The 72,089-nt window shown below is 38.8% G+C and overlaps 4 protein-coding genes across 13 annotated transcripts in view; 2 read left to right on the forward strand and 2 right to left on the reverse strand.

The window, feature by feature from the left end:
- Positions 1-2,185: 2,185 nt before the first annotated feature.
- Noc1 (Nucleolar complex protein 1) lies at positions 2,186-23,902 on the reverse strand. Of its 3 annotated transcripts, none has more exons than XM_076209631.1 (19): positions 23,854-23,902; positions 22,949-23,247; positions 22,718-22,834; positions 22,264-22,372; positions 21,884-22,075; positions 18,089-18,285; positions 16,820-17,055; positions 15,164-15,299; positions 14,852-15,054; positions 13,167-13,314; positions 11,076-11,294; positions 10,623-10,853; positions 8,972-9,128; positions 8,107-8,239; positions 6,280-6,449; positions 5,564-5,950; positions 5,301-5,362; positions 3,502-3,643; positions 2,186-3,118 (listed from the first exon to the last, which is right to left on the reverse strand). In XM_076209631.1, the coding sequence occupies exons 2-19, from the start codon at positions 23,243-23,245 to the stop codon at positions 2,346-2,348; spliced, it is 3,909 nt and encodes a 1,302-aa protein (XP_076065746.1). In that variant the 5' UTR covers positions 23,246-23,247; positions 23,854-23,902; the 3' UTR covers positions 2,186-2,345. The 3 variants fall into 3 exon arrangements, with proteins under 3 accessions (XP_076065746.1, XP_076065747.1, XP_076065745.1); XM_076209632.1 differs by lacking the exon at positions 23,854-23,902 and adding an exon at positions 23,687-23,847; XM_076209630.1 differs by lacking the exon at positions 23,854-23,902 and adding an exon at positions 23,541-23,847.
- A 332-nt stretch (positions 23,903-24,234) lies between these two features.
- Positions 24,235-39,680, forward strand: Cog2 (conserved oligomeric Golgi complex subunit 2). The gene is made up of 13 exons (XM_076209633.1): positions 24,235-24,452; positions 24,592-24,825; positions 28,193-28,308; positions 29,446-29,629; positions 29,779-29,955; positions 30,257-30,375; positions 31,333-31,453; positions 31,605-31,744; positions 33,992-34,235; positions 34,518-34,755; positions 34,861-35,143; positions 35,242-35,422; positions 39,331-39,680. Exons 1-13 carry the CDS (start codon positions 24,375-24,377, stop codon positions 39,424-39,426), a joined length of 2,211 nt encoding a protein of 736 aa, XP_076065748.1. The 5' UTR covers positions 24,235-24,374; the 3' UTR covers positions 39,427-39,680.
- rin (ras GTPase-activating protein-binding protein 2) lies at positions 39,669-57,960 on the reverse strand. Of its 5 annotated transcripts, none has more exons than XM_076209636.1 (10): positions 57,845-57,960; positions 53,002-53,113; positions 52,074-52,248; positions 51,854-51,976; positions 51,426-51,746; positions 47,894-48,190; positions 47,544-47,730; positions 44,875-44,975; positions 42,823-42,972; positions 39,669-42,340 (listed from the first exon to the last, which is right to left on the reverse strand). In XM_076209636.1, exons 2-10 carry the CDS (start codon positions 53,094-53,096, stop codon positions 42,098-42,100), a joined length of 1,692 nt encoding a protein of 563 aa, XP_076065751.1. In that variant the 5' UTR covers positions 53,097-53,113; positions 57,845-57,960; the 3' UTR covers positions 39,669-42,097. The 5 variants fall into 5 exon arrangements, with proteins under 5 accessions (XP_076065751.1, XP_076065753.1, XP_076065752.1 ...); XM_076209638.1 differs by having other exon boundaries at positions 53,002-53,110; positions 57,845-57,947; XM_076209637.1 differs by having other exon boundaries at positions 57,849-57,941.
- A 6,004-nt stretch (positions 57,961-63,964) lies between these two features.
- LOC143039507 (bifunctional peptidase and (3S)-lysyl hydroxylase Jmjd7-like) overlaps positions 63,965-72,089 on the forward strand; it is a 14,138-nt gene continuing 6,013 nt past the window's right edge. Inside the window, exons 1-6 of one of the 4 annotated variants that reach the window (XM_076209641.1) lie at positions 63,965-64,047; positions 64,267-64,464; positions 69,252-69,352; positions 70,674-70,748; positions 70,869-71,022; positions 71,132-71,285. In XM_076209641.1, coding sequence (XP_076065756.1) covers positions 69,274-69,352; positions 70,674-70,748; positions 70,869-71,022; positions 71,132-71,285 — 462 coding nt within the window. In that variant the 5' untranslated portion in view covers positions 63,965-64,047; positions 64,267-64,464; positions 69,252-69,273. Of the gene's footprint in view, positions 64,048-64,075; positions 64,465-64,641; positions 64,714-64,999; positions 65,019-69,251; positions 69,353-70,673; positions 70,749-70,868; positions 71,023-71,131; positions 71,286-72,089 lie in introns of those variants that run through there. The other 3 variants (XM_076209639.1, XM_076209642.1, XM_076209643.1) reach the window with 3 other exon arrangements.

Consider the following 72,089-nt stretch of genomic DNA (forward strand, 5'->3'; position numbering starts at 1 on the left):
ACATGAATTGGTGAATAATACTCCTGATACTGCACCTTCCTTTATTGGTTACAGTAAAAGAAAACATTGCAATTATAATTATATTGCAATGGTTGGCACTCACTGTTTCCCTTGATTATTTATTGAACTCGGTAATTGTTTTCCTTGTTCATAATGGCAGTTCAAAGAATAATGTGATTAATGTTACTTTTCAATTTGTTTCTGATCCCTAAAAATCACATCATCCAATTGAGGTATATTCCATATATCAAAACTTTATGGATTACAAGAATCGAATGGTGCATGTTAAGGGAAACATGATGTCTGTGAGCAGCAAAAGTAGCCTGATTTATTAAATTCCTATCCTTTCTTGTCCAAGTTTTGACTTTCATCCATAATGGACATTATTCCACCTGTTGCACAATAATTAATATTCATAAAATATTCAGATAAGCGACAGGTACTTGCAACTGGTGATCCTGCAAGATGAATGTCAGGGGATCACCTCCGTGCTGCCAATTTTCAAAACCTGCCAACACCCTCAACCCTGCAGATGCAACCCCTAACAGTATATTTAATTTGGACCAGGCTCAAAATCTATCTCTACTAATTTCAACTTTACCTCCACTACCTTTTTAAATGGAGCTGACAAATGGCAACTGCTCCCCTCCTTCTACTACTATAAGCATGTGACACAGAAACAGTTCCACATTAATACAATAAAGACACAAGCATATCTTCCCAGAGATTCAAGTTGGGGGGGAGGGGGGATGTTCAAGGGCTGTTGATGTAAAATGTGGGTCTGCAGGTTTCCCATCAGTGAAACATGAATCAACAATTAATACATCATCAATATGAACACCTTAATGCAGTACATATTTAAGCTCTGACAATAAGTAGATACAAAATTATGAGCCACCTTTCCTTCAAGATATGGTAACAACTGATGCTTATTTCATTATTCAACTACCCAACAAATACAGTAATTTAACATTTGGGTCCTAAATATAAACCTGATCAACATTATGCATATACATTTCAAAACCAATTTCCCAATTTCATTGTATGCTTAACAAAAATGCAAAACAAGATAAGATGTGCATTATTCTACAAACATGAAACATATAGATGATGATACCAGTATCCTGATCCTATTATACTTATAACAACTGCCTCAAGTTTCACTCACTGGAAACCCACACTGCCAAAGTGGCTGGGAACAATCTTTGGGCCCTCACACAGATCTCTCTGGGAAGAAACATTGGACTATTTCTGTGTCGTATTTGTGGCGAACTGTTTCTGTGTATCATACTAGTAGGAAGTGAGCAGTAGCTAGTTGTCCGTTCTCCTTATGCGAAATGATGGAGGAAAGTTAATAGAGATCTTAGGGTTGATCTAGAGGATAAGTGTTAGGCCCCTTGGGGCTGCACCTCCAAATAAAGACGAGGGTGTTGGGTTTTGAAAACCGGCAGCTGGAAGAGAATTCTCTCTGGCTTGTGTCTTGTAGAGCCACTATTTTTAGGTACCAATAATTAGTCCCACTCTGATCAATGTAACCAATGATGGATATCTAGTTTTGATGGTTCTGCGAGATGGATATCAAAGAGAATCATCTCTCCATTGCTTATCAATACCTTTAATCTGGAAGTGCAGTCCCAAAGAACTGATATTTGGTCTTAAAATTGTGATAAATTCAATCTTTCTTCCACAGTATTTACATAAGGAGAGCTGGCAATTAGCATATGCTCCCCTCTATCTACAACAGGCTGGGGACATAAACACAGACCCAACACAACACAGACAGCAGCCCAACATTTCTTTCCAGAGAGATCTATGAGAAGGTCCAAGGACTGATCTCTGCTACTGTAGGGGCTGTAACCTTTCAGTCAGTGAAATCTGACAACATTTATCATTATATGCCCAGTTTTAATTATATACACACATACCATCACATGGAGTAATTTTGAGATGTGGTGTAAAGCTGACCCCGTCAATAATTTTTAAATGAAAACACTTGGATGCCTAAAATGTTGTGGTCAATTTTACACCATCAGTCAAAATTACCCTGCATGATGGTACTATGTTATCACAAATACTGGCATGAATGTCAGCTGATTCTGGCACTATGAAAAGATACAATTTAATTATGGAAAATGTATACATGTACATTGAAAACATTTCAGTGTTCTTTCAGCAAAACAAGTAATTTATAACAATTGTTTATTCCAAATAACATAATTCATTCCTCTGTATTTTACAATCCAACACATTTCTTTAACCATGTTTCCCTATACCTGTTACAGTTACACCACTTCTAATGTTGTTATTACAAATTCACTTCCACCACAACCCTCACTTCTGCCACCTCATCCTTTTCCACCACTATCCCCACTTCCATAAACCCCTGATCCACCCCTAACTCTGCTACCCCTTCTTCCACCTCTAAATCCACCTCCCCTTCTTCCACCTCTAAATCCATTTCCTCTCTTATCCCAAGATCCTTCATTCTTTCTTCTGTCCTTAAACCTATCTTCTTGAGCATCCCTAAAAGAACCTCTGCCTCTTCCATCACCTCTTCTAAATTTACCTCCCTTTCTAAATCCTTCATCAAAATTTCCTATGTGGCTACTATTATCTTGCCTTTTGAGTCCTCTATCATTTTTACCATTTCTGAAACCAGCACCAACTTTGCTACCTCTACTAGAATGGAATCCAGGGTTATCAGTTGCCTGCGACAGATGAGTCTTAGGGTCTAGCAATTTATGAGGTCTAGGGCCCTCGTGATTTACTTTCAAACCCAGAGGAGAACCGTTTGAACCACTAACTTGAGGATTTGTACCTCTACCTCTACTTCTATTGAAGCTTCCTCCTCTATCCCTCTTTTTACCAAAGCCTCCTCCACCACTTTTATCTCTGCCAAAATTATGGCCCCCACTACCACCTCTGCCAAAACCTGTTCCTACACTTCCTTCCCTGCCAAAGCCTTTTCCCCTCCCAAATCTTTGCCCCCTACTTCTGTCACTGCTAAATCCACCACCTCGACCTCTTCCTCGACCACCTTGCCGAACATTTTTGTTCTTCCAATCTTCTCCACAAACAAATTTGTTCCTTTCAGTCTCCCACTTTATCTGCTTCTTATCTGAAATGGAAAATGGAGATGGAAATTTTTAAGTAGAACAATGCATTAAAATTATTTTATAAAGAATGCAGAAGTGAAAAGGCTATTCCACTTTAATATGGCCACCTTTATATTGACCCACTTTTGGAGAAGAATAGGCATAAGTAAAAAGATCCATATATTTCTATCACTATCTGTGATCCTCTTCACATCTGCTGAAGAGGATCACAGGTAGTGATCGAAATATACGAATCTTTTACTTTCGCCTATTCTTATCTGAAAGTGGGTCATTAGTATAATTTTACCAATGTGCTACAACATTACTTTGTTATGATTACCTTTCCTATTCCTTTATGAAATAAATATTCTGTGTTTATATATCTCATTCCTGATTTGCAACTTACCAGCTTTATCTTTGTTTGACAGAGCTTGAATGGAAGTGGTGTCCATCATACCCTCATTCTCCTCCAAAATGTTGGTAAAATCATCAGCACTGGCAAACATAGACTCTATGGAATTCTTCTTTTTTGATTTCTGACCAAAACCCTGCAATAACATCAAGATGAGTATTTTAGAGTTTGAGAATGATATTCTTCCATCAATCAATCTGTTGACTCAGACTTATGTTGCTTGAGGCCTATGGCTCTAAAGAATCCCTACAAAGCCACAGGGCACTCAGTGAAGAAATTTTATGGAACTGTCTGGGGCAAGTAAGTGTAGCACAATATAAAACAATGTGTTCTGTGCCTTCTGCATGGTGACTGTAATAAATTGTTGCCTCAAGTTTTATTAAATGAAAAACCTAAAGTCTCACAGCAGCTAGCAGCAGTCCACAGGCCCTCCCATAGATCTCTCAGGAATAAAACTTTGGTATTTTTGTCTGTGTTGAATTGATATGGGACTGTTTCTATGTCTACCTATCTATATACCAAGGGCTTGTTCCTTCTTATAAGGGAGGCTGTCGAGCCACTCCCACCCATTCCACTCCCATCCACCACCCTTTCCTCCCTCTCATCTTATCTCCTCATGGATGAAGGGTCATCCGTCTCCTATCCACTGCCTGGGTCAGAAGCAATGCATCAAGACACAGCACATCCACATCAGGGCCACTGTGTGACTGGTTGAAAATAGTGGAAGAAGGGGAGCCATTGCCAGTTACTTAATCTCCATGTGTGTAAAGGTATATGAAATAAAGTTGAAGCTGATAGAGATTTTGGGCCTAGTCCAGAGACTGACTAAGATCAGTACCAAGCTCAAGATTTTGGTAAACAAAACTAAGTACTCCAACCTTTAACCTCTTCCGTATGATGACGCCTATGTATGTGTCATGAGGCACGAGTGGGTAAGCAAGGATGCCAGCATTGGCATTCTGATTATATTTATTTTGTAGTTGTAGCTGAGTTACCCCCAAATTCTGTGAACTGGCTTGATCACGTTTTTTGTATTTATTATTACTCAGATTGAAAGAGAATGAGTGAATCAGCAATGACTTTATATTTTGTAACATGAGTATTGTGATGCATCATTGTATATTAAGCATCCAATGCTGTTGGCCAGAATTTGACTCGTACCGAAGAGGTTAATAGACATTTCACATGACATCCATCTAATAGCACCTTTCCAGTTTTCATCCTTTTCAATGGAGTGGTGTGGGAGGTATATAGAAAAGTACTAAGCACTGGTTTGGAACTAGTGGGTGAAAATGTAACTTCACGAACCAGTTGTCATTTGTGGATGATATTGCATTGGTGGCTGATTCCGAGAAGACTGAAGCAGTAGGTGACTGGGTTTGGAAAGGTATGCGAATGAAGAACATTGTAAAGGTGGGCAAAAGTAATGTGATGAGCACTCCTCAGGCCTTAACCACTTTGGTAGGATGACGCCTATGTAGCCATCATGAGGCGCGAGTGGATATGCGAGGATGACAGCATCGGCATCTTGATTATATATACCTTTTTGTAGTTGTACATGAGTTACCACTAGATTCTGTGAACTGGTTTGATCATGTTTTCTGTGTTTATTATTACTCAGAGTAAAAGAGAATGAGTAACACAGCAGTGACTTTATATTTTATGATACAAGTAGTGTGATGAATCATACATATGGCAGCCGATGCTGTGCGCGAGAATTTGACTCACACCAAAGTGGTTAAAGGAGTCAAGAGTAGTGAAAGTCTACCTCTATAATTGTTTCAACATCTTACCTTATCTTTCTTTCTGCCTGTGCCTATACCTGGCCTTGTTTGGGTATCTATGCTGTCATCATCTGTTACAAAAAGTATAATATATATTCAGATTATACCAAAAGTTGAACTTAATAATGTCTACAACAATATATTACAAATAAATTTGAGACAAGTATCCCCCAATTAAAATCAAAATGAAACAAAATGTAATATATAAGAAAAACAATTGGTCTGATCACACTAACTGAAGAAGATCAAAAGATGAATTAAGACAGACTTGCCTGAAAACTTAACATCTTCTTCATCAAAGTCTAATTCATCATCACTGCCATCACCATCATCATCGCCGTCATCTTTTTCCATACTGAACTTGTCCTTCCGTATCTTTTTTTTAGGGGGTCTCTCTACATCATCTTCACTGTCAACACTTGGTGGGGCACTGAGATCTTGCCAATATTCTTCATCATCATCTTCACTACCTTCAAAGTTAGGTTCCTCCTCATTTTCTGAAAAATCACTTTCTTCCCCTTCAACTTCGTCATAATCATCTTCAAAGTTTTTGTTTTCTGTGGTATGAGCAACTTTCTTTACTTTTTTCCTTGGAGGTTCCTCATCAGAGCCTTCAGCATCCATTTCATCTTCAGAGTTGGAGTCATTATGCTGCTTTCCTGTAAATAATAATAATAATAATACAATAATTATTGCTTCAAATTTTATTGACTACTCACACCCTCAGTGGGTTGCCTAGGTTCTCTCATGCAGGAGACTCAACCCTGGAATAACTGGCCATGAATTGACTCGCATTTCACTCAAGGAGGAAGTATTGTCTGGATAAGACTTGACTAGGGTAAAGTACGATGAGGTATTCAGTGTCTTCTGTGAGGTGATTGCATCCACTAAAAGATCTAGGGCAACAGACTGACTGATTTTATTTGGATGACAGAACGTCACCACATTTTTACCTTTTTTAAAACAAGTACTATACAAAAACCCTAACCTGAATGTGCACTGGCATCTGCTGCAAAATCAAGATCAATATCTGAATCCAGCTCCTCTTTGAAACCACTCATTTTCTTGAGGTAATCATCAAAATCATTGTCATCAACACTACTAGCATCATCTTCCTCTGGATCTTTCTTCACTGCCAACTTGAATTCATTGAAATACCTGTAAGTAGAAAATTCTCATTTATGTACATACCTATTCTCTCTGTCGCTCTTTCATGTACATACAGACACACACACACACACATATAAATTGACAACAAACAAAGATTGTCCAAACTGGAACTACCAACCCTAGAACAAAGAAGAGAAAGAGGTGATCTACTGAATATTTACAGAAATATGAAAGGGATGGAAGTCCTAGACAGAGATGATTTATTAAAGTGAGACAAGAGAAAAACAATAGGACATGAAAAGAAACTCTAAAAGGATAGTTATAGAAGAGACCTGAAAAAGAATAGTTTCCCACACAGAGGGGTGGATATCTGGAATAAATTGGATGAGGCAAAAGTGTGTGCAAATACTATTACTATAAAAGAATTTAAGAACAAACTTGATGCTGAAAGATACAAAAGCGGGTCACTACGAGCATAGCTCCTTTCCCATATAATACAACTGGGTAAATACACACGCTTTCACAGGGATGATATATGGGGCCAATGGCACAATCAACACTTTAAAACCTCAGCCTTGTCAAATGATGCCTCTAATGGAAAATAACTACCAAATGGGTACACAAGTGGTAGCAACAATATTCAGGGTCTTTGTTGAAACATAAAATTGGTGATTCCAACTTTGGCGAAAGAGAGAGAAATACACACACACACACACACATATATATATATACACACACACACACCAAGGGCTTTTTCCCCCTTACAATGGAGGTAGCCAAAATCAAAGGCATAAATCCACTCCCATTCACCAACCCTCCCTCTCTCTTTCCTTGGCTCCTCCTGGATGACAGGTCATCCCTGCATATCGCCCACTGGCCTGGGTCAGAAGCAAAGTAGCAAGACACAGCAAGGCTGCTTCATTTGATTGGCAACCCCCTCTCCGCCCCCTCATGCAGAAAAAAAGAGAATATGGGGAGAAATCCCATTGGGTTTCATCAAAATATCATTCACACATACTCCTCACATCATTTCTCACTCTATCCAGCCTAGTAACCCCTACCATGCTTCTCAAATATTTAATCTCAAACACATTTAAACTCTTCCTTTCTTATGTTCCATGTTTCTGCCCCATACAGGGCTGTCAGCACAATCACCCCTTCATACAATCTCCTCTTAGCATCCACTCCCAAATGTCTATTTCTCATTACATTTTTTAATCCAACAAGGCATATATTTGCTTCTCTCAATCTATATTCTACCTCCACCTCTACTCCTCCCTTTCCCGTCACTGAGTAAATGATGTGGCCTTGCTGTGGATGTGCTGTCTTGCTACATTGTTTTTGACCCAGGCAGTGGGCAAGATGCAAGAATGACTCCTCATTCAGGAGGAGCCAAGAGAAGAAGGAAGGAGGGAGGGAAGGAGGGATGGTGAATGGGAGTGGAGTGGATTTATGCCTTTTGACTTTGACTACCTGCATTGTAAGGGGGAAAAAGCCCTTGGTATATGTATGTACTATACAACACAGAAAACTAGCCTGTATCTTCCCAAAAATTTATGGGAGGACCCAAGGACTGTTGTCAGCTAATATGGGACTACAGTCTTCCAGTCAGTCAAACTTGTGATGACAATTATTATTAATTTTTTACAACAGGACTGAAACCAAATGAATTTAGGGAGACTTGATATCTTGCAACACCTCTTACCTATGGAAAAACTGATCTTCCTCTGGAACCTTATTTGCATCTAGGTTCTTGAATTCATCACTGTTTACTTGAATACCTCTTGCTCCCTTTGGAACATACTGGGACTTCCTTCCAAGCACATTTCCTCCAGCACCTAATCAAGAGAACATTCCTATCATTATAATCTGGAAGACAACTTATTCATTATTTGTTTTGTTATCATTTGAATAGGTGGGGGGTGAGGTAGTATGTGTGAGCAAAATTTGATACAGCCTGAAGGGATTTCTCCCTGTCTTTTCCTTTTATGCAGGGGGGACAGAGAGGGGGGGTTTGCCGATTTAAAGAAGTGGCCTTGTTGTGGATGTGCTGTGCCTTGCAACACTGCCTCTGACCCAGGGCAGTGGACAGGGTGCAGGGATGACCCGTCATCCAGGAGGTGCTAAGATGAGAGGGAGGGTGGAGGGGAGTGGAGTGTATTTAGGGATGGAATGGGTGGGAATGATTTTATGTCTTTTTCTTTTTGGCTACCTCCCTTGTAAGGGAGAAAAAGCCTTTGGTATATGTATGTATGTATGTATCATTTGTCTGTTTTTTTATTACTATTTGCTTGATTCTCATTTACTATTAGTTATATGTGAATTTTTTATTATTTACTATTTACCTGTTTGCTTATTACTTAACTATATCTATGCATTAGTTTTATTTATTATTATTTGCTTCATTATAGTTTTTATTTATTTATTTATCATTCTTAATTCTTTTTTTGCATCCAACCTTGATATGGACCAAAAGTTCTCCTGTCGGCATGCTCTGCCTTTGTAATCCTTTGTAAACTTTTGACTGTATATTAAATCAAGTCAATACTGTCTTTACAAGTAACACTTACTGTCATTGCGACCTGACATTTTCTTGGGGTTCCTATAAACAAATCGATCTAGAAAGCGTGTCAAGGTGAAATCTTGCAAAGGATCTCCAGAATATTCAACATCCTCCCCTGTCAAAAGTTTGTTTGCAAACAATGCAACTGATGGGTGGTAATGGTTCTGGAATAGCAAGAAATTGATTTTTAAATGGGTATAACAAAATATATAATGCTCCTGTAAAAACAATTGTGAAACCATAATACATAGTCAAATATTCAAATAAGCTACACAACTGAATCATCAGTTTCTATAAAAAAATATGTACACACACACACACATATACATATATAAATATATATATATGTATATATAACATAGAAACTACAGACACTCAAGCAATGGACTTTGGTAATTATGCACAAACTTCTTGCACAGGTAGTGCAATGTAGTTCAGTTTGAAGCTTTAAGAATCATTTAGATAAATACCTAAGTAAGATGCTGTAATGGTGCTCAGATGAGAGGGAGGGGTGTGGAGTGTATTTAGGGATGAAATGGGTGGGAGTGTTTTTATGCCTTTCCCTTTTTGGCTACCTCCCTTGGAAGGGGGAAAAAGCCTTGGTATATGTATGTATGTATGTTATATTATTTGTTTTTGTTTTGTTATTGTTTGTCTGTCTGATTTTCAATTATTATTAGTTATATGTCAATTTATTATTTACTATTTACCTGTTTGTTTATTATTTTAACTATACCTATGCATTTATTTATGTATTTTATTTGTTATTTACATTATTATAGTTTTTATTTATTATTTTATTATTATGATTTTTTTTTCTTTTTTTTTTTTGCATCCGACCTAGATATGGATCAAAAGGTCTCCTGTCGGCATGCTCCGCCTTTGTAATCCTTTGTAAAACTCTGAAGAATAAAGATTTTAATTGAAATATGAAAATTCCCATGGAAATGTGGCAACACCAAACCCTTTTAGTGCTTCAGTTGTTTTAGTCTGTCTCACATGCTCATATATGCACTTAGGGCTACATAACTGAATGTTCTTTTAAATAATATCAATATTATATTAATACTGTACCAAGATTTTGGAAGGAATGAACATGAGGGGGCGACCAAGGATGAGATGGATGGATGGGGTAAAAGGAGTATTGGGAAAGGGGGAATGTCTGTTGAGGAAGGAAGGGAGAAGACAGAAGATAGGGATGAGTGGAGAATGGTTGTGTATGGATGATGCTGTGATGCATGGGACTTGGTGGGGGTTGGGGGGTGAGGGAGTGTATGTGAATGATATTTTGATGCAGCCCGAAGGAAATACTCCGACTTCTCTTTTTCTGCATGAGGGGAAGGAGGGGGAGGACACCGATTAAATGAAGTGGCCTTGCTGTGAATTTGCTGTGTTTTGCTACATTATTTCTGACCCATGGCAGTGGGTGAGATGCAGGGATGACCCGCCATCCAGGAGGTGCAGGGATGACCCGTCATCCAGGAGGTGCTCAGATGATAGGGAGGGTGGGAGGGGTGTGGAGTGTATGTAGGGATGAAATGGGTGGGAGTGTTTTTATGCCTTCCCCTTTTTGGCTACCTCCCTTGTAAGGGGGAAAAAGCCTTTGGTATATGTATGTATACATAAAATGTCCTTTAAACTATAGTAACCATTCTTACCTGGAGCTGTTCCAGTTCCCAGAGTGGACTGTAATCTGCACCACAATAAAGTGGGTTTCTGTGATAAGGATCATAGGTACCCTGGTGTACTCCAACTTGACTGACACTCCCAACATTGAAGTTTGCTCGGTGGACCCAAGAAGTACTTGGCTTTTCTTCCTTTAATAATTCATCAAATTCACTCACAGTCTGTGATTCCTCCTCAGTATTTTCTGTTTCTGTTTTTTCCAACTGAAGTGGAAAAGTGGAAGGCACAGTTAGATTTGTTAATATGAAGTAAATATGAAAAATTAGATTTGTTAATATTAAGTAAATATGTTAATATGAAGTAAATATGAAAAGTTAATATGAAGTAAATTTGTTAATATGAAGTAAAAAGGAATTATAAGAAAAAAAAAGTAAATAAAGTTACTAGTACTGAATTACAACTAACCATGTTTTTTTGTCACTCACTTTATCTGTTTGAATGGATACTTCCTCTTTCTCATCAATATCATCTTCATCTGCATCCAGGTCAGGGTAACATTCCACATCATCGTTGTCATCGTCATTTTGCAAATTTGCTTGAAGTAATGCCTCCTTCACACTCTTTAAGCTGGGTTTTTCTTTCACAACCTCAGAGATGAGATAGAGTACTCCACAAATTACATTAGGACTCAGATACTGACTTATCTGGAAAAGAAAGTTTAGAAAGATATTACCAAATATTGCTCTTAAATTCGGGTATGGTTTTTGCAAACATTGTTTTGTCCAATTTGTTCCATACATTCACCACTCTGGCTCCAGGAGGAGCCAAGACAAAAGGGAGGGAGGGGTGTGGATGGGAGTGGAGTGTATGGGGATGGAATGGGTGGGAATGGTTTTTATGCCTTTGTTTTTTGGCTACCTCCCTTATAAAGGGGGGAAAACCTTTGGTATATGTATGTAAGTATTGCTCTAATAATTTTGGACTATATCTCTGTACAAGGCCCATGAATCAATGTACAAAATACATATATACATATACCAAGGGTTCTTTTTACCTTACAAGGGAGGTAACCAAAGTCAAAGGCATAAATCCACTCCCACCCATTTCATCCCCACATACTCCACTCCCATTCCCCACCCCTCCCTCTTTCCTTCCGAAGTCAAGATAATTCAAGGCTATGTAGATGCAGGTGAGTTCGTAGGATTGGGATGGTGCCACCTTACATAGTTTTTTTTTCTAAGCTGGGAATTTAATGCTGAATGCCCTTACTATAAACTGACTTGCTGCCAAACATGCTCAATCCACCACTACTATGACCTTGCACTCAAGTAGTGATGCTCTAGACCCCTCAAATAGCATTTACACATGTATACATTTACCTAAAGGCTTTTATCCCTAATATACCCTCACCTCACACATCCCACACCCATTTGTTCTACCTTCTCTTTAAGTTCCATGTGGATGAAGGATCAAAGAAAGTGCTTAATGGTGGAGTGCGTGGAAGATGACCACTTGGACGACCTTGAAAAGCATGGAGGAGAAGCGTTGAAGAAGATGTGCAGATATGCAGAATAGAACCAAGAGAATGGAAGGAGGAGGTGGCACAGGACAGAAAGACATGGCGAGACGTTTCAAAAGCGGTTATGGACCACCAAGTGGCCGAAAGATCAGCGGAGTAAGAGTGGATGAAAGACCCTGTGCCCTGCCTATAGGACAGGTCAGAGGCAATGCAACTCCACAGACAGACCCAACACCTGAAGCTTGTTTACCCCCTGCCACTTCATTACACAGTAACCCTCCCTCATTCATCCACACAAGAACTGACTGAGTAAACAGGAAATCTCGTCCATTCACAATCATTCTCCACTCACACCTATCTCTTGCCCTCTCGCTTCCCTCTTCAACACACATTCTTGTTACACCCAAAGCTCCTTTCACCTTATCCATCCACCTTTGCCTTCCACACTCTTTTTACTAGTCTGGACAGGATGCAGGAATGACCCATCATCCAGGAGGTGCCAAGATAAGAGGGAGGGAGGAGGGTGGAGGGGAGTGGAATATATAGGAAATGGAATGGGTGGGAGTGGTTTCTATGCCTTTTTCTTTTTGGCTACCCCCCATGTAGGGGGAAAAAGCCTTTGGTATATGTATGTATGTCTTCATTCATTCTTTCCATATGTTCAAACTATCCTACTATCCTTTGATCTACTTTCTACCAGTTCTTTTTCTAATCTCACTCTGTCTCACTTAATTTCTCATTCCATCCATCATCGTGTCCACCACTGTATTTCTTAAAACACTTCATCTCAAATATGTTTAGCCTTTTCTTTTCTACATATATAAAGAAGAATGGGCCTTTGGTGATGATGAAGATATGGTTTAATGTCACAAACTACCCCCCTATCAGAAGGCTAGGATGGTGCCCATCACAGAGGACTTTGTAGCGTGGAATTTAATGAGCCATGCCCTTGGTTCAACTTTGCCGGTGGCAGGATTCGAACCGCCATCCCCTTGACCTTCACCACAATGAACGACGCCCTAATATGCACATATCAAAAACATAATGTTCCACTAACCTGAAGTAATCTCTTGATAAAAGCACGAATCCTCTGGAGAGATTCATCTTTCCTCATGGCTTTGAACACAAGGTTAAGAAATGCTGATTTAGATGCAGAAATACCAAAATCTTTATCTTGTAGCTGTCTGTAAAGTATCTGGTAGAATCTGAAAGAATAAAGTTGCTGTAGAAATGTCTAAATAATCTTCTAATGGCTGTTTGTAAAGTACAACTGGACAAAGAAAGTACTGGTACATGAAGTCTGTTGTATTGTTTGCCATTCCTAGATAATGATACAAGATTAATACCATTCTGCCCCTCTCATTTTGTTCCTGTGCCAGCTTCAGTGACTCATTTCTGTTTACCCCATTGGATTTCAGGTCTTTGTTGATTACCTGTCTCCAATGTGTCCTTGGTCTACCTTTTGGTCTCACTCAGTACAAGAGGCACACCAAAGCAAATACACAAATCTTTCTAAATTTAGATGAGCTAAGGTAAAAGGGAAATGGACGACAGGAGCATGCCTTGGCTGGCTACCTCCCTTAGAAGAGGGAAGAAAGCCTATTGGTTTATAGATAGACATATGTACATACATATACCATACAAGGGAGGTAGCCAAAAAACAATTCCCACCCATTCCATCTCTAACATACTCCCTCCCCTCCATCTTATCTTGGCACCTCCTGGATGATGGATCATCCTTGTATCTAACCCCCTGCCCTGGGTCAGAAGCAGTGTCGCAAAACACAGCACATGCACAGCAAAGCTACTTCATTAAATTGCCTACCCCCCTCTCCATATGTGTGAAAATACAGATACATACATACATATACCAAGGCTTTTTCTCCCTTCCAAGGGAGGTAGCCACCCTTCCTCTCATCTGAGCACCTCCTGGATGACGGGTCATCCCTGCACCCTGCCCACTGCCCTGGGTCAGAAGCAGTGTCGCAAGACACAGTACATCCACAGCAAGGCCGCTTCATTTAATCGGCGACCCCCCCTCTCCGTCCCCCTTTGCATATAAGGCGAGGACGGGGAGAAATCCCTTCGGGCTGCGTCAAAATTTACTCACACACACTACCCCACCCCCCACCCCCCCGCCCATTCCTCCTCATGCAGTCACATCATCATCCATATACAACCATTCTCCACTCACCTCTGTCTTCCGTCCTCTCCCTTCCTTCCTCAACAGACATTCCCCTCTTCCCCAAAGCCCCCTTCACCCCATTCATCCACCTCATCCTAGGACGTCCCCTCATGTTCACTCCCTCCACATCTGCCTTCCATAATAATAATGTAACCTTTACTGTAGTTATTACAGGAGAAACAAAGCAATAACTCTGTCCTGGTGTACCAATAATTCTTGTGTCCAACAGAATTGAGAGGAGGAAGAAAAAGAAGACTGCATCCCTCCTTCAAATTGACATGATGTCCATCTTTTCATATTCTGACTAATTGCAAACGATTCCATTTAGCTATGGAGGAATTTACATTTAAAGGGCTGACAGTCTCAAATGTCAGGAATTTAGAAATTTTATTCTGATTAATACTAGACAGTTTCATTCTGCAGAGGTACTGTCACTGCAGTGAAAGACTGAGATACAAATTTCCAATTTTCTTTTTCCATAAATATGCCAGACATCTTCGACATGCAGTCCAAACTCGCACAACCAACCTAAAATAATCCATTATTGATCCACTCACCTATCTGATATAATTTGTGTGTTGCCCATTACTTGATAGATGAGCTGTAATGCTTGTGTGGCAATATTGAAGCCAACGAGATGACATAACTTGTACAGAGTATTCAGCTGAACTGCTAAATCGGCATTTTCACTACGTGCATAGGGGAAGGCTCGGTTTAAGCCTCGCAGCAGTGCCCCCATCATCCTTGTATCCACTTCACCCTGTAACAAATAACATTGATGTAATAGGACTTTTCATCATTTCCCTGAAGCACTCATTAAAAATAAATAAATAAAAATTGATAAAATAGTCATTTAAAAAACACGTCACCTTCTTAGTGCAAGCCTTGAAGAATCCAAAGTATAGCTTGATAAGTTTTTCTGCCAGTTTATGATCATTGTCACTGAAAATCATATCCTTGAGGAAGCAAAGGCAGTAGTACTTGGCTTTATCTTTCATGTTGGGTCTGTCAAAAGAAAAATCATTTGTGAAATATAATATTAGGAATGGTAAAAGGGGATATGACTGAAGAGATCAAATACAATCAGAATATCCAAGTACCTCAGACCTGGCCTGTAATTTGTTTCCTGCATAAAGCCTAGGCAATGAATCAATTTGCAAGCAGTGGAAAAGGGTAGAAACAGAGATGATAAAGAACTTCACAGGGTAAAGAAGTATTAGGAAACAGGTTCCTAACCAATAATCTTTGTTATATGCAACAGCACTGAGGTTAAAAATACTAATAGAGAGATGGAAGGTGAGTAATATGATTGCACTGCATAAACACATTTTTATCAATCAATCCATTGCCCTTGGTCTCTATTGCAGGAGATCCATCTAAAACACCTCTGGCCAAATGAATAAAATGGGCTTGAATGATACTTTCAATAACCCCTGAATTATAACAAAGTTTTAACAATCTGGAAAAGAGCTTATAAAATATTCAATCAATCAATCCATTGTTCCTGGTCCTTCTTGCAGGAGACCATGACCTCCAGGAAACCAGCTACAGCCATCTGGCAGGACCATCAGTCACTTAGAGAAGAGATATTGTGTTGTCTGAGGGTCATTGCAGCATGAGGTATTCTGTGTTTTCTGTGTAGTGGTGGTTGCATCTGGGTAGTCTGAATCTGTGGCCAGGCCTATTCTGTGTAGGTGCTTTCTTAATGCCGGATGGCACCTGTGTGCCACTGTGGTTTTTGTCAGGTATGGGAGAGTCTTCTCTGAGTGGTTTATGTGTGGGGGTTGTTGTTTAAGTATTGAGTTTGGTTGTCTTTCTTGAACAGTTTGTTTAGTTATCTGGGTGTGTATTGATAACAATATGAACTGATGCAAGAGGTCTGGGGCAATGGATTGATTTATTTGCTTCAATCACTATAATTCCCATCCACTCTAACTCCCTGCTGTGCATAACTCCAAATACTTGAAACTCAGGGATATTTCATTGCTCTAGTGACAGTAATTTCTTGTGTTACTCCAACTACTCCATAAGTGTGCATCCCTTAATTAAACTTCCCTTTTCATTTTCTGGAGCTAAGATGAGAGAGGGAAAGGTTGGTGGATGCAAGTGGAATGGGTGAGAGTAGGTATGTATCTTTGACTTGGTTACCTCCCTTATAAAAGAGAAAAAGCTTCTGGTATTGTAAGACCAGGAATTTTGAAGGAATATCATTTTCGTTCTTATGTGGGTATATCTGATCTTTCTCATTGGAGGTGCTCTTGGTTAAACACTAATCTGTTGAAGCATCACAGACATCTTGGCCTTCCATTCCTCAGTTGTAAGACCTTAATTAATATCGTTGGAGACACTGCATTCCCTGATGGCACCATAGTATATAGCCAGATATAGATTTTCATTACACTCTACCTCCAAACATGGAAACTCAACAGTAAAAGTATGTGAAATTCATATGACCAAAAGGTTTCCTGTTATTATACTCTACTACTATAACCCATTTTAAGTACAAAACAATTTTGTAATCTAACCTGAAGAGAACAATTTCCACCCATGTGACAACAAGAGGTTTAAGGTGAGGTCGACGAATCAAGAGTGAACGAAGGCCGTGCATGGTCTGACCAGCAATCTTTCGAGATGGGTCACCAAATTTGTTGACTACAGCCTCTATTACATCCTCAGCCTCTTGGTTTGGGTGGTTGGAAAGTAGACTCAGCAATGCATGGATGGCTTTACTCTTGTTCTTTTCAATCTGATCATGTGTAGCCTACAAAAGAATTGACATATAAAGCAACAAACATACATAAAACCTTAATATTACACAAAAAATCAGTTTGAGAATTGTAGAATATAAAGATACACTTGCTGGTTTCAGATGTTATATCTACTCCTCACACAATACATGGAAGAAATTTTTAGAAAAATGTAGCCCTAATTTCAGGAAAAACTAATTTTGATTTCATCTTTATATCAGTACACGTAGGACCAACTACAGGTACTTCCAAGTGGTAGTCCAGCAATATGGGTATCAGAGAGAAGGATTACAAAGGAGGAGCATGCCAACATGAGACCTTTTGGTCCATAACTAGGTCAGGAGAACAAAAAAATAAATAAATAAATAAATAAATAAATAAAAAATAAATACAACTAGAGGTGTCCCAGAGTTGACACTCAACTTATGAATAAAGCCTTAGACCTCTATCAACTTCAACTGGACTTCCTCCACCTTTTCATCAATTTTACCACAGGAAATGAATCCCAAGTGTCTCATAATACTAGAATCTCTCATAATAAATGTATCCTGCTTTGAAATTACAAGTAACAAAATTTAATGTTCTCTCAAGTACCAAACCAATGCAGCACCTGGGGCACCCTCGGGCTTTCCACGGTGTGCCAAGGCAGTAAGGAGTTTCAACTGTCCATTATTTCATGACTTCTTTGTTATAGTGTGACCGTACCTAAATACCTGTAACCCCACTTAAATTCTATTAGCCAACCCTATTGCTCATTACTCTAAAATGCTCTTTGATAGAGAGAAACATTGTCAATAAAGAACAAAACTAAAACTAAGTTGTTTATAATGCCTTTCACCCAGCTCTTGTTTTTGCTTTCTCATGACGAGAATTGAAATGTCTGAATAAAAAGATGTACTCATAATTAATGTTCATCTTTGAACTTGTAGTTATATTTGGATGTAACTTAAAAACTTTTGGAAAAAAAAAAAAAAAATCAGGAATGACAAAAATACTTGATATTCTAAAACACAAAGGAAGACAATGGAATTAATATGCTTTACGCACCTGAGCCAACTGACGAACAAGCTTCTTATATAGTCCCTTCAACTTATCCTCAAAATACCATAAAGCCAACTGTTTCTCAGCCTGCTCACGACCAGCAACCATTAGTCCCATCAAGCACGAAAAATTGTGAGAATCAAAATCCCGTGCCACATGCCCTTTGGGTAGAAGCGTTGAGTGCAGCAACTCTTTCAGAGAACCTGAAAAGATCAATAAATAAATCCAATGCACCAGGTCTCTCTTGCAGAAGACCCATGGCCTCCTGAAAAGACATACACACATACATACGTATACCAAAGGCTTTTTCCCCCTTATAGGGGAAGTAGCCAAAAAACAAAAGCATAAAAAACAAAAGACATACAAATACATAAATACAATGATCCCCTAGTATTCAAGAGGGTTAGGTTGCAAGACCCCTTACAAATAGCAAAAACTTGTGGACAGTGGACCTGCCCTTTAAAAATGAATTAGAATACCCTTTTTAATGGTACAAACCTTCTTTTAATGATTTTAATTTGTTTTATGATGTAAGTAAATGTTGATACCCCCATTTTTAAAGTTATGTAAATATAATAATGAATTTTACATACATACACATACCAAAGGCTTTCTTCCCCCTTACATGGGAGGTAGCCAAAAACAAAGGCATAGAAACCACTCCCACCCATTCCATCCCCTACATACTCCACTCCCCTCTTCCCTCCCTTTTATCTTGGCACCTTAATTTTATTACATTTATAGAAAAATAGACCTACACACACCAATAACAAAAGATTCTTTATATTTAAATTTAATATTAATATATATATACTGTATTTGGCTCTTTTGCTTATTTTTAATTAATAAATGTATTTATAAATTAATAATAATTTTTAAGGTTTAAATTTGGGAAAAAAAAAGGCTTAAATACTATCATGTGTAGGTCTTGCAGATGGGCAGGAGAATCACGAGTGTACATTAGTTAGGTTCCATGGGAAGTCGCGGATATGCGGGGTCACAAATGGCAAGTCGTGGTTAGGTGAGGGTTCACTAGACACAAAAAAGACCATTTCCCTTTACCAGGTGGGATGGCGTTGTCAAAACATACACCTACCCTTCTCCCATACCACACCCATCAGTTCTTCCTTCCATCTTAGTTCCTTGGATCAGAAGTAATGCAGTAATACACAGTACCTCCACAGCAGGACCCAACAGCTAAAGCTGGTTGTTGTTGTCGTTCCCTAGACTGTCTGTCCGAGCAGTCCCGTCTCCCCAAGGAATGCCACAGCCAAAACTGGGTTTTCCCACAAATCCTTTATAGAGTGTATGTTGTGTTGTTTGCGTGCAAGATTGTGTATAATGCAGTCTTCCGCTAAAGCTGGTTAACCCTACTGCTTCATTACATGGTGACACTTCCCACTTCATTCACTTGAGAAACTATAGAGCAGACAAGAATAAATTTCTTGAGGCCACATCAGTTTCTCATATACAGTGAGACCTCTCATTAACGGTGTTTTCGGTGCTGTTGTTTAGTGCGTGCAATCACTATGCCACCCAAAAACCACTCCAAACCAACGGATTATTCGCATCAACGGACACCGTTAGCCCCCTTTTAGTCCGTTAATGAGAGGTAGTACTGTATTCACAATCACTCTCTACTCACACCTACCTCTTGCCCTCTCCCTTTCCTGCTCAACAAACATTTCCTTTTTACCCAAGGTTCCCTTTACTCCATCCCATTACCAGTTGTCCCCTCAAGTTCACTTCTGCCACCTGTCTTCCATGCTCTTTTTGCTGGTCTTTCTTCATTCATTCTTTCTATATACCCAAACCATCCAGGTATCCTTTCATCAACCTTATCTGCAAACTCTTTTCACCTCCTCATTTCTCACTATGCATCTTCATTATCCACACCATACTTCTTAAACTTAAAACACGTCATCTCAAACCCATTTACACGCCTTTATATTCAAACTATCCTTCCCATACAGTGCCATGGGCAAACTCACCCTTTGTACAGTCTTCTCTTTATGTTCATCCCCATTTACTTTTTTCACACGATATTTGCCATCTCCCCAGACTTTCACTTGTTTCACTTACTCTACAATTGACCTCAAGCCCTACACCTCCCTTCCCTGCTTCATGTAACCCTAAATCAGTGGTAGGATTAAAAAAATTTAACAACAGGTTCTCTCACTAGCCCATTATCATGCAGATATCATTTAGGCCATTGGTTCTTAACCTTTTTTACTACTGTTCTTTTCCTCCATGCCCCCCTTGCATCTATAGACCAAAAAAAGCAACATATCTGTTCACAATTCACCAACAAACTTAATTAAGAAGTCTCACCATATTTCTACTGTTCTCCTGAGGCTTGTGCCCCCCCCCCATGAAAATCACTTATGCACCCCCTAGAGGGGCATGCTGTATACCTTATATAAGCCATTTTTTGCAGTGGACAGGAGGTGCCAAGATAAGAGGGAGGGAGGAGGGTGGAAGGGAGTGGAATATATAGGAAATGGAATGGGTGGGAGTGGTTTCTATGCCTTTTTCTTTTTGGCTACCCCCTGTGTAAGGGGGAAAAAGCCTTTGGTACATGTATGTATAAGCCATTTTTTTATAACCATTATCACAGCTCATGAAATTCCAAGAAGAACTGGCTGAATTATACCTTATATAAGCCATTTTTTTATAACCAGTTATCACACCTCACAAAATTCTAAGAAGAACTGGCTGAATCCCACCATTGCCCTACATACTTAAAGCTCTTCACTTCCTCCAGCTTTTTTGGTGTTTGCTTGGTCTTCTCATTACACTAAACAATACAGTATATCTGTGTTGAGTTATTGTGAATAGAAGAATGGATTTCAGGTGAATCTGAGAGTGCAAAAGATTGTGAATGGATGAAGGAATGAGTTGGTCTGAAGGATTGTTCTTGTCTGCTCATTAAGTTTTTGGAATGGATTAGGAGGGGGGTCACCATATAATGAAGCAATGAGGTTAATTCAACTACTGTTACTAGGTCTTGCTGTGGAGATGCTCTTGTGATGCATTACCTTTGACCTTAACATTGTGGCAGGGGACAGGGATGACCCTTCATTCATGAGGTAGGCAGAGGATATACATGGGTTTAAATGGGTATGGGATGTGTGTGCTGTTTGTTCAGTCACACACACACACACCTCTTGTAAAAAGGAATAGGCCTCTTTGTCTATATGTATACTAAACTGAGCAAATAACCTTACACCATAAACAAGACAACAGCCCAGCATTTCTTCTAGGGGAGATCTATAGAAGACTTCAAGGACTGGTGCCAGTTGCTGTAGGGTTAAGGATTTCTGATTTGAAACTAAATGATCACAACTGCTCAACTGACCATTACTTAACCTCTTCACTCCGGGGCACATCGCACGTCTGGCAGCATTAGCTGCCCGACGTGCGATGTTGCATCATAATAATCACATTATAAAAAATAAAGTCAGTGCTCAATCGTTCGTTCTCTTTCACCCGTGAATTTTGATAACCATAGAAAATATGATGTAGCCAGTTTAGAGAGAATGGAGGTTACGTAGGTACGACTACAATGAATATAATCAAGATGCCGACGTCGGCATCATCGAGTACACACTTGCTCCTCATGCCGCCTACGTAGGCATCACCGTATGGAAGTGGTTAAAGCAGCAATAAATAATTGCATCTCATAGCCATCACTGTTTATGCAGAGACAGCTTTTTATATGTATGGCCTTTGCAATATATGTGTGCAAATTCATATGTAGCAAAATATGAAATATCAAATGAAATAAAGAAAAACTCTTACCAAAGGTTTCAATGAAGTCCCTTTTTCCTTTGGGTACAATTGATGCAATAATTAGTTCTAGATGTGAAAGTGAGTGAACCGGGGATTCCATGCACTCCAAAATATGAGCAGCCATCTTGTCCTTCTGAGTGCCATGTGAAAAAACAGTTTTTCTAAACTGGATGTCACCCTTTTTTCCACCACTCTCGTCTCCTGTTAAAAATAACCAGGTACATTAGCTCAAATTTGACTGCATCATCATTTCCATACATTTCAAGTTATCTAAAATGTATTGAAAACAATTCGAATCATATTCACAATTTATGAAAATATCAAATACTACAATACTTGTATCAATCTACTAAAATTAAAATCAGGAAATAAAAAATATGTATATATACTTTTTCTGTAGTTGGAAACATCATTTTCAATAATCTGAGCTGCAACTTCTTTTAACTTTCGTATGGTGGTGACTTCTATGGCATTCCCTTTTTCTTCTTCATCAATAAGCTATAAATAAGAACCACAGTATAGGCATTCCTATTTTGTACATTATAACTGCATATAATTATTATGTCTCAGAAATGCAACCCCCCCTTCCTTAATTTCATCACACCAAAATTGCATTTTGCAACATCTACATGAATGCATTTATGATGCAAACTGAGAACTATGTACAGTATATTAAAATTTACATAACTGACACTATTTACTTCAAACCAATACAGCAGAAGTATTCACTGTACTGTGATATTACAAGGAATGTTTGTAGTGAGATGGAAACAAATATTGTTGAGCAAGAATAGTATTTTTCCATATTTCCGCTTAGTGCCATTAACAATAAAATAGAGTTACCTGTGCACACCAATCAGGACCAGCCTTAACCAATAATGTTGTTCTAGGTTTGAAGGTCCACAAACCACTTAATCCAGTAACTTTTGATTCTGAATTTGTTCCTTCCTTTTCCACCTCCTTATCATGGAGAAAAAAATATATAATTTACTTTATGAGATAGAACACATAAAATACCAAATCTACTGCCATAATATGTAAACCAATTAAAGATGCAAAACCAATCACACCTACCCTCTCCTTTCCAATATATGTTGCTTCAGTAGTAGTACTAGTCACTTCACTGTCCTGAAGTTTTGCGTACTTGTTTTTATTTTTCTTAGTATTCTGAATTGTATTTTTCTTCTTGTTTAACATCTGAGGCTTCTTTATATTTGTTTTGATGTCATGCGAATTAGATTTATCAGTATTACTTTTAACCTTATCTCCAATGTGAGGAAGTCCTTTCTTGTTTTTCTTTTTAAATTTTCCATTTTTGAGCTTTAAGGAATCAGTAGATTCCTGAGAACTTGTTTTTTTAAACTTTCCCATTTCTGAAATATATGAAAAAATATAGAACAAAAGCTTGCATGAGAAGAAAAACTACAGTTACAGTAGACTGAAATTCTAATTTCACAATTCTAATGATACAATGAAAATATTCAGAGACAGGTCATGAAAACCTTCAATGTGTGGTCATTGGATAAATATTACCTACTGATGTTACCCAAATTTTATATTAATAATTATAATGATTCACCCATTTTTTTTATTCTTAATTACATATGCCTCTATATCCAATCACTGGTTTCAACCCGATTATTATGCTATAGAAAGGATTACTTACTTTGAATAGAAACCGCTGGCATTCGTAGTTATAATATCTGTAATCTGGTATAATACCTTATATTTTTGGCCTGACATAAACGAATTTTGTGCAGTAATCGAAGCAGACATTTAAAAAACTACCAGAGAAATGTATAACATAATTACCAAGTTATCTACGGGATTTATGTTTGTTGTCTTCATAAGAACTACTTATCATGCCTTTATTTAATTTCTAATTGCACATACACAAAATATCAAACCATCTTGGACGCAGTAAATCAATATTAAATGTGAATATTTACTTTACTTGTCCTTAAGTTTCTAACACTCACCTCAGGCCTGCGCAATACATGCGGCCCTCTCCTCGTGTTTGTTTACATGGAGAGCGATAGGTATATAGCATATACATTATAATTTCTTACTAGATATAGATTCTCTAATAGAATAAAATATAATTAAATTTTATTTATAATAATACAATGTGCTTTAATGTAATATATCATTCATTTTAAGATACACATGATACAAACCATCGTACTATATATATCAGATGGATCTTTGATATGATAATGTTTTTATGTGACTCTTAATTTATAGTAGCCATATATGTTTGAATTGAGCTTCTATTTTTTTCAAATCAATTGTTGCCCTAATCTGCATATACATAGTACTAATAGGATGCAAACTTTTAAAACATAAGTTTACTATTGGTAAGTCACCGTTTTCATAGTACTGCACGAAGTGCCATGTCAACAAATTTCAGTGGAGTTAGTGATTCTGTGCGTCATTAACCTGTCATCTGACAGGATGAGATCTATCTTTAAACAACTGACGTAGCAGAACAGGAAACAAGATGTCTTTTGACTGCACATTACCCATGCAATTGCATGGAACCTCTTCATTGTGCTTTGACAAAGAGGAATTTATGAAGGTATGATGGATAATCATAATGATAAATAAGTTTAGTTTTCCAAGAATAATTTATAATAAGTCTAAGATGTGCAGAACGAATTTATCTGTACATACCGTATTAACTATTATTTACCGTTGGTTTTGTTTTTTATTTGTAGAATGGATTCTCAGTGGATACATTTGTTGGTATACACCAAGCTGCGGGAAGTGGTGGCCTGGAAACACTACGGGATGACTTAGGCGTATACTTGAAAATATTGCGATCTGCAATGATAGAACTAATTAACAGAGATTATGCAGATTTTGTAAATTTGTCAACAAACTTAACTGGACTTGATAGATTGATTGAAGCTTTGAAGACTCCATTGGGACAACTTAGAGAAGAAGTTTTGGTAAGTTAATAAAATCAACTGTGTTTACTTACTTAGTTTACTTAGTGAAGTTCTGAGGTTGATCCTCACAGCCGTAGTGGACTACCGCTGCTGCCAGTCCTGTTGTCCTTCCTCGCGAGGGTCAGTTGGTCTGGTAGTGTTTTGAGAGAGCCTACTTATGGCAGTGTAGCCTGGCACTGGAGGCTCGTCTGGCACCTTCCGCAGGAACCTGTCCAGTGCATGTTTGAAGCTGTCCACCGAGCATTTAGTTTTCTCTCTCACCTCTTTTGGGAGGGCGTTGAAGATTTTTGGACCCTCATGGCCTAGGCTGGTTGCCAGTAGGGTCTTAATCCTTTCCGGGGCTCTTGATGGGAGAGTTTGTCTCTCACATTTGCGCCCATGCCTTATACTGTGGTATGGCTTGATTGTAGAGGGCGTGGGGTCCGGAACAAGTCCCTCAAGGATTTTCCATGTGTAAATGGCCCTGTATCTTTCTCTCCTCCTCTGTTGAGAGTATAGGCCTAGTGCCCCCAGGCGATCCCAATAGTTGAGATCTTGCATCCCTTTGATGTGCCTGGTGTAGTTCCGTTGGACAGCTTCAAGCATCTGGATGTCTCCGCATTTGTGTGGTGACCAGAGTTGGCTACAATAGTCCAGTATCGGTTGGATAAGCGACTTCCAGAGGGTAAGCATCACTTGAACCTCTCTTGAGGAGAAGGTCCTTAGGACCCAGCTGGCCATCCCTCTTGCTCTATTTACTAACTGCATGATGTGGTGATGGAAAGTAGCATCATCACTTAAGTGAATGCCCAGGCTTTTCACATGGGCTTTGGGTGTGATTTTCATACCTCTCTCCGTGTGCAGCTCAGTGTCGTCTTTAATGCCTTGATTTGTGCCATATCTCAAGACCTCGAACTTCTCTTCGTTGAATTGCATGTTGCTGTTGTTGGCCCATGCATAAACTGAGTTGAGATCGTCTTGTAGATGTTGCACATCCCCACTTTCCCGCATAGCATGGCTGATGTGGGCATCATCGGCAAAAGACAGGAGGGTTGAGTCCACCCTACTATTTATGTCATTCATATGGACAAGGAATAGGAGGGGGCCAAGCACAGATCCTTGTGGTACTCCGCTTATTACCTTGGATTCGGTTGACTTCACACCATCAACTGCGACTGTTTGTGTACGGTCTGTCAGAAAGTTGTAGAGCCAGACTCCTAGCTTCCCTGAGATTCCTAGATCCCTTGCCTTATGGAGGAGGACACTGTGGTCCACCTTGTCGTAGGCTTTAGCAAAATCTAGGAATACTACGTCAACATTTCTCCCCTCCGACAGGTTCCGTAGTAGCCAGTCATAGTGTGCCAGTAGGTTTGAAAGGCATGATCGACCTTTCCTGAAGCCATGTTGATTGTCTTTGATGAGGTTATTCACCTCAAGGTAAGTGAACAGCTTGTCCCTTACACATTTCTCAATTACTTTGACAATATGTGATGTGAGGGCGACAGGTCGATAGTTTTTTGGCATGGTCCGGTCTCCTCCTTTATATATTGGGCTTATGATGGCTTGTTTGAGCAGTGCCGGGATATAATATTCATATAATTGTATTTACTTAATTATAGTATATAGGAAAGGAGCAATGCTTACTCTCCAGTTTATGATACCAGTGTGTCTATTTGTATGTTTGTGTATTTACCTGATTATAGTGTACAAGAATAGAACAATGCCCATGGTGTCCTATTCAATAATCTCTGATTTATATTACCTAGCCTTAAATTCATGTACAGTTCCAACTCAGTCATGCCCTTAATTTCCAATTATCATGGTTAGATTTTAATTAACTTGGGTTTTATATATATATCACCTAATCAAACCAAGTATTACTGTATATGGAAAACTATTTCTTCATATTCTTTGGACATATAATCTTTCCTGTGTTTGTGTGTGTGTGTATATATATATATATATATATATATATATAATATATATATATATATATATATATATATATACACACATATATATATATATATATATATATATATATATATATATATATATATATATATATATACAGTGGCCACGAAAAGTTTGGGCGCAAAATTATAGGCGCCCCAACTTTCCCCTAAACTCAAAACATGCGAAAAATACAACTTTCCACCCAAACATTTCGCTATTTTTCAATGCTAGCGTTTGTACCCATATTTAGCCGAGACAATACACACTATTTGGCAACTCTGTTTAGGCGCACTCGATGTCACATGGAGTCAGTTTCTAAACATCTCTCACGGAGAGTAGTCTTTTTTTTGCGGTGGTCTCTGTTTTTGTGCATTGATATCTCCGTAATGGGAAGTGGTAAAGAGCTGGAAAGAGACACAGTTGTTACAATCATAACCCTCTATAAGGAGGGTTATAAGTGTAAAGATGTTGCTACTCGTGTGGGAATTAGAGTGCGTCAAGTGCAAAAGTGGACCAAGAAATTTTGAGACGAAGGAAGTGACATCATTCGTACTCCAAAGCATCACTCTGGTCGGCCAAGGAAGATATCAAATCGTACTTCTACGGTTCTAACTGCCTCCTAATAACCGTAGGAGGCAGTTAGAACCGTAGAAGTAAGATTTGATATCTTCCTTGGCCGACCAGAGTGATGCTTTGGAGTACGAATGATGTCACTTCCTTCGTCTCAAAATTTCTTGGTCCACTTTTGCACTTGACGCACTCCAATTCCCACATGAGTAGCAATATCTTTACACTTATAACCCTCCTTATAGAGGGTTATGATTGTAACAACTGTGTCTCTTTCCAGCTCTTTACCACTTCCCATTACGGAGATATCAATGCACAAAAACAGAGACCACCGCAAAAAAAAGACTACTCTTCGTGAGAGATGTTTAGAAACTGACTCCATGTGACATCGAGTGCGCCTAAACAGAGTTGCCAAATAGTGTGTATTGTCTCGGCTAAATACGGGTACAAACGCTAGCATTGAAAAATAGCGAAAAGTTTGGGTGGAAAGTTGTATTTTTTGCATGTTTTGAGTTTAGGGGAAAGTTGGGGCGCCTATAATTTTGCGCCCAAACTTTTCGCGGCAACTGTATATATATATATATATTATATATATACATATATATCTATATATATATATCTATATATACATATATATATATACACATATATATATATATGTATGTATATGAACATTAGGAATGAGTATGTATAATATTCAGGACAGATTCATTGCTCTCCTTTGCAAGAACAGTATTTAAAAGTAAACTGCCCATATATTATCATACTAAATGGGTTAAAATAATTAAATTAAAAAGAAATTGTGTCTACAAAATTGTAATGCATAGATGCCCCTACTCTTTACATCTTATGAAATTATGGACAGAGTGTTGAGAAACTGTTGGATGAAGCCATAGAATCAACTTCAGCTGACTTGGAGAGAAGGCAGGCAATCACAAGGGAGAAGGCAATGCTCCACAGGCTTACTCAGATCTCAAACAGGTAAATATTTGTGTGTTTGCAGTGGACAAGATGCATGGATGACCCATCATCCAGAAGGTGCCAAGATAAGAGGGAGGGTAGAGGGGAGTGGAGTATGTAAGGGATGGAATGGGTGGGAGTGGTTTCTATGGCTACCTCCCATGTAAGGAGGAGAAAAGCCTTTGGTATATGTACATACATACATACATATGTATGTAAAGAATTTCAAGAGAAAATGTATATTTAGAAAGAAGTTATTGAATTATCTTATACTATCATATTACTCTGCATAGGCATATCTTATTACTGCATGTAGCCCCTCCAAATTAAAAATTTTAGAGGTTAGGGTGTAGTCTCCCCACACCCACTTTATTAAATTAGAATTTCTAAAAATACCGATTGCTGAGGTATATGGATTATAACCATTGCTTTTGACCTAGAATAATTTAAATGTATGATAAATGATTGAAACTAATTAGAGTTGTAACCCTGTTTAGATCTCTAAAATTATGGATGATACCAAATTTATAGGCCTTGGTTGAACCCCTACCTAACCAAGTAGATACATATATAAGTTTGTCACACTAACTCATTTTACAGCACTACTTTTTATACATTGTTAGCCTAGATATTATCAGGATTGATCTCAAATTATTATATAAACAACCCACAACACCTAATCATTGAATATAGTCCACATTATACATTTAATTTAATTGATATACATGTAAAACCAGTATAACCCATTGAGTACCAACATAGAATTGGCTTGACAACAGAATTGGAATATCTCTGATGCAGCCACTGCATAAAAGACACTGAACACCTCACCCAATCCACACAGAAAGAGAAAATTTCCTCTCCAAGTGACTTGAGGACCAAGCCCGTGAGCAGGGTTGGTTACTTGAGAGTGACGAGTCTCCTGCAAGAGACCTGGGGCAACAGACTGACTGAAGTAAAGTGGCTAAGGATGAGAGATGAAATATCCTCATCACCTACACTCTCATCACATACATTCCAGTCACCCCAATCACATAATGAATGCCCTTCATCTTCTCAAATTTTTTATATCTCAATTTCAACAGTTTTTCCTTCATTTTCCATTAAAGTTGTCTGCCATAAGTTATATTTTAAACTTTGTTTACACTTTTTGTATAGGCTGGAAAGAATGGAAGTACTCCTGAAGTCTGGTGGAAAGGGTGTAACATCAATAGATGGAGAAGAACTTATTGAGACTGAAGGGGAGGGAAATCTAGTGGATAGACTGGCTGCAGAAGTGAATCATTTGAACTTCCTCGTTAATCACTGTGAAGGAGCAGAACTCCTAGAAGTTTTTAAGCCAGTAAGTAATTGTCATGAAAAAAATGTAAACAAAGTGCTCTTGCGAGTAGTTGTATATGAATTGTTTTTATTGGGTGAGTTTTGGGAATTTATCTCCATTTATGTTTTATTTCGTTTGTCATCTGAAAAAATCTCTTTTTAACACTCCAGAGAGTGGATCACGTGTGTAGGTTTGTTGAAAGAGGTTTGGAGAGAGGTCTCAGAGAGGGAGTGATTAACAAGGATCTCAAGATATTACGTCAAACTCTTCAGACCTATGCAAGCCTTGGAAGCATGGATCATGCCCACATTCTTGTCCGTCAACTGATAGGGCAGGAGCTAGAAGAGGTTTGTTGTCATAATATAATCACAAGAGAAGAGGTAATTTCATGGAAATAGTTGAAATATCACTTAATCATTTCACTATAGTGCGTAGTGGTATCTGTAGATATCATTCTGGTAAATGATGGACAATTTAATTTAGTAGAGAGGGCAGACTTGAGATAAATTGGGATTGTAATCAAGTAAACTTGCCCTTTTTTTTTTTTTTTCTTTTTTTTTTTCAAAATAAAATCAGTAGATCACATCACAGTAGCAAAGGGGTTGAAATACATTAATAAACCCTGTCAAATATTCATCTCTTCACAAGGTGATTAGTGATGGAGCATTGAGGTCAAATCCGAGGGGTTTACCAGGAATGTACAGTGCTGTCATGATGACTGTGACCAAAATTTGCCAGCCACTTCTCAAAGTCACTACTGGAAAAGGGTATGTTATGATTTATTTTGGAATACTGTATATATGATTCTGTGGTAAATTGATTAGCTATTGTGATTACTAAAAACAAGATAAATGAAGTTATATAATAAATTTTGTCATTTTGGAAAAGGGTATGTTATGATTTATTTTGGAATATATATGATTCTGTGGTAAATTGATTAGCTATTGTGATTACTAAAAACAAGATAAATGAAGTTATATAATGAATTTTGTCATTTTGGAAAAGAGTATGTTATGATTTATTTTGGAATATATATGATTCTGTGGTAAATTGATTAGTTATTGTGATTACTAAAAACAAGATAAATGAAGTTATATCATGAATTTTGTCATTTTGGAAAAGGGTATATTATGATTTATTTTGGAATATATATGATTCTGTGGTAAATTGATTAGCTATTGTTATTACTAAAAACAAGATAAGTGAAGTTCTATCATAAATTGTGTCATTTTGGAAAAGGGTATGTTATGATTTATTTTGGAATATATATGATTCTGTGGTAAATTGATTACCTATTGTGATTATTAAAAACAAGATAAGTGAAGTTATATCATGAATTTTGTCAATTTGGAAAAGGGTATGTTATGATTTATTTTAGAATGTATATGATTCTGTGGTAAATTGATTAGCTATTGTGATTACTAAAAACAAGATAAGTGAAGTTATATCATAAATTGTCATTTTGGAAAAGGGTATGTTATGATTTATTTTGGAATATATATGATTCTGTGGTAAATTGATTAGCTATTGTGATTACTAAAAACAAGATAAGTGAAGTTATATCATGAATTTTGTCAATTTGGAAAAGGGTATGTTATGATTTATTTTGGAATGTATATGATTCTGTGGTAAATTGATTAGCTATTGTGATTACTAAAAACAAAATAAGTGAAGTTATATAATGAATTTTGTCATTTTTTAAATTTCTTATGTTCTTGTTACAGTCCTGATATTGTTCATGGGTATTGCTTCTTAGAAAAATCTGCATGGCCTGAAATTGTATCAGCATTGGAGTTGAGAACACCACATATTTTCAATCCCGGAAATCCTGCAGTCTTTCATCAAGTGAGTACACAACTTTCCTGACTAAGAATAAGTTTCTACAGTGTGTGTATGTGCATACACATGCTCTAAGAGGCTGGCAGAAATTTATGTTTGGTTATTATATCAGAAATTTTATTTGTTGATATTATGAAATATAATCTGCATCTTTCAGAGGTTCTATGAGAGTATGGAGTTCCTTGATGGTTTTGAAAAGCTTTTAAAAGTTCAGCACAAGGTGAAAGAGTTTAGAAAACTACCCGATTACCAAGTATTTACAGAACGTTGGAATCTTCCTGTATACTTCCAAATCAGGTAATGCACCTACATTTGAGATTGCATAGATCTAATGTATGGATGGATGGAATTAGGTAACAACAGATATTGTAATGTTTTATTTATGTCATCCAGGAAGAGCCAAGATAAAAGTGAGGGAGGGAGGTGGATGGGACTGGAGTATGTGGGGATGGAATGGGTGTGGGTGGATTTATGCCTTTGTGTTTTGACTACCTCCCTTGTAAGGGGAAAAAGCCTTTGGTGTATGTATGTATGTACATATATTATCTATGTGAAGGACCTTTCCCCCATCCAAAACAACTTCTACCTCCAGAGCAAAGTGGTTTGCCACAGGAGAGGAAGCATACTCACCCCATGCACCTGCTACATGGGTACCTTTTACTCTGATGCAAAGATTGCACCTTACCAAGTGCAATGAAAAACACAAGAGGCTAAAATAAAGATAAAGATAAGGTCTTGTTGTAAAACAGAAATAATCACAAGTTTAGAATGTAGTTAAACCATTTTGATCTCTGATCTAATGGAATATTTTTTCTTAGAAATAAAACATACCCACTGAATTCATTAAATCACTATGGATTCAACACAGACCCCACCTAACAAGTTCTGCAAGGCTTCAACAAGGAAGTACCACCTGAGAGAATAGAAATGGTTTCAGTAGATATAAATAAAACACTTGACAGTCCCATCATAGAAATTTATATATACATTACTAAGGGACTTTTATGAGGCACCCTTACATACTAAGATCTATGGAAATAGAATCAGGAATCATTATGCAGAAACACTATGATCCACCACCATGGCAAGAACTCCTTCCCAACATACACATCCTATCAACCCCACCAAGTGAGGCTACGAACATGATGCAAGGACCTACCACACAATCTCCCATTCTTGCAAGCTCCCCTCCTCACTTCACAATCAACCCCAGCCTTTACTAGTCCATCTTGTCCTCTCACTATGAACCCATCCCCTTCCCCCCCATCCTTACACTTACAATCCTCTCCTTACCATTCAAGGAAGAGAACCAACTCCCCACTTAAAACAGTGCAACAAACAACAGAATATATAGAATATTCTTTACAAAGGATTACAAACAAAGAGCATAATGACAGGAGACCTTTTGGTCCATAACAAAATCAAATGCTAGTCATGAACAGAAAATACCTCTCTCCTGACATAAACTCTTAACCTGCTTGTTACAGAAGACCAACACACCCCTATCAAAAATACCTCTTACCTCCCAAAACATGAGCACACCCACCACTCTATGACATACACCATCAACCTATTTACAAAGGACCTATAAATGCTCCAACTTTGGAAGACAAACTTTCCTCTCCCCACATCAACACATCAATGTCTGTTCTCATGAAAAGATCCCAGTGACAGCAACCTACCCATCCTCTAACAATACTGGGGGATTGGCTGCAGAGTTATATGCAATCAGTTGATGTTTTAGGACTTGAGGGTGGAACCCCCCCTTCTTATAGGGCAGAATTGTGCAGCATCCTTCAATGTTTGGAGCTAAATCTCCATTTGTAAAGGAATGCTGAGCCATTTTCTAAACTAGGTCTCCTGCATCATTCCTAGGACACGGCCTCTTCTTTTCTTATGCTCCCATGGCAAGATAACAATCCCACCATCATATTCCTATATGTTGTAAAAAGTGACTACATGTGGCAGATTGAAGGAGGTAGCAACACCCCTTTCTGTATTTTTCTCCCATGAAGAGACAAATCATGCTTTGATTTGGTCACCTCTTTTACAAAGGGGAAAAGGTCATTGGTATATACATCATCATTATTTTTATTAAACCAAATATCAATGTATTGTATTTTTCAAACTTACTTATACCAAGGGCTTTTTCTTCATACAGTAGGGGTAGTCAAAGTCAAAAGGTATAATTCCACTCCCACCCATTTCATCCACTCTACTCCCCTTCACCACCCCTTCCTCCCTCTTTTCTTGGCTCCTCCTGGGTGATGGATTATCCCTGCATCTCACCTATCACCTTAAGTCAGAAGCAATGGAGCAAGACACAGCACATCCACAGCAAGGTTGTGTCATTTAATTAGCAGCCCCCCCTCTCCATCCCCCATGCAGAAACATTGAAGATAGGGAGAAATCCTTTCAGGCTGCATCAAAACATCTCTTACACACAATCATTCCCCCCCTCCCATCCCTCATCAATTTTTCAAACTTGCTGTCGAAAAAAATTATGAGAGTAACTTATATTGATTTGATATCATTTGTTTACAGATACCAAGAAATAGGCCAAGTGGTGGAATGCAGTTTGTGTAAAGAAAGTGGCATTTCACTTCCCCTTGCTCCCAAAGAGGCTGACTACAAGCTATTAGCTACTCAGACTGTGTGGGAAAGTCTGACCCGTTGCTATGCCGCAGAAGTCTTTTTGCCACCCTTGCTACATCGCTTCTGGAAACTCTCTCTCTTGATATTGTCACGCTATAGATCCTGGGTTGTGGGAGTAACTGAAAAATTCCAGGTATAAAATGTTGTAGTTTAACCTACATTTCTCTCTCTTTTTTTATTTAATGTTATCCATGGCAGTACTACCTTTTATACAATCATATGAATGATATGAAGGTGCCAAGATAAGAGGGAGGGAGGAGGGTGGAGGGGAGTGGAATATATAGGAAATGGAATTTGGTGGGAGTGGTTTCTATGCCTTTTTCTTTTTGGCTACCCCTCATGTAGGGGGGAAAAGCCTTTGGTATATGTATGGTATGTGTATATATATGAATGACCATCATTCTCTTGTTTGCAGAAGAATTCTAGTCTTACAGTAAAGGAAGGTGCCCCTGGAGCAAGCCCAGTCAAAGTTGGGGAACCTCAGGGAGTGCAGAATGAAAGAGGAAACAAAAGTAGCACAGAAATAACACAATCAGCAGTTCACCTTGTTCATGATGTTATCAAATTAGGAAGAAATTTAACACAACTTCATACATCACATATCTCCTCCTGGGTATTGCATCAGCCAAAGGATAAACAAGACTTGATTATTGGTATTGCATCATCTTTTTTCCACATCTATGAGTGGGCATGAAGTATAAAGAAAATTGAACTTAAAAGAAATATATACATCAAACTAATTATACATTATTTTGCAGACATACTTAAGAAGGAAGGGAAAAAACTGGAGCAGCTGGTTGGAGGCTTAAGTAAAATTATTATTTCTAGTCTAAAGACCGAAAGCTGTGCTCCACTACGACAGGTGGCTGACACTCCTCGTCTGTACCGTCGTACCAACAGGGCCCCACCCTCGGCACATCAGCCTTACATTTCATCTTCCATAAATACAATAGCAACTTTTATCAATACTAATGGCATGAATGTAGATCAAGCCATGTTACATCTTTGGCTTTCACAGATTTTCAGCTCATTGTCAGAACAGTAAGTGTACACAGTAATTGTTGTTGTGTATTCTGGCCCAATAATTATTTTTTTTTTTTTCCAGATGTCATAAGTAAACATTAATTTTTCCTATACAGGTATAGAATTGTGACATACGATGTCTTGAGTTCTGTGCAAAAGATGGAAGAAAGTTTAAAACGTCTGAAGAGGGCTCGGGACCGCAGTGGGCAGGCTGGTGCCGAAACGACAGGACAGCTCACTGATGACGACAAAATCCGAATGCAGATATGTCTGGATGTAGAATACTTGGGGCAACAGGTATGCAGGCAGTTCTGTTTTACATAATAATATTGGGGTGTTACACTTCATTGCAGCTGCAGTTATGGCTGTGACAAAGCATATATTCACCAGAAAGCCCTTTCCACCATGTAAGGGTGTTGCTGAGTCAAAGCATGCACCTGCCCTTCACCAATCCAAAAACCCATTCTTAATCCCTCCCATCTTAGTATCTCATGGGTGAAGGGTGTTCCCTGCCCTCTGCCACACTGTTGGGTCAGTGACAATAAAGCAAGACACAGCAGAACCCAATAGATGAAGCTGGTTTATTCATACCTCCTTACACGGCTCTACCCTACACACACACACACCTCATCTACTTGAGAAATATAAAGTAAACAAGAAGAAACCCCATTTGGCCTTATAATTTCTTCATCCATTTACAACCACTCTCTAGTCACATTTATTTATTGCCCTCTCCCTTCCTTGGCAGACATTCCTTGTGCATCTAATTCCTCCTCCACTGTTCACCCACCTCACTCTTGGTCTTCCCATTCTTCCTTCTCCTTGCATTCAACCCCATTCACTTCTGCTTTTTGTACTCCATTTGCCAGCCTTACTCTACTTGTCTTTTTCCATATGGCCAAACCATCCCAGCACTTTTTGATCCATCCATACCAACAGCAGTCATCCTCACCTCTGTAATTCTTACTTTATCCTTGTAACCCAGCAAAGAAGTTATAGTAACAATAGACATGAGGAAGGCATTTGATGAAGTTCCCACATAAATACTATAAAAAAGATAAAAACAGAAATTCTCAAGAAGAAATGGTTAAACTTTTTAGCAGGTGGATAGTGCATGTCAGCACTACACGGTAATCAGTCTGTTGCCCTAGGTAACTCTTGCAGGAAACTGACAGCTCTCAGGTAACCAGTAACAGCCACTAGATTGGCTCTTGTTGTTTATGTTATGTTATGGGATGGATAGGGATTGAGGGCTCTTGTATAAAACTGTATGATTTTCATGTGCTGTTGTATAGAGGAGGATTTTTTTGTGTAGATGTTGTGTTAGGATAGTTTTGATGCATCTGGTTATTTTTAATGGTTTGTTTTGTGTAGTTTGTAAGTCATCATTATTTTCTTGAATGTAGGGAACCATGTGAAGGAAGTGTAATTTAGTGGTTCTTATGCACGAGGGGACGTCGCCGATTTAATGAAGTGGCCTTGCTGTGGATGTGGTGTGTCTTGTGGCACTGCTTCTGACCCAGGGCAGTGGACAAGATGCAGGGATGACCCATCATCCAGAAGGTGCCAAGATAAGAGGGAGGGAAGAGGGTAGAGGGGAGTGGAGTATGTAGGGGATGGAATGGTTGGGAGTGGTTTCTATGCCTTTGTTTTTAGGCTACCTCCCTTGTAAGGGGGAAAAGGCCTTTGGTATATGTATGTATGAACTGCTTATATAATGTGATCAGGTTCTCCATTCTAAGGTGCTTTACATGTATGTTTGGAATCTTGTGTGGGCTGCATGGGATTTTTTCAGTAGGTGGCAAAAGGTCTTGCTACCTTGATTCTAACCCAAACAGTGGGCAAGGAACAGGGAAAGCCCTTCATTCACATGGAATTAAGATATTTTTAAAAGGGAAACAAATGAGTATAGGATGTATGCCTTGGCTGGCTAGTTCTATAAGGAAGTATAAGCCTTTTGGTATATAGATAAAATAGGTGGCAGAAATGGAGGGTAAAGAATGCTTCCCAGGTGCTTTGCGAGTCAGAAGTTATCGTATAGTGTCAAGGAGGGGGGGGTTGTGAATAAGGTGTAAGGTGATAAAGATGGGGGCAAAGGGAGTAGAGATCGAATTTGTGTTTCGAAGATTGGCCTTCCCTTTAGAGTTTGTATGTGGAAGATAATGCAGTGCAGCAGGACAGCAGGGCCTGACAGCTGGTGCTAGTTTACCCAAACTACTTCATTACATGGCAACCTCCCTTCTCAGAATACAAAGCAGAGAACATTTGGGCTATCATCCTTTCATTCAAGCACTCCTATCTTTGTACCTTACCCTGCTCCACATTCCTCATGCATCAAAGGCTTCCCTTTACCCCAATTCACCTCATTCTTGGGTTTCCTATGAAGTTTCCTCCATCCACATTTGCTCTCCACTTTTTGATAGTCTTTCCTCTTTTCATTCTTGCCACATGCCCATACCACCTCAATACTTGGTCTACCATGTTCTCTGCCACTCATTCTTGCTAAACCTACCATGTTTCTCAAACATTTCACCTCATATATTCAAACTACCCTTCTGCACTACTTAGATTCCAAGTCTGCTCCATATAGTGCTGTAGTTACAATCAACCCTTCATACAACCTTCTCTTGTATTCAACCCCAAATACCTATTTTCCATAACACTTTTCATTCTATTCATTTACTTACCTTCTTTGCTTGTATCTTGCTCCATTGCCTGACCTGAGCAGTGTTATGAAGGACAGAGATGACTTTGTCAATGTGCTGATATGGTAGGGGCATTAAGCAAGTTTTAATGTGTCCACTTGTGTGGGTACATGCACTTTTGACACAGCCAACCCCCTTGTAAGTATGAAAGTGTGAAAAGGTCTTTGGTTTAGATGCGTGTTGGAAGTTATACTGCATAAGCTACTCCATGGACAGAATGGGAGCCATCTATATAAATGGCAGATGAAATGGTGTCTTGTGACCATTGAGCCCAAGTGGGTGTTTTGGTTGGATATTGTTAGTTATTTCTATTGTGGAAACACACCTATGATTCTCAAGTCATATGGACGGGCTCATTGTGGGTATCTCAAATCCTTGAAGGGTTAGCAAATGTAAGATTTGGGTAGAAGGGTAACTTAATGCAGTAGACAGAGGTCATAGTGCAATGGATGTCTATCCACTTTCTGCGTGTATACATATTTTTCCCTGGGTATGCTGTGGAAGGCACCTGTGTGAGTGCATAGAGTTCAGATGGGTGGATTATAGATGAAGTAGGGTGGGCTTGGTATTCTTAATCAGTTATGTACAAGGGTTTCGTAGAGATTCCAGAGGTATCTCATCTTTTTTACAGAAGCATCATGCTTTTAGATGCTTGAAAGTGCAGTTCATATAATCAATATTTTGGCATCAGGTTCCAGTTTTCTCAGCATCTTTTTTCAGCTTTGTGTGAGCCACACTTTACATGAGTAAAGCACGAAAAAGCTGCCAAGAAAACGGGAACTTTGCACCGAAACGCTCCTCATGTGAACTACACTTAAGGTTGGGATTTCAAGGGAAGCAAGTGTTCAGGATGAAACTCTGAATTGGGGTCTTGTTTGACAACTGGAAGGGGAAGTGTTACCTAGTTGCTTCAGTGGAGTGTTCTTACAGCAATGTCATGTAAAAAGTAGTGTATAGGAACATATTTTGAGGTGGGAGAACATGATCTTCAGCCTGTTCGTTCACATTTACAACTTCTAAGAGCCTGGCCTGTTAAACACAATGGCATCTATATCACTCGTACTTAATCTGGTTGCCACCAGATTTTGTTCAGCTGTAGGAGAAAATTGGTTATCAAAAGGTTTAATCTTTGATACATGGGGTGGAGAAGGGGGGGGGGGGGTTGTTGATCTTTCTTGACACATACATTTTCACAAATCTGACATTTACCCAAGGATTTGCTATTTCGATTGGTTATTACTCAGGGGTAAGGCAACACCAGCAACTTTGGAAGGAAAAAGGGGCAACTCGTTATAAATGGAATATAGCAAACCTTTCAAGGTAGCTGCTGATACACAAAGTAAAAGGCAACGGCATTAGAATTTTAGGTCAATTGAAATGAATTGTATTTGTGTTAGAGCAGTATCTATGAAGTCAAGTATACTGGGAAAGTCATCAAATTTTGTTAAATTTATTGAAATGGATCACTTTCCGCTCACTAACTGACCCCGTCTTTTCCAGATGAAAGAAATGAATGTGGATACAAGCAAAATCGATTCTTATACTGCCCTGCTCAGCATGGCACAGAATGCAAAAGCAGGCAACTTTACTCTGTAGATGGTTGCCATTGTTAGGAATAATAAAATTAAGAATTTTACAAAATTATCTTCAAACTGATTTGCCTTTAATTTACCCATCACACACTACAACCACCCTTGGATCGAAAATTTATTTTAAGTCCTACATGGTCCTATAATTTATTATTGTTATTTTAGTGTATAGTTTTTGGTTACTGGACACAATTGTTAATAAAACACCACATGCAAGTTGCTTTGCAAAGGTGATTCAATAAAACATGGTTTGCAAAAGAAGCCTTTCACTTTTAATTTCCTTTTTAGCAATGATGTCACAGTTATTGATAAATGAAGGAGCAGAAGAGTTGAAAGCCAATGTGTACTTTTAGGATCACTGCATTCATAACAAGTAATGACAACAAAATACGCCTTGCATACTATGTATCTTAATTAACACCAAGGCTAAGAAGTGTAAAAATTCACAATAATAACAGCTCCAATTCCCTTCCAAAACCACTCATTACAGCACGAGATGCCAAACAATGTAACTAAATTCAGCCTAATTACAGAACATTACCTAGTGCTCTTCAATAAATATCTTGGAACAATTAACTTTTCACAATGTTGCACTATTTAACACAGCCTCCTTATATGTAATACTCAGGTTACTGGTTCTGGAATAAAAAGTCCTCTGAAAGTAATCACATGCCTGGCAACCCTGCCCAGCTCAAATAGACCAACTTTCCCTTTTTGGAATGACCAAAAAAAATTAAAGGTTAGTACAAATTCGTACCCATGAGGCATATGTGTTCGTCTCACAATATCAATCATGTGCAATGCTTCAGTATTAAATCACTTGCAAAATGAATCTAACATCTAAGAGTTGGGAGGGGGAGGAGGAGAGGTGAGGGCCATGGGGCAATGAGATGAAACAAGGGAGATGATAAAATATGGAATATGTTTGCAAAGGAAAGCATGTGACCTTTAACCTTGCTTGAACAGCTCCTTTACAGGAAACTTAGTCATTTTGGTAAAATAATGGTAAAAATCTTCTTGTCCAGTTAGTAGCAACTTTAACCTTTACTCCCATTATAAGGGAGATGTCCATCCATACTTGGCACATTATTTCTACTTTCACAAGCTGGACCAATCCCTAACCATGCAAGACAGCAAAAGTGGAAAAATGGCAAGGGTGGGGAGGGTCGGGGTTGCTGATAAATTAACATTTAAATAACAAATCAACAGATAGTTATACCAAGGGATGAAAACGAAGACTTGCCAGCTTGAGGCACCCATGTGCTTTCATACCCCAAATTCAAATGAAAAATGAGAGGACAAGGAGAGAAATAGACTGAGAGAAGATATAGAGAAATAGACATGGAGAAAATCCACATTTTAGGCTGTGCATTTAATGGCAGCATGTTCCCCTCGATCAAATTCCCTTCAGGATGCTCAGGACAAGGCCATACTGACAGCCTTACACTGCAACAAAATTGCTGCTGGCAAAGAATAGAAACCACACTTCCAGGCCCTTCTTTTCTAGGTAAAGTAATGTGTAAGTATTGAAGGAAAATAATACATTCTGTACACAAAAACTCAACAATACATTTCGAGTAAGTCCAGGACAACCAGGAACTGGAAGCAGAAGAAATAAAAAATAACAAATATATGAAAAAAGTAATAATAAAATAGAAAAAATGTATATAAACATGAATAAAACTAGTGTAGGCCCAGTATGGATGTCATAATTATCAAAATTCCATGTTGTTTTTCTTCCTGCTGGGAGAAGTGGACTAAATATGAACTCAATGTCTAATGTAGAAACATTCTAACAAGGTGAGGGGGCTTAAATGCCATAAATTAAAATACAACAGCATAAAATTCACAAACACCATCACTGGATTTTGTACTGCACGATCTAATTGAGGAACTACTTATAAAATAGGAAATTAATCCACTAATCCCTTGTACATATTGCATCAAGCTTCTGCACATCAAAATCTTTTAAGGGCAAAACTTTGTTTCCATCTTGACTAGTAGCTGTTGAAAGGAATGATTTTGGTTCAAAAGTTTTACAGAAACTGTCTATTGCATGTGGTCTCTTCACAAAAGTGGTAAAAAAGCAACAACTTGCCCACATGGGTAAGTTTTCACACGTACATATATCACTTGGGAGGCACTAGGTCTAAGTACATTTCTAACGTAATTGGCGTTGTGGGATCCTAGACAGTCAAAAGACCAGAAACTTAAAGCAAAGAATTTGTTGGAACATGTGTCTTAAAATCATGAGACAAACTAATTCCCCTAATAGCAGGTTTGTGTGTGGAATTTTCATATCACTGTATACTTCATCACCGTAAGCACCAGAAATTGTTTCTCATTGAAATATGTATGAGGCTGGTTCATAGGGATTGGTTTTATGATTATTTTTGTATATATATATTCATATTATATATATATAATTTTTTTTTTTTCACTATGACCCCGTTGTTTCTAGTGGGGTCTGTGGTCTTTGTAGAAACCATTCCACTCAAAACCCTTGAGTAGCCACAGACACGTTTGTATTTTCTTATTTTTTTTTTTTTAAGGAGGCTACAGTAGAACTCCAAGCTCTGAAAGCTTTTAGAACTACTGTTCCCCACTATAACGTACGACAATCCGAACTTATCACCACTACACCCGAAGAAAGGCCGTGGGGCTAAAGCAAGTCCAATTTAACGTCGCTGTGCAAAAGCACCTCTGGCACCACCTGGTCCACCCCGACTGTTGTCACGGCTGAAACCTTGACCACCCATCCTTGGGCCACCACCACCACGGCCACCAGGAAGGCCACCTTGCCTCATGCCACCCATACCACCACGACCGCTATTGGGACGGCCCATGTTGCTACCATCAGGTTTCGATCGAGCCTTCTTCTCTTCCACATTCAGCCTTTGGTCACCATTAAGCATGATGGGCTAGAAAAAGAAAAACAATAAATCCTTCCAATCTAAAAATTCTAACAAATTTATAATGAACTATGCCAAGACTAATCTATGAAAAGTCAACTACTTTATCCTATTAAACATATTTTGGTTAAAATCAACCGTGCTAATAGATTTAACTATTTTAAGTTGTATTTTCTTGAGTTTAAGGAAGGACTTCCTATCAACTTTATTCAACTTATAAACAAAATCATCCATGGTGAACAGAAATGTAAAAGCACTGGAGAATGCCGATAAATTCTCCAGCGCTTTTCCTTTTCTGTTCACCATGGATGATTTCGTCCATAAGTTGAATGAAGTTGATCGGAAGTCCTTCCTTAAACTCAAGAAAATACAACTCAAAATAGTAAAAATCTATTAGCGCAGTTGATTTTAACCAAAATTTTCTCCGAGAACCTGTGCCCTAGAGTTATTAATCATATCTCAAAACTACTTCTGCTAAAGCAACAACTTACTCTGGCATTTAGACACTTAGAGACGGCACTTTCATCTTCAAATGTTATGAACCCAAAGTTTGGCACAATATGACCCATTGTTTTAGGAGCCTTTGATTTTGCTGTGTTAATCCGGATGTCAACAATCTTTCCAAATCTTGAAAATTCAGCCTGGAAACCAAAATTATGTTAAAGTTAGCCAACAATAATCAATCTATTCATCAAGAGCTTTTCCCCCATATATGAGAGGTAGCCAAGTCAAAGACACATCATACCCACTCCCACCCACAACCCATTCCCCCACTCTCCTTCTTAGTTTCCCATGGATGGTGTGTCGTCCCTGTATCTCACCCACTGCACTGGGTTAACCAATGTAGCAAGACAGTACATCCACAGCAAGGCTGCTACATTTAACTGGCAACCCCTCTGTCTGTCCCCTTATGCATAAAAAAAGAAGGAGAAATCCCTTTGGGCTGCATTAAAATATAATTCACACGTAAGCAAACCCCCCATCCCTCCTTTCCCTGCATAACAATATCATATATACAGTCACTTCCCACCCTTCCCTATCACCTTCATACTCCTCTTGCTCAATGGCCCTTTCATCTCATCCCCTCAAGTTCACGCCTTCCACAACTTACTAATCTTTAGTCACTTATTATTTCTGTGCATCTAAGCCATCCCAATACTCTTTCATCAGCCTTATCTATCATCTCCTTTTCCACTCTTGTTCTCCTCCTCACTTCTCCATTCAGCCTAGTAACCCTTACCAAACTTCTCAGGCATTTCATCTCAAATACATTTAAACTTTTACTCTCTGCCTCTCATAAACACCAAGTCTCTATCCCATACAATCCTGTCAGCACAATCACCCCTTCATACAATCCTCTTTGCATCCATTCCCAGATGCCTATTTCTCATAACATTTTTTGATCCCTCCCCTAAGGCATTTATTGGTTCTCTCAATCTACAATTTACTTCCACCTCCATCCTTTTCCTGCCATATGTGACCCCAAATACCCAAAGCTCTCCACTCCCTCCAGCGTCTTTCTTTTTATACTTACTACCAACTTGCTGCCATCATCCACCCTTGTACGTCTCATCACCTTGCTTTTATCCACATTTACCTTCAACTTTCTCCTATTGCATACCTTCCCAAACTCCCTTAATCCCTTTTCTGAACATGCCATTAGCAGTGTTGGCAGCAAACAATAACTGGCTCACCTCCCACTTTCCCCCATTTTTTTTAAACCATTTCCAGTCCCATGCCTATTACCCTCGCCTTTACCTCCCGCACCACCCTATCCACGTACAAATTGAACAGCCATGGTGACATGACACATCCCTCATGCAGTCCCATCTTTACCTCAAACCTCACCATTTCCCATTCTAACAAACTCTACTACTATTGTAAAAATTCTTGACTGCTCTTAACAGCTTTCCCTCAATCCCATACATCTGTGATACCTCCCAAAGTGTCTTCCTGTCTACCCTGTCATAAGCCTTTTCCAAATTCATAAAGGCCCAAAATACATCCTTAGCACAAAAATTTAATCCACACAACCCCTGCCTTTCCTAAACCCACTTTCTCATCAATTATTCCCTCTATTCCTCTCCTAACCCTCCCATATGCCTTTCCAACTACACTCTACAAACTCATCCCTCTGAAACTACATTCACATTTGTCCCCTTTGCTCTTGTAAAGCGGAACTATACAGGAAATCCTCCAGTCTACCTTCACACGTTATAATTTACCTTATTAGCCAGTCCACTACTACTGCACCTCCTTTAGACACTATGCATAACACTCATCTAACCCAGGTGCCTTAACTTATCATTTCTAGAGGTATTTGAACCTCACCTTTCCTTATTTCTACTCCATTTTCCTCGCACATCAGTCATTTTCTTGGTGCCTTCCACTGCTACCACCAATCCCTCCCTATCCTCCATATTCAACAGCTTTTGTAAAATATCAACAATAATGCTAATAACAGCTCTTTAAAATACTAACAATAATGCATACATCAATTTATCAGCAGTTTGCTCTATGCATTACATGTAAAATCCACTCACCCTTAATTCTTCTTCACCTATGACTAGAGGAAGATTACCAACAAAAATCTGTTGGCTGTCTGGAATTCCCCTTCGCCTGTCTTCCCACTGGCCAACATTATCTGAAAGGAAAAAATAAAAAACATACATTTTTTATAACCTGAGAAGTATGGGAGATTGTAAAGAGATAAGAGTGGATGAAGAACGGGTACACTTCAAGGAAAATATGATAAATTCTGCAAAGATGGTATGTGGAATTTCTGAGGATGGGAGGGTGCATGGTGGTATGAGGATGGGGCTTACAAGGATTAGTTGTAAAATACAATTAGGGAAGCATATGAGAGGTGCAGACAGAAAAAAGATGCAAAATGTAAGGTGAGGGAGTATAAGCGGAGAAATGTAAAATGGATAAGGAGTTTGACAGAATATTGAACAGAACAATACATCTAGAAGGAACTGAAAAGAATGAGACAGGAGTATATCGGAGGAAAAATTCAGGACAGACTAACAGAAGTTAATGGAAGTGAAAGCAGTACAAGGAAGACGGGTAACATTTAATGAATTTGTTGAATGTAAATGCGAGGCAGATTGTGGTAGTGGGAATGCCGGGAATATGACTGGGGGAGAAGAAAATGACGGCTATGGAAGAGGGGAAAAATAAATAAATAAAATAAAATAAATAAATAGATCAATAAAATACATACATACCAAGGGCTTTTTCCCCCCATACAAGGAAGGTAGTCAATGTCAAAAGGCATAATTCCACTCCCACCCATTTCATTCCCACCCACTCCACTCCCTCATTGATGAAAACTGGCAAGGTGCCTAGATGTTTAGGGGAGTGCCTGATGAGGGGAGGAACAATTAGAACTGATTGGCCAGTAAGGTTGTTTAATGTGTGCCTATGGGTGGGGAATATACCAGAGGACTGATGGAGTGCAAGTATAGCTCCACTGTGTAAAAAAAAGAACCAACATAAATGTAGGCTTTAGAGGGATCAGTCTTAATTGTTGTTGGAAAAATATGTGGACGGTTGTTAAATATTATTTAGGAGGGGAACAGTGGGAGTAACTGGGGAACAGTGTTGGTTCTGGGAAGTAAGAAAATAAAAATCTTGCAGCAAGACAGACAGAAGTTTTTGGCAAATTGTAAGGAAGTCTTTTGGGCTTAGATTTAGTGAAGACATAACTGGGTTGAAGGAATTGGATAGCTTTAGATACTTGGGGGCACATGTGGTGGGAAAGGGAGGAGTGAGATGGAGGTATATTGTTGACAGAAGCAAGGAAGTGCCTCAGGGTATTAAAAAGTGTAATGGGAAATAGACACTTAGGAATGGATGCTAAGGAGACTGTATGAAGGGGTGATTATGCCAACAGCAATGTATGGGTCAGATACATGGAGCATATGAGAGGAAGTGATGAATTTAAATGCGAGATCAAATGTCTGAGAAGGGGTTATAAGGTTGGACAGGGTGAGAAACAAGATGAGGAGAGTGGGGTGGAAAAGGTGACTGGATAAAGGGTTGACAAGAGTATTGGAGTGGTTTGGTCACATGGCAAGAATGAGTGAAGAGAGATTAGTTAAAGAAGTGTTGAAGGCAGAGGTGGATGGAGGGAAAACTAAGGATGAGATGGATGGATGGGGTACATGGGGCATTGAACAAGAAGGGAATGTCTGTTGAGGAAGGAAGGGAGAAGGCAAAAATTAGGGGTGCGTGAAGAACAGCTGCACCCCGAAGGGATCTCTCTCAAATCTTTTTTTTTTTTTTTTTTTTTCATGAGGGTAAAGAGAGGGAGGTCACCAATTAGATGAAGTGGCCTAACTGTGTCTTGCCACATTGCTTCCAACTCTGGGTGATGGGCAAGATGCAGGGATGACCCATCATCCCGAAGCCAAGATGAGATGGAGGGAGGGGTAGTGAATGGGGGTGAAATGGGTGGAGGGGAATAATGCCTTTTGACTTTGGCTACTTCCCTTGTATGGGAAAAAAGCCCTTGGTACATGTATGTATAACAGGGATGACATGAAGGTATTGTGGAACATGTTGCAGATGTAAGAAACTGGGGGAAGGCTATTGAGGACAGTAGTTTATTTATTTTTTATTTATTTCTATTTTTTTCTCACAACATTAGAGCTGTTAGGGTAGGGAATGGAATGCAACTGGTTTGATATGATGGTGGGGCTGTACCTGGGTCACCAAGGTTGTTCAACATGGTCATGGATGGGCGATACAGGAGGTAAATGCAAGGATGATGGGCAAAGGTTTGGAGCTGGTGAACAAGAACAAAAGGAAGTGGGAGGTGCTGTGGGTGTGCTGTCTCTTGCTGCATTGCTTCTGACCCAGGGCAGTGGGCGAGAATCAGGGATGACCTGTCATCCAGGAGTCAAGAGAAGAGGGAGGTAGGGAGGGGTGATTATGGGAGTGGAGTGGAATTATGCCTTTTAACTTTGGCTACCTCCCTTGTAAGGGGGAAAAAGCCCTTGATATATTATCATCATTATATATATATATATATATATATACATATATGTATACATATATATGTGTATCTATGTACATACATATATATATATATATGTGTGTGTGTGTGTGTACATGTATATATGTACATATATATATATATATATATATGTATATATACATTAATGCCTATTGTCTGTTTGTGTACATTTATACAAGTAAAACGTACCCATATCAGAAGCATCTTCAGAACCAGGCCTTGCCGATCTATCCCTTGGGCCTTGCGGTCTTCCTTGGGGATTCCTTGTTGGCCTCTGTCCCATATTGCCACCTGAAGTTTGGGTCTGGCTTGGCTGAGTGTTTCCAGTTGGAACTGCACTTCTCTGTGGTGGTGTTTCCTTTGTTTCTTGTCGAGTCTACAATGGAATACAATCTCCCAGATTAACCAGTGAAGATAAATTTACACCATTCAATGAATATTTTCCTTATATGGGGGAAAAACCCTTTGTATATAGACAGAACAAACATTATACTCTTAGGCTCTCTTGGGCATAAACTTACAAAAATCATGGTACAAACCTCGGTACTGTGCGCTGGTGGTTGAGTATGAGTTGGTGGAGCAGCAGCAGCAGCTGGTACTGCTGCTGGGGCTGGAGCCGCAGCAGAATTGTAACCAGAACTTTTAAACAAATTCGCAAAAGTCTTAGGTTCATTGGAGACTGGTTGAGGCTGGGGTTGGGTCTGTGGCTGGGGATCTGGCTGAGCAGGTTCAGGATCTGGTGTCTTTTCTTTCACAGGAACCTGTGGCTCATCCCAACTGCTGTTCTCTGTGCTTGACCATCCCTCTGGGTTGCTGCCAGTCCAGCCAAGATCCTCCTAAAATAATTATATTCAAAAAGATAGCTTGGTTACATGTCCTGAGTATCTTCATTAATATACATACATATACCAAAGGCTTTTTTTCCCTTACACAGGAGGTAGCCAAAAAGAAAAAGGCATAGAAACCACTCCCACTCATTCTATCCCCTAGATACGCCACTACCCTCCACCCTCTTCCCTCCCTCACATCTTGGCACCTCCTGGATGACGGGTCATCCCTGCATCCTGTCCACTGCCCTGGGTCAGAAGCAGTGTTGCACGATGCAGCACATCCACAGCAAGGCCACTTCATTAACAAAAGGCACTAATTGCTATATACAAATATAAAAGCATTGGACTGCCTCTGCAGCATGGAACCCAGAATTGACGAAAAATATATAAACAACATAGCACATTAAAAATAACAATTCTATCTACCTATATATATCAAGGACTTTCTTCTCCTTACAAGGGAGGTAGTCTAGTCAAAGGACATGTACCCATTCCCATTTTAGCTCCTTGTGGATGAAGGCTCCATGTCTCCCACCCACTAACCTTGGTCAGACAATGCAGCAAGATTCAGTACATCCCCAGCAAGGCCGCTTTACTTAACAACAACCCCTCTCTGTACCCTCGTGCGGAAAGTTGAGAAGACGAGGAGAAATCCCTTCAGGCTGTGCCAAAATATTCACACACAACTCCCTACTCTTTCCCATCCCCCCACCCACTCCTCCCTCCCTTGCATCACAATATCATCAATACACAGCCTTCTCCCTTGCTTAACAGACATTCCCCTCTTGCTCAATGTTCCATTCACCCCATCCATCTCATCTTCAATTGTACCCTGAAGTTCAATCTATCCACTTCTGCCTTCCACACACCTTTTACTATTTCTTCAATCATTCTTTCCATATGTTCAAACCATCCCAATACTTTTATCATCCCTATCTCCCATTTCCTTTTCCACCACCACTCTCCTCCTCACCTCATTTCTCTCTCTATCCAACCTAGTAGTCCCTACCATACTTCTAGAACATTTAATCTGAAACACGTTTAAACTACTCCTCTGTATCCTTAAATTCCAAGTCTCTGGCCCATACACTGCCAATACCACAACCACCCCCTTCGTTAGTCTCCTCTTAGCATCCATTCTTAAATGCCTATTTCTCATAACACTTTTTAATCCCCCAAGGCATTTACTTGCTTATCTCAATCTACAGTTTACTTCCACGACCATTCTTCCCTCTCCTGGCCCATGCAACCCCAAATACCTATAACTAGAGTAATAATTAGCTGTGTTAACCCAACCCTAATATAACATCCACACGAAACAAAAATTCTTCTATACAGCAGCAGCAGCAGCACACGAAAATAAAAGGTATGCAATTAAAACCATGAACCCATATATCCAACCATCCTTCACACTATCACATAAGCAACACCAATTGAATACGCAACTTCAACAATCTGTCACCTGTACATTGACTAACCCACAAATTCCATACTACCACTCTCCATTAACCATTAAACCAATCATGAAACCCATCCAAATACAACCCAAATGAGCTTAACTATATAGTCAATAACCCAGCAATGAAACAGCATAACCACAATAGGCTTGCCCCAGAGGCAACCACCATACAATCCTACATTGGGTATGGAATGGGGGTGCATACCCATGCTGGCCAACTCCTTTACTAGGGGGAAGAAGTCTTTTGGTGTAAACAAATCTATACACCAAATGGCCTCTTTCTCCTTATAAGGATGGTAGCCAGACAAGACATGTATCCAGACATGATCAATCTTAAAAATGTTGTCCCACCTTCCCACTTAAAAAATCTGTAACAAGCAAACCATATCTATCAAGGCTTTATCCTCACATGTTTATTTTGATATTCTTGGTCTTCCATCTACCTCTACCATACTCTTTGTTTATTCTTTCCAAATGCCCAAACCATCCCTGTAATCTCTAATGAACCCTATCTAACAGCTCCATTTACAACCCTGTTCTCTGCCTTGCCTCATTTCTCACTGTCCTTATAACCCTAACCATACTTCTCAGGTACATTCAAATTTCCCTTTTCTGCCTCCCTTATATTCCAAAACTGCCCTACAATAGTATAAATACAACACAAGAATAAGGATAAAAAAAAATAAAAAAAATAAAAAAAATTAATATACATATATCAATGGCTTTTTCACCCTTACAAGGGAGGTAGCCAAAAAACAATGGCATAAAATCCACTCCCACCTATTCCAACCCCACATACTCCTCTCTCATTCAACCTCCTCCCTTCCTCTTATTGTAACTCCTGGATGACTGATCTTGCCCACTGCCCTGGGTCAGTGAATGAATACAAGAAAATATGTGTTGCACGGACTTGATGGGGATGTGCTGTGTCTTGCTATGTTGCTTCTGACCCAGGGCAGTGGGCAAGATGCAGGGATGACCGATCATCCAGGAGAAGCCAAGATAAGCAGGAGGGAGGGAGGGGGGTGAATGGGCATTGAGTATGTGGGGATGGTATGGGTGGGAGTGGATTTTATGTCTTTTCTTTGGGGGTTACCTCCCTTGTACGGGGAAAAAGTCATTGGTGTATGTATATGTTGATATAACACACAAAACTTAGACCTTTCCATATGTATACTATAACATCAAGAAATGATAAGTTGTGGTTATACTCAATCTCACAAGTGATTTCAATATGGATTGAGCCATTCATTAGCAAAGTTCACGTTAAAAGCAGTCAATATACACATATCCTGTTAATTGGTGAATGCTTAGTAAAATACATGTGTACCAAAGGTATTTTCCCCTTTGTAAAGTTCGGGAGAGGGGTGGTCCTGTCAAAAGCACATACTGCTCGAGTTAAAGGCAATTCTGTGAGGAACTGCTTCCATAACCTGGCCTAACTGCCGGAGCTGGTTCCCACTGCTTCACATGGTGACCCCTCACTCTTATCTTTTGCATTCTTTCCTTCTCGAGACCTTCCACATGCATCCATCATTCCCTTCACCCCATCTGTCCATCCATCTTTCTTGGTCCTTCCCTCACAGCTAGCTTTTCTTAATTCTTTCCATAAGCCTAAACCCCATGGCTACCTGGCAGCTCTTTCCACCCCACTGGGTGCCACATTTCCTTTTCCTGTTATGTGATTTTCATCATCAGTGGCACACCCTCAGTTGAGATTGTATTAATTCTATACCATTCTGATTACCTAACAGAGGATGAAACAAAACTCGAGCAACTAACCGGTTCAGCCTTTTCTGGTGTTGTGGGTACTGGGGGTGCCGTTTCTGCTGGAGTGGGTGCTGGAGGTGTGGGTGAAGGTGCGCTAGCTGGTGTAACAGGGGCAACAACTGTGGGAGTAGATACTGGAACTGGGGCAGGTGGTGTTACAACAGGAGCTGGCTGGGCAACAGCTGGAGGAGTAGGCTCTGGTTCCGGAGGATGGGCAGTTCCGTTGATTGCAGTGGGTGCAGATGGAGTGTAGACTTCTGTGGCAGGTGGTGGTTCCACTTCCTCTTCTACTTCACTTCCACCCTCCTCTCCACCCTCTTCATCAATGAAAACCTAAATCATGATATCAAACATGTGTTAGTAAAATCTAAATGGAAAGTCTTGAAAGGAAATAAATTATTTACATTCAAGGAAAATTACTGAAAATAGCTTCTTCATACCTCATCTTGATAACGGAAGATGTCATTGTGGACATAATATTTCTTGGGTGTTTGTGGTGCTAGAACGAATGTCTGCATGAAACGCCGCATTGGCATTCCATTGTTTGACAACTCTCCAGTTACCTGAAACATAAAGTCCCGTAAAAATAACCACCTTCCACGAGTCACATTACATATATTACAATAAAAACTATAAAACTTGTCATTAACAATTACAAACCTGGACGACAACTCCTTCCGACAGTGTAGCATGGGCATCCACCATGCGTATCTTGGCATGACAATCCCTGAAGTTGAGGCTGACAATTTTCTTGTGGATGTCTGACTGGCCGATTATTGGATCACTCATGGAATTTTGACCCCCATGCATGAAGGAAGAATTGTGGCTATAGAAACTGAAAGTTACAAATATTTCATCAATACATTAGGCAACAACTTTTGAAAAATATATGTTTCACTTTCTTCAATATCTAATATTACTAATTTAGGGATGGAATGGGTGGGAATGATTTTATGCCTTTTTCTTTTTGGTTACCTCCCTTTCAAGGGGGAAAAAGCCTTGGTATATGTATGTATATACTAATCTATTACCTATTCTATTACTATTATTATTATTAATAAAATTATCTAATGTTACTGCATGAGGGGACAGAGGGGGGGGCTGCAGATTAAATGAAGCGGCCTTCCTGTGGATGTGATGCATCTTGCTACATTGCTTCTGACCCGGGGCAATGGGTGAGATGCACAGATGACCCATCATCCAGGAGGAGCCAAGATGAGATGGAAGGAGGGAGGGGTGATCAATGGGGGTGGAATGGGTGGGAGTGGAATCGAGTTTTGACTTTGGCTATCTTCCTTATATGGGGAAAAAAACCTTGAAACACGTACGTATGTGATATTACCAACTCCTGGGTTTAATTCTCATGTTTCTGGCTACTTATGAGGCAAGTTTCCAAAATGCAGATTAGAAGAAAACACAGAGCAGAAGATAGGGTCAAGGGGATGAATCTTCAGTTGTAATGAAGTTGCTGGGTTACAGAACTTTTTGTTTGAAGCTGGGTATGATAAAGTGGGAAGTAGGAGACGAACTCCCACCACATGCACACACAGAAAAATAGAGAGAATGTCTTCTGGCAAAAGGAACTCACCGGTGGAGGTGCATGGGGGCCTTGTTGAGCACCGTGTAGTACTGGCGCACAAACTCGAGGCCGACACACTGCGGGGACGGAGTTTCCATGACCATTCTCTGATACGCAGCTGCTGTAATTCATATATTTGTGCTTCAATTTGGAGTCAACACTAGGATATATTGAAGAAAATCTTAATAAAAAATAAAGCAGAATACATGACCCACAGTAAAGAAGTGCACACCTAAACAATGTTGCAATAGAAAGTTAAATTAATTTTGTAAATTATGATAAATCGTAATTATTTTATTGGTGGAAATCAATAATAATAAAGTTGCTAAAAGTGATACAATAATGACAACTCGGACATCAGCGATCTTTGAAATGCCAGGTTTGTTTTTATTTACTCTGGAAGAACTAACGTTAAGTCTAACAATTGGTCAAGTCTAACCTAACCTCCAATGGGGTATGCATTTAGCATCCTTAAGAGGTCATCAGGATCATCATAGACAGGGATTGATGGGACTGTACGAGACTGGACAGATGACATATATGGCGTCTCATAGCTTACATCACAGTTCTGTTCGATAGTGTATCACTTTTAGCCATTTTTTTGTCATTATTTTCCAACAAAACAGATTTTACATTTATATCCTTAAATTCATCAACTTGGTAATCAATTTTGCATTGATATCATGTGCACTTCCAAGTAATACCCACCCACCAATTCACTCTGAAAAGATTTTGTGCTGTTGGGAGCAAGAACAGAATAGATAGCGATTTCCTTGCTTCTGAGAATCCTGTCACAGATTTACTGATAACTAGTCAAACGTCCACTGGTCCAGTGTGTTGGGTCATAAAACACCACCGAGTAGTGAAAAGGAGCAGGCAACTGCAACCATGTTACAGCTGCTAAACCAACCACATAACTACTTTCGTTAGTATGACCTGGCCACCGGGTATAGGCATTACAATGACTAGCTTTACACAACAATGACCAAAGTATAGTCGCTTTATAAATCAACACACAGCAATGAGGCACACACAAACTGATGGGGTAAAAAATGAATAAAAGTTAACCTGCCATAATGCAAGAGGGAAAAAAAAATAAATAATGAAAAAAATAAAAAAATAAATAAATAAATAGCCATAAATAATTAAAATACTTTATATAGTAAAATAAATACCATCACTAAGAAATAATGCAGTATTTGTAAGCCTTTCCCCAAAATACCCAATTCTAGAACACAGGGACAATCTCCATGATATGCAAGATAAAACCACTTCTTCAAAACCAGTTTCACACCCCCAATTCCACAAACCAGAAAGATAACTTGAGATATGAGAGATAAAACCAGATAATGCCACCCCTCCCTTTTCCAATGAACAAGTAACAAATGCAAAAACAAAATTATAAAACCAATGAGAGGACTAACAAGACAGCAATTTTACAATGGGCAAGCAATACACAAATGCAGAATTCTATAAACATGGAAAATAGTCCCAATCCTCCAATTGAGAGAAAAAATAAAAAAAATAAAAAGACCATATCTGAATTGTTGACACGTAAAAGAAACCGAAAAAGAGGACCAAGAAAAAGTAGACGAGGAGAAAGAGGGGGCAGAAAAGGGGAGAATGGAGAGGAAGTGGAGGAGGCGGCGGCTGTGGCAGAAGATACGATGATAATAAAAAAAATATATAAAAAAACTCAACCCAACTAACCTAACATTGTAGTATAAGAAGATTGAGCGTTTGGTTATGGTGGCTCTTTTGGATTGTAAACCCACTCTTGCTTGCTACAATTTTCTAAATTTCACTTTTATATTCTAATTATTGGCTTGTGAAGTACAATCAAATTTCTACATTCACAACTCAAATTATTGGCTGGCCTTTTCCTTTTTTCTACAAATGACGATAACTGACTAGGGTTTCTCAATTTCACTGTTTTTTTCAAACAAGATAACTGGAAGCTAATTTTTTAAAGAATTCAGAAATATCCATATCTTTTTAACATTTTTTTTTATATAAAATCATATATAGATCAGTACAACTTACATCTACAAACAATTGTCACAAATTACTCCTTATAACTGAATTTGACGGCATCAAACAGCCTTCCCCCTTACCAAAATATTAACCAACCATCTTACTGCCAAACAGCAATAATGAAAATGTGGTCCTGATATTTTGAATGTTGAGGTTGGATTTGACTTTTCGATAACATATAAAGTTTTAGCGACATCAGTGATGCCTAAACAAGTGAAAAGGAAAAAGCTTATAGACCAAAATATATAAAATACAATCTCAAGTTACAAATAAAAGCTTGCTGAATAGTAACTTAGCCTAACCTAACTTAATCCAACTTAATCTCATTGTCGCATTAGCCCATTGCAAGCATATAATCATATCTTCTGATTGTGTTTATTTTGGTCTGCTTTGGCTTTTGTCACTTTCATTTCTATTTCTTATATCAATTAAGTATCGCTGCTGGCACCAGAAACTTTTGATGTCACCAAAATATCAAACCAGTCTGTCTACCGCATACACAATATTCATTCCACCCATTCATGATGCACACAATGTCCATTGCATGATATTTGCTCTATATGTGTGCCAGGGAATCTTAGATTAGTTTCTCAGTTGTGATTAAACAACAGCTGCCTCTTGTTGAACAATCCATGTGGGTCAGAACAGGATTTAACATGTTAACATCAGCCAAAATTACAAGATCCCCATCACTTTGGCAGTTTCCAGAGAAACAGAAGTTGGAAATATGGGCCATGTAATTTATTCCTGGCAGTCATTACAGATAATTATCACCATTGCGGGCTTGGGAGGGGGGGGGGGGTCAACACCTAATTAATGGCAATTGGATACAATCCATCTGTTGCCCAAGTCTCTCTTGCAGGATGCATGCCCATAGGTCACTTAAGGAAGAAATACTATTGTTGTTTGGGGGATTGTTGGTATAGGACAGTATACAATACGGTGTTCAGTGTTTTTTGTGTGGTGGTAACCTCAAGGAAAGTTTGTGTGGCCAGGCTTATTCTACGTTGATTCTGCCGATTGGCAATACACATAATTATCCACTAAACACTTGCTGGCCTTTTCCACTGCCAAAAAATATAATTCTGTGGTGAAAACAGATCTCGCTGATCACTTTAAAAATATTACTTCATAAAAACTAACATGTCTTACATTATAATGCAAACTTTCCAAAATTCCTGATTAGTTTTCACTTTCAAACACTGTAAAATACCTATTTCAACTATAAACACTGAAGTGATGGTAACCTCAAGGAAAGTTTGTATGGCCAGGCTTATTCTATGTTGATTCTGCCGATTGGCAATACACAAAGATAATTATCAACTAAATACTCGCTGGCCTTTTCCACTGCCAAAAAATATAATTCTGTAGTGAAAACAGATCATCGTGCTGATCACTTTAAAAAAATTACTTCATACAAACTAATATGTCTTACATTATATATGTCTTGCATTATAATGCAAACTTTCCAAAATTCCTGAATAGTTTTAACCTTCAAATACTATAAAATACCCATTTCAACTATAAACACTGAAGTGTATACAATTGATTTTAGCCTAATAATGTTACATATACAATAGATATGGTTTCATTAGGTTGTATGAAAATAACCATAAAGCTCAATTCAAAACTAAAATTCTATCTTAACTCTGGCCGTGAAAAATTTAGTTTCTTCTTAAACATGCAAGTATTCCAAACCAAACATCCCAAACCCAGTTTTTGTTTCATTACTACAGGCATGTAGTAAGCCTATCTAGGTTTTCACATCAGATAAGATAGTTCCAGGTCTATTGAACACCTACTTACTACTTGCTCTTTTATATTTACTCCGCTCTCAAAACCGAGATCAATCTACAAACATGCAAAAAGATTACCTCAGAAAATACTCGTACATCTTTCCTTTCAATACAAAGCCATCCGATTTCCTACTTCATCTGATAATTTGTAAATTCCAACAACTCAAAAATTGAGCAAAATCTACCCATATTGTAGAATCTAGAACCGAATTTCTTTATAATATAAAGATATAAATACTTCACACACAAAAGCCTATACATAAATCTGTAAGCTTTTAAATATATCATAGAAAGGTTTACTGAAGAATTAAAGAATTACAACCTGGAAAACTGAACCTAAACCCATCGACTTAATTATTGATTACAAGTCAATTACTCCTACCAACACTAACTACGAAATGTGCCTAGCTCCCTGATGCTGTACAGCTGGTTGTGGTGGCCCAAAAGATGGTCCTACGACGAGGTTTGGTACTCTGGCTCTTCTCCAATACCACACTGTAAACAAAGACCCACTTCCCCACCGCCATCTCAACCATAACACTTCATAGGTGTTTCGCCCACTCCTGCCTGTCCATAACTCAACCTACAACCCACAGCATAATAGATCCATTGTTAAAAATCACAAAAATGACTGAAAAGTGCCAAATAATAGCTTTACAGAGGGCCGGATTAAGGTATGGGACCAGCACTGCAGCTCGACACCACGACACCAATTTCTATTATCCTGTGGCCCACCTCCATCCCCTGTCGCATTTAACTTTTTCACCCTGTGCTAAAATGCTTATGGGTTCATTCATGCCTGTGTCCAGGTCTGGGGTTTTAAGAAGCTAACATTAACATGAAATTTGCCGAAGATGGGTTGGGTATAGTTCACTTGACACATCGTTTCAACGACATAAACACCGGTAACATGTTCCACCTTTACTGACACTCAAGGCCTACTTATTCACATATTATTTACTGGTTTTAACACGAAATCTTATCACATCCAATGGTACGTTAAAAATCCTCGATTAACTTACGTACTTTCTGGAGAAAAGATGTTAAAACTGATTGATGTGACGTACTCAGCCTCAGTAATATGGCGGTACTTAGTAGTGTTGCGCAGATGGTTTACCATGCGGTACGTACTGCGCTCGTGCATTTTGGGAACGAGATCGCATTCTTCCCACTCCCGCGAAATTTAAAATAGAACTTGGTTTTTGATTCACGCCTCTACAATTATACTGCGTACAAGGGTAGTAACTTTAATCAACGCATGATGTGAAGTAGATAAAATTTCAGATATGTAGAAACTGGGAATGTATATTTATATATGACAAAATTAGTTATAATTTAAATCCAATTATGTACACTTACTTGATAGTAACACAGGATATGAGTCTTGCTCGTGAATGATCGTCTTTTTCACTTATCAAACTTTGCTTTATCTGTCTCGACTGTTTCTTTATCTTACGAAATCCACAAATGAATGTCTTTGTGTGGAAAATATACTTCTTAAGGTCCTCTGAACAATTGTTTTTTCAAGTATCTTGCTGTCATCTCGATATCATTTCGCTTCATCCTAATAGATCTTCCCTATCATTTCACCACACTTCTCTTAGTTCTAAAAACAAATGTGGCCTTTTCTCTTATTCTTCTTCAGTATGAGGAGTTTCAATTTCTCTTGTGCGATCTTTTGTTTAGGCTCGAAATGATTTTTGTTGCCACCCTTCGTATTCTCTCCATTTTTCTTACATCTCTCCTTTATTGACGGGGTACTCCACTGTTGTATATTCCAGTGTAGAGAACATATGATTTTTCAGTCTTCGCTAATTTAATTAAAAATTGTCCTTAAGTTCACCTCTTTTTTCGGGTGACAATTTACTCAAGACTAAGACCCCTTTCTCAATTTCCTAATGTATATGCCTATCGATCTCTGTGGCATCCTCTTCTTACTTGTTCATTTCCTTTCTTTTGTATTATTTTTTTTAATTGAATCGCATTCCATTCTCCAGCTTTAAATAAACAGTCTAAAATATTCCTTTATTGTTTATTATTCAACTTCAGTAATAAAAATAATGTGGTACTGACATGGTAAGAAACATAAATGTTAAAATAGAAACAAAAATGATAGGTCAAGATTTTATTGAAGTGCAATAAACTCATACTGATATGACTGAAAAATACCTACAGTTACTGTTTTGTTGAATGGATTAAAAAAAACTGTCTGGATTAGGCATAAACTAGATATGATTTTGAGTCACAGGGGCTTAACAAAATTTAAGATATTCTGAAGGGCTTCTGTGTATCCTTTTTTCTAGTGTGCACTGTACATTTTGAAATTAATCATATAGATTGTTAAGTATAGTTTTAGAAATGGTTTCATGCACAAATAAATAATACAATACGCCTATAAGTAGAGTGTGTGTTTAGGTTTATTTTTAATACAAAAAAATAAGATCTACAAAATAACCGATACTCATCTTGTCTAAATCCGATTAAAAAAAATGAAAGTTAATGAAAGAATTATATTTTCCTACTTCTTGATCTCCTGCTAGTTTATGATTTTCCCTTTCTTTGAGTTCTGACAATAATTGTATTCTGGGTGAAGCTCACACTTTCAAAATTTATGCAAGGCTCGATTTCATGATTCCACAATCACTCTAAGCCCAAAATGTGTCAACATTGAGAAAGGTAATCCAAACACTTGCGTGTGGTTTGCTGTACGACATTTCCACGGCCGTCCTGACGAGATGCACGTAACCAGTCTCCAAACTCGTCACTTATTCTTGTCAAAAAATGAGGATTGGGCGACAATCAAGGAATCGCTTGGCTACATTGTCGTATTCGGTTGTCCCTTCTCGATGCTGGGATTTGGGTTGGGAAGGGGTACTATTCCATCACACTAGAAATTGCAGATCTTGGCACAGAATGCAAAAACACACACACTAGAGCAAAGAAGAGAAAAAGAAAATCTACTGGCCATTTACAGGATCATGAAAGGCATGGAAGTCCTTGACAGAGAAGATTTATTAAAGTTGGAAAAAGGAAAACAAGAGGGCATGAAAAGAAACTCAAAAAGGATAGTTATAGAAGAGATCTGAAAAAAAAGTTTTCCACTCAGTGGTGTGCTTTTGGAACAAATTGGACGAAACTATTATGTGCAAAAACCATATAAGAATTTTAGAACAAAGTAGATGCTAAAAGATACAAAGACTGGTCACTACGAGCATAGCTCATGGAAGCCTTGACAGAGAAGATTTTTTAAAGTGGGATAAAGGAAATAAAAGAGGACATGAAAAGAAACTCAAAAAGGATTGTTATAGAAGAGATCTGAAAAAGTTTCCTACTCAGTGGTGGCGTTTGGAATAAATTGGACGAAACAATAGTATATGGAAAAACCATACAAGAATTTAAGAACAAACTAGATGCTGAAAGATACAAAGACGGGTTCTACGAGCCCTTCCCGTATAATACAACTGGGTAAACACACACACACACACACACACACACACACATATATATATATATATATATATATATATATATATTATATGTGTGTGTGTGTATAATGTATATATATATATATATATATATGTGTGTGTGTGTGTGTGTGTGTGTGTGTGTAATACTCTCAACTTATGCATATCATAGGTGCACATGGTCTAGCCTCTGAGCTCCCGCACATCAAGGTGAACAGCCAGGAAACGAAATCCGATATAATATGTCTAAACATGGACAAAAGTCGAGGACAAAATCCAGAGTGAATCAGTGAACTAGAAACTGCCACCTGTAGAGAAGCGACAGAAGAGTAAATGGAGAAGTGGTATCGATCCTCAAAACGAGAAATATTGGTCAGACAAATGCACTCAGACAACGAGACAGTGGCCATCAAGAATATTATATACTTACGAATAAAATGGAAACAATCACATATATGAGGGATGATGTATTACAACGAAACTGAGGACAAAGGAAGACTGTGTAATGTATCTGCTTAGTCAGGTACCGAGGAAATGTGTCACGTAAGGACAGATTTTACGTCCACAAGTTTCCATTGTATAGTATAGAATCCCATTACACTCATTTTGATAATTTCTCGAGGGCTCGATAAGCATATCTGAAGTCTTACATTGTTATGATTCTTGACATCTTCAACAGTTTTCTCGACATAATTATCCTTATCCTACTCTCATAAGAACATTACTTAATATTTTTCCCATTATATAGTTCCAGGCAGCACGACTCATCTGTATATTCTCCAGTGTCTAACATAACATCGCACCATTTCTCGACATCGGATGCTCTCCAAGAAACTCCTTAGCAGCTGTCAGAGTTTTACACTGGGGTGTATCCCACAGTTCTGGGGGTCCTCATGGGCAGCAAACACTTCGAATCTATTGGAGACTGCCACCGGATACTTCTGGGCACACACATCATCCCTGAGCTCCGACAGATGAAATTCTGGTGAATTGCATCTTAATATTATCCGGGACTTGTAATGCAGCCTCATTTTTGAAAACCATAGAACTCAGCACTCTGGTAACCCCTGGAACTCCGTAAGATTCCTCAGCGTGGACTAAAAACTATGTGATAAAACTCCTTTGCCACACCCCCGACACTGCTATACCAAGTCCATCGATGTGGCTCTAATCTCTAGAACCAGGAACCAGCAATCCTCAACCTTCTGGAATTTGTAAAATTAAGAGAAAAATATTAGTGACCCTGGTTCCAGGGCTATGGGGACCATTGCTTATTTCATAACCAACCATGTCGATACCAGTAACCGCATTGGAGTCACCCAAAACAACAAGTGTGTTTTGTGGCAAGCAATTATCGATTATTCAATCAAATTTGGCATATCTCCTCTTTAAGTTCACAATTGTCTTTAAGAACATATATTCCAATAAGAGAGGTGAAACCTAAGGTGTGTTTCATCCTCACAAATATCATACATTTCATCGTTCGAGGTAACCCCCATAGTGGCAGGCAGCTGCTCCCGCGAGGTGAGCCCCATTAATGTGGCCTGACCAGTAAAAGGTGGTGCAATTGTCGCTACTGATTTCACCACTGCACGGTTTTCTCACCTCAGAGAGAGTCGCTGTATTTAGTCCAAGCCTCATTCACTCTTCCGATAAATAAAGTAATCTATCATTCCAGAGAGGGACTGTTCCAGATGTCCACACGATAAACTTGCCGAAAGTTCACCCCGGGTCCGCATAGTGAATTTAATGTATTTGACGGAAATGTGATACATCACAATCCTACCAGAACAAAACAACTAACTTATCTCACACAATCCATAACATTAGCAGTTCTCCTTTCACTTAAAAAAATAATCATCCACATCTCAACGTTCGGTTCCCTGATGGTATCGGGCGTTTAAGTCTTCTAGTGGAAAATGGAGGTTAACTGGGGAAATGTTGGTGGGGATTACGCCGGGGTGGTGGGTCGCAGTATTTACCTATTAACCTAGTTGTATTTTGCGGGAAGGGGAGCTATGCTCGTGGTGTCCCGCCTTTGTATCTCGCAGTGTCTAGTTTGCTTTTAAACTCATGAATGGTTTTTGCGCATACTATTTCATTATCCAGTTTGTTCCAAGTGTCCAATACTCTATGTGGAAAACTGTTTTTCTTCAGTTCTCTTCTATAGCTATGTTTTTTATTTTCTTTCCATGTCCTCTCGTGTTTTTCTTGTCCCAGTTTAGTAAGTCCTCTCTATCAAGTATATCTGTGCCTTTCATGATTCTGTAGATGGTCAGTAGGTCACCTCTCTCTCTACTTTGCTCCAGCGTCGGTAACTCCAATTTAGCCAATCTCTCCTCATATGATAGGTTTGCAAGTGCAGGTGCCATTTTTGTTGCTGCTCTCTGGATTCTTTCTATTTTCTTTATATTCTTTTTGGTGTTTCTGCATATGTGACTTCAGGTTCACCAATCATGAATCTCGCTCGGAATCGGGTCTCTCATGAGCTAAATTGTACTGAATCTTGAAAGCTGAGGGTTTCGTGCTCATAGCGATATGATGTGCAACGTGAAGAAGACCCTATGTTTTCTTAACCACAGTTTGCGCATAAGGCAGGATATGGACCTGGGGAATCTTGCGCGGGAACGGTGCATTGTACATATTTGCCTATAGTTCCTTTTAGATTGTTGTTTTGCAATTGTAAGGAGATGTGTTGTTTTATAAATGGTCAATTATAGTTTTGTAAGGAGACGTAAATTCTAGTGGTGGTTGTGATTTAAGGGTGGCCTGGGTCTAAGGTTTTCATAACCAGAGGTACCCAGAACAGGGTACTGAAGAAGTAATCTCGCTGATTTCACAGTGGCCTTACAAACAGCTAGACAGTCACCCTGGTTAGGCCATCATGGTCTGTATGGATATGGAGAAGATACTCGACACAGCCTGGAACAAGGATCTTAGGTATAAATGGCAAAACTGCTTCGACTTTACTCTGTCTTTTATATGATTGCCCTGCAAGTCCTTGGGCGACAGAGCAATAAAAATGATTTTGCGGGGATGCCTGTCTTGATTTTTATGTACCTGAGGTTGGAGTGCCCCAAGGATTTCTCTTTGCCCCAGCTTTGTGCAACATATACACGAATGGCCTTCCAAAGACGGCTTCCTCGCACGACTAAACCAGTACCTCCTCATATGCGGCCGGTACAAGCCGCATACAAAAACAAAAGCTTTACACATAGTGTAAAACATACCTGACAGAGCACACGCATGGGGAAAGCGACGTATAAAGACCTATGAATTTTTATGCAAATTTTGTCTACTGTTCATGCATCAAAACCGAGAGAAACAATCACGGAAACACCTTTAGAAATAAACAACATTGACCCCAGTGAAGTGTTTTGCCGGTGTACTGGGAAACACACTGGACAATAGCCTGACCTGGACACAATACTTTTGCTCAATCGTTTCAAAACCACACCTTTGTCCACAAAACATCAACTGGACCTAGTGCTGGTCAGGTCAGTACTGTATCAATCTTTGAGGTTGAGCCCATAATTACTCTTCTCAAATTTTTAACGTTGACTGCCATTCCATAACGAACTGGAAATAAAGCGACTTGATATTTTTCTGAATCACTTCACCACACTGCAAACAAACAAAAATGCACTCTAAACGTCTTGGCAGGCGCTGAGCACGAACGTCTGATACAACACATAACACCCACACATCACCGCACCGACAAATTGTCTTCTGCATCCTTATCCCTAGTGGGGTTATCTTAGGTTGATTGTCAAACAATGTGCACCAACTTTTCTTCAAGTAACGGCACACTATTCCCCTATGTAATTTCAGGGGAGTGTGCCCGAGGAAAGGGAATATCATTCTTTGCGATGCTTATATTACAATATAACGCACCGGACGGCTGTGTATCTGTGTACATCCATTTGCGTTTATTTTATACTACAATTATTACATTATGCTATATTCACGTTAACACACAGGAAGTGGGCTCTTGTTGGATTGGAAAAAATAAAACACCACAAGTAAAAATTATGAACGAAGAACATAAGTTTAGAACAGGTCAATGAATTAGACGTAAAAACTCAGAACAAGCGAACGAGGACCACATGAACAAGATAAATATACTCATACAGGAGGGCTGCACCAAAGCTTAACTTTTTCTAGCACTTCAGTTCGCCGTAAGTAAATAAGGAAGTTATTTAGTATTTTTCATATTGTACGTGTATTTATCTAACTAAGATTACAATTATATGTAGCATAGATCATACAGTGCAGAGTTTACTTACACATTTTGATACATGTAAGCAATGATTGGTCAAATTAACCTATGAATGTATTATGTATCGTTTCATTTCGGCCAATTGGTCAAAACAGCACTGTGAATAGGAAGTGATACTGTCACAGTTAAGAAACCGAGGCCAGGTCTGGTACGAAGCAAGAGATGTGCCGTCAATATTCTGAATATATTTTTTGTCCATTCATTCTTATGTTAAGACTGCAGGCTGAAATATCTCTTACATATCGAAAAAAGAGTCTTAACTGTTCTGATCCTGCCCTGCAGATACTGCAAGCCTGAGCAATGTTAAGTTTTTAAAGTTAATAAAAGGACCGTCAATGTAGCAGGATCTTCCTCGTGTCATGAGTTTATTTCGAGCGCAACGGAAGTTAATAATAACAAAATAGTTTAGTGGGATCCTAAAATACCACTGATTTAGTAAAGGAAGTATTTGAGGTAAAAATTTAAAAATGTTCATACATGTGACTAGTTTGATTTCCCCCCAATAGTTTTTTCGTTATTTCTGTTAGGAAGCACTGTATTCGATCCCACTACCTATCCCAGCCACCTGAGGGTACCAAGTAGGGAAATTTGGGTTTTGGGTGGAGGAAACGAGCAAAAATACTGATTTATGAGAGAATTGTTCAGATCTGCAGAGGAAAGCAACTAGATCGAGTTTTTTCACCTCACCCTAACTAGATATAAACCTAACCTAATGAGACTTGATCTAACCTAACCTAACCTAACTTAACCTGTGTGTTACCTAACCAGGGCTTTTGCCCCCCCCCTCCCCCTCCAGGCCCCCAGACCTGTCAGTAGGGTGTGTATTATCTGATTTGGAGGGAAAGCCCTGGCATGTATTGCTCAGCTGGGTGTAAAGAGGCCCTAGTTTTTTCCATCAAGGATAAAAATTAAGAGGCAAATTCAGCTAAAATCATAATGGGTAACTTGCAGCAATTATTTACAGAGATAATTTTTTTTTACTCACCCACATATGCCATATAAAGAAATATTGTGTGCATGGATGGATGCTTCAAAATTTTATCCATATTTGATATATCAAACATACAGTATGTGTCAGCAAGTTATATTTGTAGAAGCTACAACTACAGCTATACACCAGAGAGAACAATCTGACATGAATGCACACCACCCAGTATAGCTACACACACAAAGAGGAGACCAAAAAGGAAGCAAAATACTAAAACCGCTCCTCAACCTAAACAAACCTCAGCTAACACCTGACAAGACTATTTTCAACACAGCTAAAAAACAGCATTCCTAGACATAACATATTCACCCTCTCTCCATGGGAATCCATTCATAATCTTTCTTCATGAAAAAGAAAGAAAAAAAAAAGAGAAATACAAAATAACTTTGATACCTTTATCATTTACCAATTTCTATCCAGAGACAAGACAGTAAATTAGATCACAACGACCATACAGAAAGCTAACAAAAACATATTTCAAGAGGCTTCATGAAAAAAGTATGACTCCAGCTATACACAAGAAATAGCTACTCTCTTAAAAAAATGAAATAAACTAAGGAGCAAGTTGAATTCCATGGAGCAAGACAAAGAAATACTCATCAACCACATAAAAACATTACAAAGCAACCAAAATAAAACTGGGAAACACATAGAAAACATTTATGGGAAAACAATAACAAACAAATTTGGATTACATTAAAAACCACTAAAAGCTAAAAAAAATGAACTCGCCGTATACTTGTGAAGCAGTTGGAAAATTTAAATGAAAAATACCTATCATCAAAGCAGCAGCACAACAACATTAACACACTATCCATATACCAAAAGGCTTTTTCCCCCTTATAAGGGAGGTAGCCAACCAAGATATGCACCTATCCCCCACCCTTTTCCATACCCATTATCAGGCTTTTCTCCGAAACGTGTTTCAAACCTTCAACTCCAGATAACAGGAAGTAAAAAATGTATGCAAGCTTCCCAGACACAAATGACACTTCCCTTTTCCTCCTAAGATGTAGAAAATATTGTTCTACTCTATATACATATGTACAACTACCACTGGCTTTTTCCCCCTTACAAGGGAGGTAGCCAAAGTCAAAGGCATAGATCCACTCCCACCCATTTCATTCCCACATACTCCACTTCCATTCATCACCCTTCCCTCCCTCTTTTCTTGGCTCCTTCCTGCATCTTGCTCACTGCCCTGGGTCAGTAGCAATGTAGCAAGACACAGCATATCCATAGCAAGGCTGCTTCATTTGATCGGCAAACCCCCCCTCTCCTTCCCCTTGTGCAGAAAAAGAGAAGACAAAATATCATTCACGCATACTCCCTCACCCCCCATCCCCCACCCACTCCCATGCATCACAGCATCATCCTTACACAACCATTCTCCACTCACCCCTATCTTCTGTCTTTTCCCTTCCTTCCTCAACAGACATCCCTTCTTTCCCAATGCTCCTTTTACCTCATCTATCCATCTTGTCTTTGGTCGCCCCCTCATGTTCACTCCTACCACATCTGCATTCTACAACTCTTTTACTAATCTTTCTTCACTCATTCTATCCATATGTCCAAACCATCCCAATACTTTTTCATCAACCCCATTTCTACTCCTGCTCTCCTCCTCATTTCTTACTCTATCTTAGTAACCCCTACCATACTTCTCAGGCATTTCATCTCAAATATATTTAAGCTCCTCCTCTCTTATGTTCCATGTTTCTGCCCTGTACATTGCTGTTGGCACAATCATTCCTTCATACAGTCTCCTCTTAGCATCCATTCCCAAATGTCTATTTCTCATTCATCCCCCAATGCATTTACTTCCTTCTCATAATCTACATTCTACCTCCCCCTTCACTCCTCCCTTTTCTGCCATATTCGCACTGAAGTATCTAAAGCTAGCTACTTCCTCCAGTCTCTCTCCCTTAATACTCACTTCCAATTTGCTGCCATTCTCTCCCCTTTTATTTCTAATCACTTTACTTTTACCCACATTTATCTTCAACTTTCTTCTTTTGCCCACCTTCCCAAACTCTGTCACTAACTTCCTTAATTCTTCTTCTGATCCTGCTACAAGCGGAGTGTTGTCAGCAAACAACAACTGCCTTATCTCCTATTTTTCTCCATTTTCTTTAACCATCTCCAATCCTCAGCTCCTTACCCTTGCGTTTACCTCTTACACCACCCCATTCATGTATGAACTGAACAGCCAAGGTGACATAACACATCCCTGGCGAAGTCCTACCTTTACCTTAAACCACTCACTCTCTCCATTTCTAATTCTAACACTGACTCTACTGCTCTCATAAAAACTCTTGACTACTCTTAACAGCTTTCCTCCTATCCCATATATCTGCAATACCTCCCACAGTACGTTCCTGTCATACACCTTTTCCAAATCCATAAAGGCCTAAAAAACATCCTTACATTTACCTAAAGCTTTCTCACATATCTGCCTTACCACAAAAATCTGACCCACACATCCCCTGCCTGTCTTAAAGTCCACACTGTTCTTCACCAATCACTCCCTCTGTTCCTCTCCTAATCCTCTCAATCAAAACCCTCCCATAAGCCTTCCCAACTACACTCAACAAACTGTTCCCTCTGAAACTAACACACTCATATTTGTCCCCTTTTCCTTTGTAAAGAGGAACTATACAGGCACTCCTCCAATCCTCTGATACTCTACACTCTTTTAGACAAACATTAAACAACCTCACCAGCCAGTTCACCATCACTGTACCTCCCTTTTTTACACTCCACATGACATCCATCTAACCCAGGTGCTTTACCTGCTCTCATCAGTTTAGTAACTGCTTTCACCTCATTTTTCCTTATTTCTCCTCCATTTTCCTTATTCATCACTGTCATTTTCTTAGTGCTTCCCACTGCAACTACTTTCTCTCCCCATCCTCCTTTACATTTAGCAACTCCCTAAAAAAGGTAATTGGGAGTCCTTGGATGAGGACTCCTGATGACCTATCCTACATCTCCTCATAACCTCACTTTATAAGCAGTACAGGTCTGTCCGGAGATGTTGTTCTTCATCAGATCTTTGCCAACAGCAACCTCTCAAGATATATAGTGATAGTTCTTTTCACCCTGAACAAGCCTTTGAGAGAGGGAAAAAAAATCAGTGTTTGTGTCAACAGGTTTATTGTACTGTTACATAGATTTATCATAGTTGTTGGCACCCATCAGCATCTATCACTACACCCAATTGCATGATATTTAAATCATGAATGATTATGTTCAAACCTTGAACTATGAGAGTAAAAAGTTATTCTTGAAACTGAAGGTATTGAATGTCAAAATAGCCAAAGCTATTAGTGCAGTTGACTTAAATCAAAATTGTCTACATGAGAACCTGTGCCCAAGAATTATATATATGTATATGTATATATTAGTATATATATAAGCAGTATAACTTCTTTCAGACAAGTTTTGTCAAAGACTCAAAGACAAGACTTTTATTAGCATTCTTTTTGGCTACCCCCCGTGTAGGGAAAAAAAAAGCCTTTGGTATGTGTATATACATATATATATATATATATATATATATATAATATATATATATATATATAAGCATTGTTGATAAAGTGAATATGGATTTCTTTAATTTTTTCCTCATTTGTACTCTAATTTACTAAGATGTTAATGGTATATATTTTTTTTTTAAACTGCACCATCTTCTTCAGGTATTAGTTACTGCGGGACCTAATGAATACAGATGAAGAAATTCACAACCAAAACAACCTTACCTCTTCAGAGGAAGAAGAATCCAAATTTATGGACAAAGGTATTTTATCTCAAATTAAGTGTATTGTAATATATGAAGAATCTTTTTCATGACTTGAATAATAGTGATTGATGCCTCAAGTTTCACTACAAATCTATAACAAACCTACAGCCCCACACTGACTGGCAACAGCCCTTGGGGTCTCTCATAGAGCTTACTGAGAAGAAACTTCAGGTTGTTCTCTGTGTTGTAATAGTTTGGGACAGTTTCTGTGTCAGTAGCTTGTAGTACTGTGTGGAAGTGAGCAGTCTGTCAGCTGTCTTTATGTAAAAAGTTGGAAGAAATTCATTTGAAGTCAATAGATCTTGGGTCAGTTATGGAGACCAAGTGTACCTCCACACAGAGGTGAGGTTTGTGGTGGGTTTTGAAAATAGTAGAAACAAAATTATTCTGATATCGGTGTTGCAGGACACCACTGGCAGGTACCTATTATCAAGTGAATTCACCACACCTAACCTAGAGCATAATATCAAAGCTTTCATCTATACAAACAATCTAACAGATATTTAGCCCAACATTTTATCTACAAGATCGTAACCAAAAACACATATTTACCTCAACAACCTTGAACTATGGCTGAGCCAAATCAGAATGTCTACTTCCCCCCAAAAGTCATTATTGATGTTACATCTCTGACTATCATGAACCAAAGAAACTCCCAGCAGTTATAAATGGCCAATTTCTCTCACTGGATAAATCCCTAAAATGCTTTTGATAGACACAAGCTTCACCTCATACATCGAAGACCTGACAGTGAAGGCAAATAAAAAGCCGAACTTACTGTGAACAGTGGCAAATGCAAGACTTGGACAGCAGAAACATTTACTACTTTATACAAATAACTCATAATGACAACAGTTAGGTATTATACAATTAAGATAAAAACAAGGACATCTTACTAATAACACAAAGTAAATCATTAAGAATATTGACTGGCTGCCTTAAAACAGTCTCAATAGAACATCTACACTTAGAAACCAAACTCATTTCCATAGAGAAGCACATAAGAATGATGGGCACACAATTCCTTGTAAGAGCCCTCAAGCCCAGCCATCCCTCCCACTATAATACACAAACACAGTCCACTGAATGAAAAGATAACAACATTCTCCTCAGATATCTACAATCACCTGCCCCCCAACACCTGCCAATATGTCCTTATAAAAATGTATATCCACTCAGATCACAAAATCAAGCATTACAAATTGGTGACCAAGGCAAGTTATTTCAAGGTTATGATTCTCCTGCAAGAGAGACATCCATGGGGTGATGGACTGATTGATTGATTAATTGACCCATTAATTAATTCATTTCCAATCAGATGGAAACTTAATGAATCCAGCTCCAGTTGGTAAACTTAGAATGTGTTGCGAAGAATTGTCAGAAGAATCTAAAGGTATGATAAATTAATGTTATAGTAAATCTGCCTATAATCATGTGGGATCATGCTTTCATACTGTAGAATGTATTGCTAAATGATTCTATTCTGTATCACTTTTTATATTTTGGTCTACAGATCTTTACCTCTGCACTGCTGTACCTGAACTGAACCACTTAATCACTCCTTTGGAGCTTTATAGAGACTGGATTGCTCCCAATAGACCAGTTATTTTCAAAGGCGCCTTTCGGTCTTGGCCTGCAATAAAGAAATGGGATTCTGAATATCTTCGGTAAGTCATTTATAAAAAACCTATTACAAATTCTCATACAAAAAGTGTTCATTAGTACTTGTTAGTTACATTTTATGTTAAATTACTAAATATAAAAGTTTAATTGCAGAAATAAATTGGGTGAGAAATCTGTTACTGTGGCTGTGACCCCAAATGGATATGCAGATGCACCCAATGAAGGATATTTTGTTATGCCAGAGGAACGAAGCATGAAATTTAAAGATTTCCTGGACATAATGGAAGATCCATCTCAAACAAAAGGAGTAAGGATTTATGAATTATATTGAAACACTAGAGAAATATGATACTCAAGAATGGATATAGTGAAAAATGTGGAGGTGAAGCAGAAAACAGGAGAGGAAAGAGATGTTAGGCAGAGAAGATAGTGAGTGCTGAGGTGATTTGGGTACATGGAAAAAATGAGGTTGTTGGGCCTTGCTTCACAGTACCTCACTGCATTGCCCTTAACTCTAGTGTGGCAGGGGACAGTGATAACACTTCATATATGAGGTGTTGAAATGAGAAGGATGTTAAATAGGTTTTAATTGTGTATAAAGTGACAGATAGGATTGATTAAAGGATATTAGGATAATGTTATTAGGATGATTAAAGGATATTAGGAAGCTCGCTGGATCAGTGGGTTTGGGCGTTGTTACTTGCGGTGAAGGTCGAGGGGAGGGAAGTTCGAATCCTGCCACCAGCGAAGTTGAACCAAGGGCATGGTTCATTAAATTCCATACTACAAAGCCCTCTGTGAGGGGCATCGTCCTAGCCTCCTGATAGGGGGGAGTGTGTGACGTTAAACCATATCATCATCATATCAGGATGATGTGGGTACATGGAAAGAATGGGTAAGGAAAGACTAACAAAAAGGGTAGAGGTGGATGGAGTAAACTTAGGGAAAGACTGAGAATAAGGTGGATGGAGAGGGTGAAAGGGGATACAAGAGGAATGTTTGTCAAACAGGGAAAGGAGAGGTAGAGAGATAGGCGAGTGGAGAGTGGAATTTTTTCTTATTTGCTCTGTGAATTAAATTTTGAGTGGTTGAAGGAGGGGGGGAGTAAACC

This window comes from Oratosquilla oratoria, chromosome 26 (assembly GCF_046742065.1).
Source record: "Oratosquilla oratoria isolate Oo_2021 chromosome 26, ASM4674206v1, whole genome shotgun sequence".
Taxonomy (NCBI): domain Eukaryota; kingdom Metazoa; phylum Arthropoda; class Malacostraca; order Stomatopoda; family Squillidae; genus Oratosquilla; species Oratosquilla oratoria.

Coding starts and splice junctions, on each gene's coding strand:
- Noc1 (XM_076209630.1), bottom strand. CDS start 23,562: ATGCCAGCGGTTTCTATTCAAA. Junction 22,835..22,948: donor CATATATTGGAAAGGAGAGG/GTAGGTGTGATT, acceptor CTCCATGATAAG/GAGGTGGAAAAGGAAGGAAC. Junction 15,300..16,819: donor GTGGAAATTGTTCTCTTCAG/GTTAGATTACAA, acceptor TTCTTTTGACAG/ACCCAACATGAAAGATAAAG.
- Cog2 (XM_076209633.1), top strand. CDS start 24,375: ATGTCTTTTGACTGCACATTACCCATGCAATTGCATGGAACCTCTTCA. Junction 24,453..24,591: donor ACAAAGAGGAATTTATGAAG/GTATGATGGATA, acceptor TTTTATTTGTAG/AATGGATTCTCAGTGGATAC. Junction 28,309..29,445: donor CTTACTCAGATCTCAAACAG/GTAAATATTTGT, acceptor CTTTTTGTATAG/GCTGGAAAGAATGGAAGTAC.
- rin (XM_076209634.1), bottom strand. Junction 51,977..52,073: donor CGGAAGGAGTTGTCGTCCAG/GTTTGTAATTGT, acceptor TTTATGTTTCAG/GTAACTGGAGAGTTGTCAAA. Junction 42,341..42,822: donor CTAAGTGTCTAAATGCCAGA/GTAAGTTGTTGC, acceptor TTCTTTTTCTAG/CCCATCATGCTTAATGGTGA.